Source organism: Macaca fascicularis, chromosome 14 (genome assembly GCF_037993035.2).
Source record: "Macaca fascicularis isolate 582-1 chromosome 14, T2T-MFA8v1.1".
In the NCBI taxonomy this organism is placed as follows: Eukaryota; Metazoa; Chordata; class Mammalia; order Primates; family Cercopithecidae; genus Macaca; species Macaca fascicularis.
The window spans coordinates 11,852,375-11,924,015 of NC_088388.1; the positions used below are offsets into that span (position 1 = coordinate 11,852,375).

Here is a 71,641-nt window from a genome sequence, read left to right on the forward strand (position 1 = left end):
CAAATCAAAGCCACAATGTGATACCATCTTACACCAGTCAGAATGGCTATTACTAACAGGTGCTGACAAGTTTGTAGAGAAATAGGAATGCTTGTACACTGCTGGTGGGAATGTAAATTAGTTCAGCCATTGTGGAAAGCAGTTTGGAAATTTCTCAAAGAATTTAAAACAGAACTACCATTTGACCCAGCAATTCCATTACTGGATATATACCCAAAGGAATATAAATTATTCTGCCCTACAGACACATGCATGCATATGTTCATTGCCACACTATTCATAATAGCAAAGGCCTGAAATTAACCTAGACGCCCATCAGCGGTGGACTGGGTAAAGAAAATGTGGTCCATATAGACCGTGGAATACTATGCATCCATAAAAAAAGCATGAGATCATGTTTTTTGTAGCAATGACATTAGAGGCCATTATCCTAAGCAAATTAACATTGAAACAGAAAATGAAATATTGCATGTTCTCTCTTACAAGTGGGGGCTAAACATTGAGTACACATGGACACAAAGAAGGGAACAAGAGATACCAAGGTCTACCTAAGCAGGGAGAGTGGGAGGAGGGTGAAGATTGAAAAACTACCTATTAGGTACTATGCTTATTACCTGATCATGAAAGAATCTGTGCACCAAACCCCCACACCATGCAATTTACCCGTATAGCAAACCTGAACATGTACCCTCTGAACCTGAAAAAAACAAAGTTGGAAAGAAAAAAAAAAAAGCCATCTATCATGGCTTTTAAATATTTCAACTGGAAACTTAGGGAGTACAGTAAGAGATGCTGAATGAATTCTATCATCCATTGTTCTGGTGTCTGATAATTTTGTATTTTATTTTCATTAAGAAAATATTACATAATATTAATTAGAAAATAAATAGATAAATAATGAAACTGATGAGTTTATCAAGTTAGCCGAATAAAGATCACCATTTGGAAGTGAATCCCTTTCCTGTAACCAGCTATTCCATTATATAACAGGCAAAAAATTATACCATTGACAGTAGTAACAAGGGCAGCAACAAAAATATACTGAAACATATGTATTGGAAATATACAAGCTTTTAATGATAAAATCATGAAACTTTACATGACATTTACACAAAGATAAAAGGGAATCTAAATAAATGGAGACACACACCTTGTTCTGAAGCAAATTTTGGAAAAATTTAAGATGTCAACTGCTCTCAAATTGTTCTACAAATTCGGGCAGCCCCCATCAGAATCCGAACAGGGTAGCTGTTTTGAAAGGTAGCTTTGTTTTGAATTCTGAAGTGATGTTTGGCTCTTTCAAAATTAGATGTATATATTGATTGAGGAGTAAGGAGAAGCCTAATTTTGGGGCCAGAGCACCTGGCCTCAAACTCAGCTCTGGCTTGAGTACCCAAAGGAATATGAATCGTTCTCTGGACATATACCCAACTTGTAAGTTTTTCAGCTAGCTGCTTAGCCTTGCAGCCACAGTTTCCTCATCTGTAAAATGAGGTGATAAAAATAGTGTCTACCTCATAGGATTTGTATAAAGAATAAATGAATTAATAAAGGAAAAGTACTCAGTACAGTGCCCAGCAGTAAATGTCAATGATTACAATTATGTAACAACAAGGGGAGGGAAAATCAAATAAAATAAATCACCTCAATCCCAAAGTAAAATATCAAACTAAATCTGAGTCTATTAATAAGGAATGTTTATTTATCCTGTGCTACCAAAGTGTGCTTCAGAACCTGGCTTTGGTTTCACTGACATTTCTCACAGTTAAGATAATTACTCACATATGGTCAAGTCCAGGTGAATGTCATTGTGCTGTTAATATCCTTAATAATGAATCTTGGACCTAAGGATATAGAAGGGTGGGAAGCTGAGTAAATATTACCGATCCCCAAGACACACAGAGTCTGTGGACTCCTGTCCTCAGCAGGATGTACTGGTCACAAGTGTCCTTTTGGCTGAGGTTATCATCCAAGGATCTTCTAGGGACTCCATGTTCAAAGTGGTGAACACATACTTGGGGGATGGAGACTTCTAAGGGATCACTTTGAGATCCTGACATCAAATAGGCTTTTACTATTTATGGATCATGCGGTCACATTGGTTCTCCTTCCCACCTCCCTTCTGTAATCACTCGTGTTCTATTTTACCGAAGACAGTAGGCATATGCATCCTTCATCAGCATCTTAACACAGAGCATGGACTCTGCAGGTAGAAATCTCTAGACTTCAAAGAAACTATTTAAAGTATTGTTTTGTGATAACAACGTTTTTTCCATATTAAGTGGTATCTAATTTATTGTTTTTAATAAACTCAAAGGAGGTCTTAATTTAGCAGTGGTTGATAAATCATTAAAAATAAAGTTTACAATAGGCAAAAGACCTTAATAGACCTAAGAATTAATAGACCTTAATAGACTGATCATCAGAGAAGTGCAAATCACAACCACAATTAGGTCACACCTGTTAGAATGGCTACTACATGTATACTCAAGAATGTGGAGAAAAGAAAACCTTTTACCCACTATTGGTGGGAATATAAATTAGTACGGTCGTGAAAAACAGTATGGAGGTTCCTCAAAAAATTAAAAATAGAATAACCATATGATCCAGCAATCCCACCACTGAGTATACAATCATTCCTATCTACACTCAGGGGATTGGTTCCAGGCACTCACCCCTTACATATATCAAAAACTGCACAAACTCACGTCCTGCATTCGGCCCTGTGCAACTCCTATATTCAAAGTCAGCCCTCCATATACACAAGTTTCACATGCCTCAAACACTGCGTTTTCAACTCACATTTTTTTGAAGAAATCAGTGTGTAAGTGGACCTGCACAGTTCACACCCATTTTGTTCAAGGGTCAGCCTCACACGCAAAGGAAACAAAATCAGTATATTCAAGAGACATCTACAGTCCCACGCTTATTGCAGGACTATTTGCAATAGCTAAGATATGGAATCAACCTAAGTGTCAAAAAGCAAATAAATGGATTGTTTTTAAATGTGGTGTATGCACACAATGAAATACTATTGGCTCATTTAAAAAAGAATGAAATACTGTCATTTGTAGCAATATGGATGACCCTGGAGAACATTATGTAAAGTGAAATAAGCCAGACACAGTAGATGAATAACACATGGAATCTAAAGTTGTTGATCTGGCCAGTCGCAGTGTCTCACGCCTGTAATCCCAGCACTTTGGGAGGCTGAGGCAGGCAGATCACTTGAGGTCAGGAGTTCGAGACCAGCCTGGCCAACATGGTGAAACCCTATTTCTACTAAAAATACAAAAATTAGCCGGGCATGGTGACACGTGCCTGTAATCCCAGCTACTTGGGAGGCTGAGGCAGGAGAATTGCTTGAACCCGGGAGGCAGAGGTTGCAGTGAGCCCAGATTGCCCCACTGCACTCCAGCCTGAGCAACAGAGCAAGACTTCGTTTCAAAAACTTAAAAAATAAATGAATGAATGAATGAATAAATAAAATAAAAATGCTGATCTCAAGAAGTAGAGAGTAAAACAGTGGTTACCAGATAATTGGAGAGGGTATGGAATGGAAGAGAGAGGATGGAGGGAGGTTGGTCAACAGGTACAAAGTTACAATTAGGAAAAATGAGTTCTGAGGTCCTATCACTCAGTGGGCGACTGTAGTTAATAATAACATATTGCATATCTTAAAATAGCTAGAAGAGAAGATTTGAATGTTCTCACTACAAAGAAATGATAAATGTTTGATATGATGGATATGTTAATTACCCTGATTGATCATTACACAATGTATACATTTATTAAAACATCACATTTTTGTATTAGGTGTCGATTAAAAAATTAAAAATAATAATTTTGAGTGATAGATCACTATGTTGTCTTTAGCCTATAGCTCAGAGGAATTCAGAGAACCGAGTGGCATCACTACCACGATAGTCATTCTTTTGCCATCTGCCCATTTATGTAACAAGTATTTACAGAGCTTACATCTATGAAGATGAAAAACATGAATAAAATTGTCTCATTTTAGCAATAAAATATAATCCATGAATATATAAAATCAAAAAGGGCTTCATTAAGCCCTCAGCTCATTAAGAGATATATTAACATGTTGTTTCATTTATTTAATGATTATCAGAAATTGAAATACATATGTCAGGTCATTATTCAAAGCTTCAGGAATCTCTGCTGGTGCCCAAGTCACCAGTGTATCATATGTCACAGACTCCTTGCAGACCTCATACATACTCGGAATTCTTGCTGCAGGTTCTAAGTTGTAAGTCCCACAATATGGAAAAGGACCTCTGAGGTCATTTCCTTCACTTTCTTCACCAAATCTGGCCATGATCAACTGGTCCTGTGCTGTCTAAATCCTTCAGCTGTGTCATACCCTAGTTAGAAGAATGAAGGAACGAAATCAGAAATTTTTAGTTTGGGGCCAGGTGCAGTACTTCGCCCCTGTAATCCCGATTATTTGGGAGGCTGAAGGGGGCAGATGGCTTAAGCCCAAGAGTTTGAGACCAGCCTGAGCAATATGGCAAGACCCTGTCTCTGCAAAAACAAACAAAAAAAAAAGTTTTAACTTAGACAGGTATGGTGGCACACGCCTATAGGCCCATCTACTCAGGAGGCTGAGGTGGGAGAGTCGCTTGAGCCCAGGAGTTCAAGGATGCACTGAGCTATGATCATACTGCTGCACTCCAGCCCAGGCAACAGAGCAAGAGTCTGTCTTGAAAAAAAGAAAAAAGAAAGAAAAGGAAAAGATTCTTAGTTCGTTTTTGAATTTTCCAAAATAATATTTTCTCACTGTGTGCACTACCCTATTTGTTTTGTTTGTTTGTTTTTGAGACAGAGTTTCACTCTGTTGCCCAGGCTGGAGTGCAGTGGCGTGATCACAATCTCAGCTCACTTCAACCTCCACCTCCCAGGTTCAAGTGATTCTCATGCCTCAGCCTCCCAAGTAGCTGGGTTTACAGGCACGTGCCACCACCCCAGGCTAATTTTTGTATTTTTAGTAGAGATGGGTTTTTACCATATTGGGCAGGCTTGTGTCGAACTCCTGACCTCAAGCAATCCACCCTCCTCAGTCTCTTAAAGTGCTGGGATGACAGGCGTGAGCCACCACGCCCAGCTGCACTACCCTACTTGTGCTGTTCATAATGCTGCAAACCAGTGCGGACACCATTTGGGACACCACCTAGAGTTTGGGGACCCTTCTTCATCCACCTTTAAATTGACTTCCTACATCATCTCCCATTAGTAGGGTACATCCATAACCCAGATCTAAAATGTACATTCTTTGGATGGCCTGAAGCTTCTGGAAAGCAGCCACTTTTTAATCATGATACATTTTACCTCAGTAATACAACTCATAACTTTGTATTTGGAATTAACTTCAAACTCCAATCAGTGTTGCAATGATACGTCTGTATAGCTTTACCCAATTCCATTTATTATTGAGGGCTTATTCCATTTGCTTTAGCAATACAGTCTCCTTGGGGCAATTCTATTCAACAGAGACTCAGGACAAGGGTCTCATTTTATGAAATTTTCCAACAGGTATGCAAAACCTTAAACATCAAATTACAACCATATATCCCATACCCTCCCCAGCTCTGACAAGGCTATACACAAATTCAGTGGCAAAACAGAGGTGACATAAACTACAGAGAACAGACTTTTTGTGGCCTAAAGCCCTCCTAATGTCATGATGAACTTGCAGGCTGTGTTCAAGTGAGCTATGGGGCTCTGCTCCTGTGAAATCATCATGGCCCCAGGAGAGGTCCAGCAATTTTCCTCTGCAATAGAGCAGATCCTTGAAAGTCAAGGAGTTTTGGCCAGGCATAGCGGCTCACGCCTGTAATCCCAGCACTTTGGGAGGCCAAGGTGGGCAGATCATGAGGTCGGGAGTTTGAGACCAGCCTGGCCAACATAGTGAAACCCCCATCTCTACTAAAAACACACAAAAAAATTAGCTGGGTGTGGTGGCAGACGCCTGTAATCCTAGCTACTCTGGAGGCTGAGGTACGAGAATCGCTTGAACCTGGGAGGTGGAGGTTGCAGTGAGCTGAGATTGCGCCGCTGCACTTCAGCCTGGGCAACAGAGTGAGACTTTGTCTCAAAATAAAAAAAGAAAAAGGAAAAAAGAAAGAAAAAGAAGGAAGGCAGGAAAGAAAGAAAGAAGAGAGAGAGAGAGAAAGAAAGAAAGAAAAAGAAGAAAGAAAGAGAAAAGAAAGAGAGAAAGAAAGAAAGAGAAAGAAAGAAAGAAGAAGAAAGAAAGAGAAAGACAGAGGGAGGGAGGGAGGAAGGAGGGAGGGAAGGAAGGAAGGAAGGAAGGAAGGAAGGAAGGAAGGAAGGAAGGAAGGAAGGAAGGAAGGAAGGAAGGAAGGAAGAAAGGAAGCAAAGAGGAAAGAAAGGAAGTCAAGGAGTCTCCTTCCGTCATAAGTTCCTGTCAAGGCTGACACAAACATGAGGCTCTGTTCCAATACATCTGTTCTACCTGGGGAACTGATCTTACCTAAAGGAATTTCACAGAAAGAACAGACTGGCAGCGATGTAAGCCAGGCCCTAACACCCCATCTTGACCATCCCCACAGTTAGTAAGTCATGCTGGACCTTTCTTGAGATACCTGCATCTCATGGTAAGTCTGTCCCACCTTGAAACCAGAGACTTAAGAACATCAAGCACAACCACATCAAAGGTACCACCCAAAGAAGGGGAGTTTGAGACCACCTGAAAGAGGCAGTTTGTGTCCTCTGCAAAAACGGGTGCCACTCAGGATGATGAAAATCAGATTTTTTCATGTTTAGCCTAGAAGGAAAAGGGGTTACCCCTTTGGCACCCATAATGAGTTGATGGCTTTTTTAAAAATAGAATTCTAGAAGAACTGCACACAGAAGCAGACTGAATAACCCAAAGACTTGTGATGACCAGCAAACTTCTGAACTCATACTCACCTAGGATCCTTGAGAGCAATTATTTTTGCTTAATCTGATGGTTTTCTGCTGCCCACTGGGAAGACCTTTCTTCCCCAATAGTCCTTTGCACTGAAGGGAACAATAAAAACATTATGTGAAAAAAAAAAATGTTGTGGAAGGACAGAGCAAAGTTGTGTGAGGTAGCTGTCCACATCTCATTGTGTATTTCAACTCTCATCCTGCCTGTGTTCAACTTCAGTAATTATCCAAGACCTGTCTTAAACCTAATTTCCTCTTTCCTTCCAAAAGCTCCTCTATCTGAAGGATTTTTTCTCCAGCACGTTTGAACTTCAGTTTCCTCTCATCTTATTTCTTGGTAGATTTCATCCTATCTGCTCTTCATCCATCAGAAAATCTTAAATATTTCTCATCAAATATTGTCACTTGCTTGTTTCCACCACACCGTAGAATTTGTCACTTTGTTCTTTTGTTGTCATTTTAAGTTGTTATTTTTTCAGATTTCTAAAGAGGATGGACAAAGATTAAACTCACGCTCATCCTGTGTTCTTTATCCGATCTCAAGTGATGCGTTTTATTTGTTGACTTCCATTACGGTTAGGTGCTTGACTGACAGATAACTGTGATGATCATGGGCTTGTGATGGCAAAGGGCAGGGTTTTTTTGTGTTTTTTTTTTTGTTGTTTTTTGTTTTTTTAAAGCAACTGTAACTCCCTCTAAATCTCCTTTTGACATTTGCTTCTGTAATAGAAATGCTAATCTTTCTAGATGTGTGGTAGTGACAAAGAGGAAGATAATCCAGGGAAGGGAATTGGAGGAACAGGAGGGAAAGAAGTTCCAGTATTGTTTTTTGTTTTGTTTTGAGACAGAGTCTTGCTCTGTCGCCAGGCTGGAGTGCAGTGGCACGATTTTGGCTCACTGCAATCTCCGCCTCCCAGGTTCAACCGATTCCCCTGCCTCAGTCTCCCGAGTAGCTGGGACTACAGGCGGGCGCCATCATGCCCAGCTAATTTATTTTTTGTATTTTAGTAGAGACGGGGTTTTGCCATACTGGCCAGGATGGTCTCGATCTCCTGACCTCATGATCTGCCCTCCTCGGCCTCCCAAAGTGCTGGGATTACAGGCATGAGCCACCGCACCTGGCCCCAGTGTTGTTTAAGTAAGAAAGCTAGCCCAGCTTTTCATAATCCAGTTTAAAATGTGTCTATCGGTGGGACACCACTAACTGGGTGCCCTGATGCCTTCCCAGGTTCAACAGGGAAGAGGCGGGCAGGCGGATAAGTAAAATCAAGGATTTGGGGTCCAGATATAGTTTCCCATCTCTGGGCTACATGGACTGTGTGAGCTTGGAAAAGCCATTTAATCTTTTTAAGTCTCAGTAAATGAAGACTCACTTTCTTTACATGAAAGTCATTAGAATTAAATAATAGTATGCATGTAAAACCCTCAGCAGTGCTGAGATGATCCCGTTCACATGAACCAGTCAGTCAGTCTCATTGCTCTCCCAATAAGGCACTTTAGAGTGATTTTCACTTCCCTTCTAGTTTTATCCTTCAAATCTTCTTTTTTCATCCCACACACCACAAACACAGTCATAGCTACCCACTTCTTTCCGTCTGCCCTTGATAGACAACACCTAATCTCATTTCTTCTCAGCTTCTGTCTCCTTGGTAAGAAATGGGAGGAGATAATATATACACCTGCTTGTATAATGCACAGTCCTCTCTTCTCAAGAAGAGAAGATGCTGTCAGTTGTTTTGCCCTTATGCAAACACAAGTGAAACTTGTATTTCATCGTGTTCACTTTGAGAACGGCATCCAGGAATGGAACTCAAGGGCTCCTGCTGGTGACCGATGATCTATTGCAACTGTTCAGAGATTCCACGCTCTACGTGAAATGGCGCCACCTTAAGGCTCAAACCTTATTGCTGGTGTTCAATCTGAGAAAAACTCATCAGACATCTCCCACTACAGGTTAGGCTTTGATAATTAAAAGAATAAAATGGGCCTAGCACGGTGGCTCACGCCTGTCATCCCAACACTTTGGGAGGCCGAGGCGGGTGGATCACCGAGGTCAGGAGTTTGAGACCAGCCTGACTAACATGGTGAAACCCTGTCTCTACTAAAAATACAAAAATTAGCTGGGCCTGGTGGCACACACCTGTAATCCCAGCTACTCGGGAGGCTGAGGCAGGAGAATCGCTTGAACCTGGGAGGTGGAGGTTGCAGCGATCCGAGATCGCACCACTGCATTCCAGCCTGGGTGATAAAGCCAGACCCCGCCTCAAAAAGAAAGAAAGAAAACTAGCCACCTAAACCAACCTACACATTCAGATGAGGCTTTTTGGAGGACATGATGAAGAGAGAAATAAAGAAAGTATCTAGGCTGAAGGAGCGGTCCAACCTCCAGCTACCTGGCGTAGAGTCAGTGCAGACGAAGACCTGATGGGAACTCAGCAGAGTGGATTCCCAGGAAGAGGGTGAGAACTGCAACCAGGTGAACCAAGACTAGGGAAACTGCTTCTGATTTTGCACAGGGGATAAGATCCAGCCCCTGGGGGGGGCGGTGAATAACAACAACTACACATCATGTAAGTGCCCTGGGAACCCCTTAGTGCAAGGGGAGCTATAATCCTACCAGAACACTCTAGATTTATACATGTGTCCACACAAGACCTTCCTTGTGGATTAAGACATTATAACAGCAATTTGAGAAAGAAGGTGGCTCAGGGGACATTAACCCACACAGCGCAGACAGGAAATCCTGAGCGGTTTATCATTTGGTCAGTAAGAAGCCATCAGAAAGTCATGAAAGTCTAGAATCAGTGGCTTGCTCACCAGCTGTAAAGGAGATAATCATGAAGTAGGGATCAATAATTAGTAATTATCAGAGATCAATAATTAGTAATTTGACAGAGATTTACCAGGGAAGAACCAAAATTCCCCACCTCTGAAGGGTGGCTGGGGGAATATGTCTAAAGATCTGTGTCTAAAGATTACTGTGTCTAAAGATCCTCCTGGCTCCTTTTAGCCACATTTGACATATTAATCATCTTCTTACATACAAACGTACACTTGAATGACCCCTCTAGAGTCATTTAAGGGCAGGCTAGGGCCATTTTTAGTATGCTGAAGAACAGAGCACTCTCCCAGGCTGAGGGATTGTGGATGGTCCCAGAGACTCCAGTGGTCCAGGAAGTGGAAATTCCTCACCCATGACACTTACTTTCCTCCCAGGATTGGAGGACAAAAGAGAACAAGAAAAATATGGAGAAAATATGAAGAAAAAACAAAAGAATGTGACAATTCTTGTTCCCAATTTTGAAGCAACTTCATATATGCCTTAAAACAAAGAAGACAACATAAAACTATAAAAAGGTATCAAAAACCCCACAATAAGGCTTTTCTGATTACTAGGGGAAATGGCAGTTTTAACCAAGGTCAGAAAATACCCTGAAAATGAAAGGGATATTGGTGTGGTTTGGATATGGTTGCTGAGATCCCACCACTGCACTCCAGCCTGGGCAACAGAGTGAGACCCTGTCTCCAACAACAACAAAAAGTGTAATCCTTTTTATTTAACTTGGACTTGATGAAACTCTAAGAATTCTTGTGTTGATGTTCATGAGGGATAATTGTCTTCTTTTCTTGCAATGTCTGATTTGGGGACCAAAGCAATGCTGGCCTCAGAGACAGAACTGAGTATTCTTTCCTCTTATATTTCATGTGAGCGGTTGTGTAGAATTAGTATTATTTCCTTAAACATGTGGCAACATTTACCACTAAACCTACCTACGTCTACCGTTTTCTTTGTGATAACACATCTTTCATAGAGCTATGTAGGTTTTCCATTTCTTCCTAAGTAAACTAATCTGTATCTTTTAAGGAATCTGCATTGCTTTCATCTAAACTGTCAAAGGTATTCCTAGAAGTTGTTCATAATAGTCTTTTATTGTTTTAATATCTGTAGAATCTGTAGTGAAGCTACCTAATTTCTGACATTGGTAATCTATCTTTTCTTCTGATCAGTCTAAATAGAATTTTCTTGAGCTTCTCAAAGAACTAGCTTTTGGTTAATTAATTGTCTGTATTTTCTTTTTCTAATGTCTGATTTCTGCTCTACTTGCATGATTTCCCCTTCTCTGTGTACACTTTTAATTTGCTCTTTTTTTTTTCTAGTTTCTTAAAGTAGAAGCTGAGGTCACTGATTTGAGACCTTTTTTCTAACACAGGCATTGAGCCCTATAAATTCCCCTCAGTACTGCTTTACTTGCATCACAGGATACAAAGTTGACACAAAAGTCAACTGTATTTCTATACACCAGCAATGAACAAGTGGAAACCAAAAATCAGAAAAACAAAACCATTTACAACAGCTCCAAGAAAATAGTTACAAATCTAAGAAAATATGTACAGGATCTGTATGCTGAAACTATAAAATGCTGAAGAAACTAAACATGCAAATAAATGGAGAGACACGTCATGTTCACAGATTAAAAGACGATCATAAATATGTTCATTCTCCCCAAACTTATCTATAGATTTAATGCAATTCCAATCAAAATCCCAGCAGGACTTTTGTAGATAAGCTAACCTTAAAATTTAAATGGAAAGGTAACACTGATACAATAGTCAAAATAATTTTAAAAGAAAAATAAAATTGGAAGAATTATATTACCAGATTTTAATACTTATTACAAAGCTATAGTCATCTTGATTTATGTGGTATTGGCAAAAGGAGAGAGGTACAGATCAATGGGAGAAAACAAAAAGTCTAGAAATAGACCCATACCAATATGGCTAACTCCTGGCAAAGATATAAAAGAAATTCAGCAGAGAAAGGATAGTCTTTCTAACAAATGGTGCTAGAACAATTAGACATCCATCCATATGCTCCTAAACACAAACAAAAAACATAAACTTCATACTTAAAAAAAAGTTAACTCAAAATAGATCATAAATCTAAATGTAACATGTAAAATAAAAAACATTTAGAAGAAAACAAAGGAGAATTAGGACCTAGGACTAGACAATGGTTTCTTAGACATGACAAAAAAACACACTCTATTTTTAAAATTTAATTAATTGGACTTCATCAAATTAAAATTTTTGTTCTGTGAAAAGCACTGGTAAGTAAACAAAAAGCTGGGCTAGGCATGGCAGCTCATGCCTACAATCTCAGCACTTTGGGAGGCCAAGGCAGAAGGATCGCTTCAGACCAGGAGTTTCAGACCAGCCTGGCCAATGTAGCAAGACCTCATCTCTACAAAAAAAAAAATTTTTTTAAAGACAAGCTACAGATTGGGAGAAAATACTGCAAAGCATGTATCTGACAACATATTTGTATCTGTAATATGTAAAGATTCTTAAACCCAACGGTAACATAACAATCCAATTTTAAGATGAACAAAAGATTTGAAGACTCTTCACCAAAGATATACAGATGACAGAAATGTACATGAAAAGATGTTCACCATCAGCCATTAGGGAAATTCAAGTTAAAGCCATGATTAGATATCCGTACACACCTATTTGCATGGCTAAAATAAGAAACAGACAATACCAAGTGTTGATAAATATGCAGACCAATTGCAATTACCTTTCTGCTGAATAATAACTTTTTCTTAAACACACTATGTAAAGATGCTTTAAGTGATATTTTGATATTGTGGTTTTAGACAGACACACTCGCCAGTTTACTCAGTACAAGTGTCTAGTCAGAGAATATCGGGAAAAAATTTGAACTGCACAACATATTTGAACAAACCATAAAACGCTTTTCTTGGCATGGGTAGAAACTTCCAGACTTCCATCTATTGTGTTCACTATTTCCTCATTTTTAAAAGTATTCTTAGATTTAGGCTTTATTTTGTCCTTAAGCAGAACTTCTGTAAAAGTTCAAATAGTAAAACATTTTCAGCTTTGCATGGATGGGCCTCTGCTGCACAACTTAACACTGCCCTCAGAGCAGAGCAACTGGAGACAACAGGTAAAGAAATGGGCATTTCTATCGCTTGTGTTTCGATAAAACTTTAAAGAACCGACTGTGGCTGGATTTGGCCCACAGGCCATAGTTTGGCAACCCCGGGCTAGAGTAGCAGATGTATGCATTCAGAAGGCAGCAGCAGACAGCTCACAGGCAGGACCACAGCCAGCTTTCATTGGCGCTAAGCATTTAATTGGCAGCTGCCTGGTTTTGCTGGGGAAATATCTCGCTGCTTGCAAGCACTGGTCCCAAGGTGGTCTCAAGGGATACCCCTTTTCTACTCAGACCTCATGCTTCACCAGCACACAGATGTTCTCAAGTCCATTTGTACCTGTGCAGCAAGGGTGGAGCCTGGGGAATAGAGAGGGTAAGGGACTAAGTGGCAGGGCTGTGTCAAGACACAGGTCTTTCCCAGTGAGCAACTTTCCCGTTACAAACAGGGAGCACCCCAAAAAACAGGGAGGAGCTCCACCTGCCCCATCGTGACAGTAACTGAAGTGTTCCTCAGGGGTTATCCAGGCAGTGGAACCACCCACTGCAGCAGCATCTCCGAGGGCGGGTGTCTGCACCCGGTGATCCTGAGGCACGCCGCAGGTGATGGAACAGTACCTTGGTCCTGCAGGCCACCGGTGGCCCAAGACACACCGCTACAGGGCCAGGGCTGAGGCGCCCAGTCTTCACGGTATCAACAGCAGGCTTGAAGGAATATACTTTATTAATCTACCTCCCAAACACTAAAATGCCAAAGACTAAAACGCTAACATTCAGCTAAATTAAAACAACTATTTACAGAGCACTGTCTGCAGGTCATGTAGGGCTGGGTCCGGTTCTTCCCCACCCACCCACCCAGCCCATCCTCCAAACAGGCCTGGGGCCACCTGCCACCTGCAGCAGAAACACCCAGCACAGAGGACGTTTATATACACCTGGCCGAGCCCTCCACAATGGCATGCCAAGAAGGAGGTCAACAGACCAAGACAGAGACCGACAGACAGATAGATAGACATAGATAAGAGGTGAGGCTGCTAAGAAAGACGCAGGCCAGCCTCAGTGCTTCTTCAGGCTGTAGGCCAGGCTGCTGGGGACCCTGGCGCCCTGCAGAGGCGGTGAGTTCCAGACAGCAGAGCTGGTGCGCTTGTGATAGCGGGGCTTGCTCTTCTTGAAGATATCCTCCAAGTCCAGCGGGAGAATGGCTCCAAAGAGTTCCAGAAGGTTCGGTGGGTGGTAGTACTGGTGAATGATGGCCTGGCTGAGCGGGGTGCCTACAGGAGATGACAGATCAGACACTGCCTTGGGGCTCTCCATGAACCTCCCCATCCCCTGCCCCGCAAAGAGCCCTTTCACCCTCTCCAGCCTCCCTACAGAGAGCTCTGTCACCCTCTTCAGCCCTGCCCCTGCCTGTACCACCATCAAACCCAGAGAACGCCCTTGTGTCACATCCTTCCTACCGTCCTCTGGCAGCTTAACCTGTACAAGGTCCTCGAGAGCTTGCATGAGCCGGGCACTCCTTGAACCTGTCCCGACCACCACCTGGGAGGCAGGTTCTGTATTCTCCCATTCAGCAGATTTGCCTAAAGGCATACAGCTAACAATGGCAGAGCCTATGTGTGAAGACAAGCCAAGCTCGAGAGCTTAAGCATAGGATGCCATCCTCGACCACCCTGGCCAGCTGCTTCTCATAGACCCCACAGGCCCTGGCACAATACTGAGGGGCCTCTGGGCAGTGGATGTGGGAGCGCACAGTCCTGACAACGGGGCTGAGGAAGACCCAGGGGATCAGGAGGCCAGACATGCACCAGCACTTGCTCAGCACCAGGTGCGGCTCTAAGGGCCAGCCGTGAGCTCACTCATGTCACTCTCAATACAACTCCTCAGCTGGGTCTTGTCATCACCCCCCTTTCACAGATGAGGAAACTATTTAAGTAAGCTGTTCAAAGTCACCTCCGATTAGGTGGCTTTGCAAGCAATCTGGCTTCTGCTCACTGCCATCTCCCAAACAACTTGACACTAGCAGTTAAGAGGCTTAAAGCACATGCCAGTTACGGTAGGGTTCAGATGAGGTGAAACTCACAAAAACAAGTTTCTGCAGAGTGCCTACCAGCTATAGGATTCCAGGCCCTTCCCTCTGGGACGTCTGCACCCTTCCCTGACTTCCAGCTCAGCAAACACTGCAAAGCACCCATGGTACTCACTGGCCCTATCCACTCTGGCAGCACCCACTGCTAGCACCTACCCTGCTCACTCAAGCTGGCCTTGCACTCAGGCCTGAGGCACTGCAGTCACGCTCACCCACGTTCTTGTTTAATGCTGGGGCCTGTAAACTCCAGGTCAGATCCTACTCAAGTGCCTCGCGCACTCCTCAGGGCCTTTCCTGCCTCCCCCAGCTGGCCAGAGGCCCCAGGCTCCAGCTTGGTGTTCTACCTAAACCCTTTCCCATTCTAGCTCTGTCCCTGCCCCAGGTGGCTTACTTGGGTCCAAGTCTCTTCAGCCTGGCTGGATGTGACTCTAAGGAGGGGCCCAGTCCAAGTCAGGACACCCAGCAGCATATGCCGTGCCCGAGGCCAGTGCAATTTCATATATTTTTTTGAGAACAAAGGAACCCAACCTCATAGGTCTGGTCCTCAGGAGAGCACAATGACCACAGGGTGCCCCACTCTCCCCTGGGCACATGCATGCCCAAGGCCAGAGCCTCGAGCCGCCAACTCAAGCACACAGCAGCCTCCCAACACCATAGCAGCCAACCCACTACTTCCAGGGCCCTCAAGGTGAGGACCAGGGAGGGCCTGAGTCTCCCAGGGAGCTGTGGGCTTTGCTTACCTCGGGCCCAGTTGGGGATGGGCTTCCGGGGATGCGCCTCATCATCGGTGGAGTCGTCGCTATTCAGATCCATCCCGTAGTTATCTGGGTTGATCTTGGGAGGGGCCCTGCGCCCTTGTGGAGTCATCTGATATGAGGTACAAGCTGGAGACTGGAAAAACAAATGTGGCCATCAGCTCCCTCCGCGGCATTCCAGTCTCTCACCACCAAGGAGCACTGGGGCACTGCTCACCTCCTCCCATTTCACAGGAGAAACAAAAGGTGCAGGATCACTTTTTTTTCTTTTTTTGAGGCAGAATCTCACTGTCGCCCAGACTGGAGTGCAGTGGTGTGATCTCGGCTCACTGCAACCTCCACCTCCCAGGTTCAAGAGATTCTCATGCCTCAGCTTTCCCAAGTAGATGGATTACAGGTGTGTATCACCACACCCGGCTCATTTTTTGTATGTTTAGTAAGGGACTGGGTTTCACCATGTTGACCAGGCTGGTCTCGAACTCGTGACCTCAAGTAATCCACCTGCCTTGGCCTTCAATATGCTGGGATTACAGGTGAGAACCACTGCACCAGGCCTAGTTTTAATTTTAAAAAGTCACAGAACACACACTACTCTGTGTCCCCTTTTTTCATGCTAAGGTGTATTGCAAACTTTCTTCCAGGCCAGTGTGTCTAGAATCCTCCTGGGAACCGCTCAGGAGACTCCAGGATTTGCAACTTAACCATCCATCGTTGACAGATACCATACTAACTTCCAAGTTTTCCGCATCTTAACTGTGCTGCAATGAAAACATTATGTTTTGTTTGGTAACAGCACTGAAGTGAAAATAGATCAAATGCTCATCAAGAGGAGCCGGCTGAATTCCAGCACAATGAAGGTACACGGCCCTCAAAACTAAGCAATTTACCTGTGCTGAAACAGACAGATGTCTACAATATGCCTAGCAAAAAAAAACCGTAGGGGTGGGGGGCTGGAAATCAAGCCACCAAATGGTAAGTGCCCATTTTAAATATGTGTGTATATGGGTGAAAAAGAGAGACAGAGAATATCTGTGTGTGTTAAAAGGGTTACATATGCAAAAATCTACAAGGATATACAATGGGCTTAGTAGAGTTTTCCTGAGGGTCCCTTGTCTTAAAACTTTATACTCTTTTATAAGGTTTAGTTCCTTTTTATCCCCCACCTCAACAAATTCTACTTTTAGAATAACAAAGAATACAAAAAATAGTAAAAACAACTGGGCCAAGTGTATCTGTCCTTTTCCTTAGGGGCCTAACGTAGCCTGTGCCTCTAGCTACTGGGAAGAGAATAATCAGACTGGGCCCCTCCGCCCGAGGGCCTCTCCACTGGGGCCCAGGCTGCACCTGCACGTCCACAGTCACGTTCAGGGCCTTGCTGACCCCTGCTGCCTCCTTGGCTTTCTTCTCTTGCTCCTCCTGCAGCTGCCGCTCAGCCAGACGCTGCTGCTCTTCCTGGAACCAGGCGGCAATGGGGTGTTAGGGAGCTGTGCAGGTGCCCTTCCCTCCCCTCCCTTTCCTTCCCCTCCCTAGGCAGCCCCTGCCGCAGGAGTCTAGACCAGCCCACAGCTCAGGGCAGACCCCAGGGGAGCCCGCAACCCAGCTCCCCTCACCTTCTTCTTCTTCTCCTCCAGTTCCCTCTGCAGCCGCTCCTTCTGCAGCCTCAGGGCCTTCTCCCGCTCCTGCAGCTCCCTGAGGACCCAGCAAGAGCCTGTTAGGACAGGAAGTGGAGCCCCAGCCCAAGCCCTGTTCCCATCCCTGCTGAGGAAGCCAGCCCAGCCAGCAGGACACACCTTAGACGGTGGGATTGCCGAATGGGCAACCAGCTTAGAGCCAAGAGCTGCGCTTTTGCCCCGGAGGCTAGAAGTGTGCACACCTGAGGGTGCAGGGAACACAAGCTGAAGCCCAACATTTGGCCCCCACTTTTCCTTGTAACTTAGGTCTCTGAGCCTCATAACACTTTTATACAATGGAGACCAGAACACACTTCCTCCAGGGTCAACACAAGAATCAAATGGGATGATCCACAATACCCCTAATTATCCTAACCCTCAGGGCAGACACCGGCTCCAAGCATGAGCAAGCATGAACAAGGATGAACAAGCATGAACAAGCATGAACAAGCATGAACAAGGGGCTGTGGATGAGTTCTGGAGTCACCGCCACAACACACTGGCTCACAACTTTGAACACATCATTTAACCTCTCTGGACCTGTTTCTCCCTGTGTGAAGTGGAGCTGCTGGCTCCCATGCCACCATGGGCTTCAGCTGAGGACTAAACAAGGAAACAGGTGTAAAGCATGCAGCTGGGGTAACCCACCAAAGCTGCCAACACTGTGACTATCACACCGCCACCCTCAAAGCCCCCTGCCCTGCCCAGCACCCTGCAAGTCTCAAACCACATTAGCCGTACCCTACGCCTTCCCAGACTCTGACCAGAGGACCATGGACAGCTTTGTCTCCGTCAAGCAGCCCTGACGCAGTGCAGCCCTCTGGCTGTGACTTCTCACTGCTCTGATAAGCCTGAAGGAAGCCACCCACAAAGATGGACACGGAAAAAAAGTGCTACCCGGTGTTTCCCAGGAGGTAGAGAGGGAGAGGGAACAGCTACGGGGCCTGCGTGTCTCACACACACGAGCCTTGTGCTCTACTGCGCGCGCAGACGCCGGATCCCACGTATCTCCCGACCAACAGTGAGTGTGGCTTTTCCTCCTTGGCATCCCCACGACTCCCAGAACAACCAGGCTCAGGGCAGGCCCTGGACAAATGCCCGTAAAACTAAACATGTCTGTTGTACAGAGACCACTGCATCTGCACAGCTGAAAGATCTCAGGGCTCCTGGGTCCACGGTTCCCAAGGCAGGAGAATAGTCTGAAAATATCTGAGTTATCGTCCTCACCAGGGGAGACACATTTAGTGGGGACAGGGGCCAAGGATGCCAAACACTTGCAATGTAACACAAAGATCTCTCCTGCCCAAAATGCCCACGGTGGCCCTGCTGAGAAATATCAGCTCATCCTCTGAGCACCACACCTGCCAGTTACAAAAAGACACCAAAGAGGTCAGCACACGCAGCTGGACGCAGAACCAAGCCAAGCCCTAAGCAAGCCCACCCATCACTCCTTGGATCGCCCATAGCCAATGGGGAGTGTATTCCAGTGGACCACTAGCTGTAGGCCCCTGGGTTTGGTGCGAAGGAAAGCACCTGCAAACCCTCGCATGCAGGTGGGGCTGTGTCCAGGCAAGGGCCACATCGTCTCTCTTCCACACACACGGAGGGCAGGCAGACGGGCCAGCAGGTCCCTCACCTCTCGGCCTGGAGCCGCTCCTGCTCCCGCCGACGCTCCTGCTCTGCCAGCTGCCGCTCCTGCTCGCGCCGCTCCTGCTCCCGCTGCTCCGCCAGCCGCTTAGCCTCGGCCACCTTCCGCAGCCGCTCCTGCTCCTCCTCCTTCTTCTTCTGCAGCAGCTCTTGGTGCCGCCGCTCTTCCTCCTCCTGAAACGGAGAGCAAGGTCGGGTGCTGTGGCTGGGCCAGGGCCAGAGGCAGGACAGCAGCCCCACTCGCCCGAAGCCCAGGTGCCCCTCCTATCAGCCACCAGCACGGACAACACAGGAATGGTGCCGTGGGATATCCCGGGCAAGGCTCTGCCAGAACCACCAGCAGCAGCCTGAAAAGGCATCTCGTGACAGCCGCTGCTGCTGTAGATTTAGCAGAAAGGAACCTCGGAGCCAAACGCGCCAGCTGTGAAACAACGGGCAAGCATTTAAACCCTCTGGCCTGTCTCCTCGTCTATAAAACGGAGACCGCAGTTATTCCTACACTTCATGGGGTTGCTGGATTTATAGGCACAAGACACTTAGAACAGTGCCTAGCACACAGTAAATACCTGAACTTGGTGACTAGTCACATAAGCCCTAATGACGGACTTGCCTTCTCTAGAGTCCTAAGACTGACTGGGACGAGCTGGGTCCTTACTCTTATAGGCAGAACAGTCAGGGAATGGACCGTAACAGCAATTGCATAGAACGCTCAGCAGGCGTCAGACCCTACTGAGCATTTTAGACATCAACACATTTAACCCTCACTGTTACTTGAAGGCATGGAAGCAGAGAGGTCAAGCAGCCTGCACAAGGTCGCACAGCTAATAAATGGCAGAGTTGAGATAGGCAGTCTGGCTCCAAGTATGAGCACTTAACCCTCAAACTACTGCTGCTACAGAAGATGAGAGGCAGGTTCTGGTCACCATACCCGCCCTGGAGGCTTCTGGGAAACCTCCTTCTTGGCATGAAGCAACAAGATGGTCTGGGTCAACCCCACAAGGCGGGGTGCACCCAATAGGGCCCCATGGTGCTGAGACGGTGCCCACCCCGCCCACCTCCTCCCTGAGGCCCACCTGCGCTCGCACCTGCTGCAGCCACCTGAGCCTACGCGCCTCCTCCTCCTGCTTCCTGCGCGCCTCCACCTCCTCCATCTTCTTGGCCGCCGCCTTCTTCTTGGCCTTCTCCTCCGCCAGCCGCTCCTCCTTGGCCTGCAGAGCCCACCCACACGTGCCCATTGGAGCACCCACATCCAATCCTGCAGAGTGGGGCCCAGAACTCTGCGTGACAGGCCCCACCTGCCCCTGCACACCTGGCTTGTTCCCACCGCCCAGGGAGAGGACACCAGAAGCCGGTCCTGCCTGAGTGTCAGATCCGACTCACAAAGGGCTGCCAGGGAAGCCCTCGGCTGAGCTCAGAGTGGACTCCAGGGCCTGTGGGGCAGGCAGGAGTTGGGTACAGGGGTACAGTGACAAATCAGCAATTTCCTGAGGGGTCCAGTCCTAACCCTTGGGCTAAGTCTGAATTGCCTGGGTCCCCCAGAGCCCAGGCTCCCACCTTCTCAGTCTTCTCGTCGATCTGAGCAAACTTCTGCTCAATCTGCTTCTTCTTTTCCTCCTTCATCTGCTCCACCCGCTCGCGGGCCTGCAGCACCTTACGGAGGCGTTCCTCACGCTTCCTGCAGGGCACAGGACAGTCAGGGGGAGCCCCGCCACGGCTGGGGCAGGCCACGGTCCAGGGAGCCAGGCCACTTACAGCTTCACCTCCTCCAGCCGCCGCCGCTTGTCCTCCTCCACCTTCTGCCTGCGCAGCTGCTCGGCCTCCTCCTTCCGCCGCAGGTTCTCCAGGCGCTGCCGCTCCTTCTCCTGGGGTGGCGGGGAGCGAGGGAGATGGGACATGAGCAAGGACAACCCGCCACCCAGCCCCAAAAGCTGCCCACAGTCCCCAGCAGCCTGTGGCCATGTGGGTGGCAGCATCAGAATGCTTCTTAGGCAGAGGTATCCCCAGTGTGGCTCCAATAGCACCCAGGCCAAGACCCCCAGCTCCCGTCTTTCCTCCCAGGAGCACTCAGCTGCCTCACAGGGGCCTGAGCCACAGTGCCCTCAACTGAGCCCTGCCAAGTTTTGGGCAGCACAAAAGTCAGGCTCCAAATAGGATTTATGCTGACGACAACTACATAAACTGTGCATTGAAAACGAAAATGCAGGATGAGCTTGGAAGGGTGAGGAGCAGAAAGGCAGCTCTCCCAGTCACGGTGAATGTTGCAGTAAGGGGGCGGTGCAGACGCAAGGGCTAACTTACGACTATCATGCTTTATAACATCCATACTATATGTATACGTATTTTTTTGTGTATATGAACTATTTCATAATAGTTGAAAAAAATAAAAGGAAATACTGTCAAATCCTAACAGAGGTTACTATAGTCTAGTGAGACGGATTAGGAATGGTATTAATTTTCTTTTATTTTCCAAACTTCCTGTGACACGGCTATGCTTTTTTTTGGAGACAGAGTCTGCTCTGTCACCCAGGCTGGAGTGCAATGGCACGATCTCGGCTCACTGCAACCTCCACCTCCCAGGTTCAAGCGATTCTTGTGCCTCAGCCTCCCAAGCAGCTGGAACTGCAGGCATGTGCCACCACACCCAGCTAATTTTTATATTTTTAGTAGAGGCGGGGTTTCACTATGTTGGCCAGGCTGGTCCTGAACTCCTGACCTCAAGGGATCCACCCCCCTTGGCCTCCCAAAGTGCTGGGATTACAGGCATAAGCCACCATGTCCAGCTGGCTATGTTCATTTTTAAGGCAACTTTTAAAAAGTACTCGTTGGCTGACAAGCTGATTGATGCTGGCACCCCCTCCTGGGCAGACACAGAAAGCCCCAGGGGCACAGCCACAGCAATGGGCAGCCAGCAGGGATGGGCAGGGGCTCTAAGCCTTCCCTGGCCCAGGACAAGGCTGGTGCTTTCCCCTTGAACAGTCTGGGGCTGGGTGGAGGCTGGGACCCAGAGTGACACCCACACCCATCACCCCACCCTGGCTCCCAGTAGACGCCCACCTTTGGATACAGTGTCCAATAGCGACCCGCTCTTCCTGTACTGGTTACTATTGATTTCTCCTTGGCTTCTGAGCCTAACTGGAGGAGCACTCTCACCTAGAAATCTGGCTCCAAGGTAATACCATCCTCCCAAAGGTGGAGAGAAGGGGTCCCAGTAACGGGTAAGATGGAGTAGACACACTCCACCTCTCCCTCCCACTGAACGCGGCTACAAAACCTGGACAGAATGCAAGGAGCGGCTACTTGAGGCCTCTAAAACTAAAGAGGAGCAGGCAGATGGGGAAGAAGACCAGACTTGGAAGCACCAGCCAACCAGCAGTGAGTTCCCCAATGTTTTCCTCCAGCCTAACTCAATACAGCCTGGAACTCCAAAGGAGTCACTGGGGCGTGGACAGAAAGAATTCTAGTCCTGACTCAGGCAGCAGAAAGGGAGTATCTAATGCTCAGAGAAGGCAGAAACCCCATTTTTGTTTTTTCTCTTTTCTTCTTTGCCTTGTGCCTCAGCCCATAAGCAGTCCTATGGCAACCAGAGGCAGCAGCAGTTAAAGAAAGCTGCCAAGTCAAAATTCGAGGGAGGAGCTGTGAACCCAAAAGTGTGGCCCAAACCCTGCGTGTTGCTCTTCTGTCTGTGCCCCTGCCAGGTGACCCTGGACAGAGAAAGCTGCCGAGTCAAAACTCAAAGGAGGAGCTGTGATCCCAAAAGTGTGGGCCAAATCCTGTGTGTTTTTCTTTCTCTGTCCCCCTGGCAGGTGGCCCTGGACACAGTCGTAGAAGCACGCAAAGCAGAACAAGGTAACTAAAGCACCAGCTTCCCAGCTGGAGGACAGAAAAGGAAGTCCCAGAGGAGATCAGGAAAATGATACTGCAGGGAATTGACAAACGAATAGGCTCAGCTCCAAGCTGCAGATGCTAGGATCTCACCCTAATTATCCCAGCAAAGGCTGAGAACTAAACTAACAGACCACCTTCCAGGTCCCAGGCTGACTGCTGACTGGCACACACACCCGGGAAAAGTCCAAACAGCACTGCCATCTTCAAAATCGAGACTAACATTGGAACCACAGTCCCCAGAAGGCAGATGGGAACCTGCAGCCTAAACCTAACCAGGTCAATTGCTGCTAAATTGCAACGCTGAGAAAATATCAACCTTGTCCATAGATTTAAACAAGACCCAGAGGCTTGTAGCCTAATGTTCAGGATGCAGTCCAAAAGGACTCTGTAGGCCCCTGGGCTCCTAACTATGGACTGTCCCTACCCACTAGATGCCCTGTGCAGGGACCTGGGATCCCCAAAGCAGGGAAGAGCCACTTCCTGGTCTTCTCTATCACCCCATGAAACCTGCAGGGCTCTGATCGGTCTGGGTAGGGCACAGGTGGTAAGGCCACTGGAAGGTTACTGTCAGTCACCCTCTCCAACAAGAGGGGAACAGGCCTCCATGGGGAGAAGCCAGTTCAGGGCCCACCTGGCCAGCTGCTGGGAAGCCCCTCCCACCTGCCGAGGCCCTCAGCTGGAGGCAGAAGCCCTCCTGGCTGTCACAAGTGTCCCTGTGTGACTGCAGAGGACTCTTCAGAAGGCTTGCAGGAACCAAAGGAATGAGGCGGCTGCGGCCTTGGCAAATGGCACGGGGAGCTGGGGCTGAGGGTTAAGCATGTCCCCATCCAAAGGTCCTTGCTCAGAAGCCAGCCTGGCTCAGCTCAGTTCTGAGGTGTCTGAGAAGAGAACAGCTTCTGCGACTTGTTTCTAGATGTTACCACTCACTGTTCTGCTGTCGCCCAGCACAGCCAGACCCGGCCTTCCACCTCAGCTCAGACCCACACTTGCCCTCCCCTGTCATCCCACTGCCTCAAGGCTACTGCTCAGGTCTGTGAACCAATAAATCTCAGTGGCTCTGGGGACCACAGACAACCTGTCTGTTCTCTTCACAGACCCACAGACCCTGAGGAGGCCTGGTGCTGGGGAGGAGGCAGGGAGGTGGCTGTGGGGAACACGTCAAGCTGTAGCCCTGGTGAAAAGCCGCACCCCCTCGCTTCCTCCTAGGAGCAGAGTCAAGGGCAGGGAGGGCAGAGAAAGATGCTGGGGCCCAGAACTGCTGGGCGCCTCCAGCCAGTGCACTCCTCACCGTCCCACTCTCTTCCTAAGGCTCCCCTCCCGCTTACGATGTTAGTGCATCTACAGGTGCTGTCAGCTACGCAGGGAAGGGGCTACAGCGGGTAAGTGCTAGGTGGGGCGGGTTACCGACAGGAAAAGGCTTTACTTACGACAAAGCTGCACTGTGGAGAGGAGACAAGGGAAAAGGTAAGAGTTAATGCCAGGCCGGGGGACGTCCTGCCAGGCAGGCCACATGCCCAGCTGTGCCAGCAAGCGTGTGTGGGGCCCGCCCTCCTGCCAGCAGCACCCCCAACGCCTCTCCTGTCACCCAACCCTCACCCCAACGGTGGAGGTGTCCACAAGTACTCCTCACCTTAACCACACAGATCTCCAGGGCTTACACTGAGCCGGCCGAGCCTCCAGGCTGCAGTCCAGAGCCCACAGGTCAAGTGCAGGACAGTGCCCCCAGAGGTCAAGACAGCTGGTGGCCACAGAGGCTTCAGCTGGCCCCTAACAGTGCCAGGCCACACCTGCCTCCGCCCAGGCTCACACTACTCCCAGTATCTTAGGGGACAGACTGGACCTTCAGCCACACTGCCTGGTTCCCACAAAGCCCGACCTGGGCACAGGCCCCTCACCTTGGGGTCCACGCGCAGGGGAGTGTTGCGCTTAATAAAGGACTTCATGACGCTGCGGGGGGCTGAGGTCGGGGTCATGAGCATCTGGTTCCTCTGCACCGTGTGCAGAAAGGTCCGGAGGGGCCGCACCACCTGCAGACGAGGACCAGGGTCAGGAGTGGGCAGGCGGGGCAGGGTACCGAAGGGGGTCAGGGTTCTAGGGCAGGGCAGACGCCTGGCTCACCTTGCTGGATGGGCAGGGTGAGGAAGGGGTCTTGCTCCTGGGGGGCTGCAGCTCCTCATCCTCCAGGTGCTGCTCCTCGTCCAGCTCACTCACCGCCTGCTTGTAGCTGCGCTTCCTCCTGCCACGGCGCAGGCGGCGGCATCACAGGGCTGCCCACCACAGCCCATCAAAAGTCACCCCGGTGAACAATTCCGGGCCCAGGCCACCGGCCTCTAGGCTGAAAGAGGCTGCAGAGCCTAACCAACCCTCTGCTGCCCACTCAGAGGAAGGGAGGTGAACAGTCCAAGGTCACATGGCCAGGAGACCGCCCTAAGACGGGGTCAACAATTGGTTCGCCCTATTCCCAGGCTGGCGCTCATCCACAGCATGGAGCCGCCTCCTTGGTTAAGTCTCAACACCAGGCCACACCCCAGCAGAGAGGCTCTGAAGCCCCCGAGCACAGATCCACCCTCCCTGAGCAAGGACACAAGGCCATGTCCTCCAGGGCCCTCAGAGGAACCCGCACACCCCTTCCCTGATGCAAACCTGGCACTCTGCGGTGGCTCTCTGGGTCCATCTGCTTGGTCTGTCTTGGCCTCTGTGAAAACAGCAATTTCAGCAAGGCTGCAGAAATGATGGCGGCGGCAGGGTAGGAATGGGGGCCTAGGGGGAAGGGGTCCCTGGGCAGCAGCCTTGGCAGTGAGCAAGGCTCCCTTCCTGGCAGCTCCGGGGTGGCCAAACGCAGACGTATCAGCCTTAACCCTGACTAGCCTTGAGGAATCTACAGATACCAGGGCCTGGCTACCCGCAGCTCATGAACCCCTCCCCGCCAGTGCCTGGCTCTATGGTAGGCAAGGCAGGGTGGGACGGTCCCGTCGAGGCGGCAGCCCCAGATGTGCCCCACCCACCTCTGACACTAAGAACAGTGTGTGGACACCTTGTAGAAGCAGGAGCTCTAAGCCCCTTGCACAGATTCTAAATCCCACCCCTCCTGGGCCATGCGGCTGGTGTGGCCATGACGGGAGGAGGGGGTGGCTCCGGCTGCAGGGTCAACATGCGGGGTGTAGGGTCAGTATGTTCGTTTCACTGCTAGGAGAAAGTGCACGTCACTCCAAAAGTTCCCCGCAGCAGCCCTGAGGGCCGTGAGGCTGGCATGACCATTGTCCCTGACCACGTCGCAAAGAGGAGGAGGCTATGTTCAAGATCTCATAGCTATAGTGCACTTCCCACCAGAGAGAAGCACCCTTCTCACCAGAGAGAAGCACCCTTCCCACCAGAGAGAAGCACCCTTCCCACCAGAGAGAAGCACCCTTCCCACCAGAGAGAAGCACCCTTCTCACCAGAGAGAAGCACCCTTCTCACCAGAGAGAAGCACCCTTCTCAGGGAGATGTGAGCAGGACCCTGGGACACGCCCAAACCCACTGTTCTCCAGCCCTCTTTAGACGGGGATGGACCGACAAAGGTCAGAAAGGAGCTGGCAGCAGAGGCAAAGCAGGAGGCCAGGTGCGTGTTCAATTCCCAGCCCACGGCTCTTCCCACTGGCCCCTGGAGTCGAGGTCAAGGCCTTGACCTGGCCTCTTCATATCCGTACCCCAATGCAGCCCCTTCCCCTGCTTCCTGTCCCAACCAGCCACAGCCCCCCATGCAGCACTCAGTGACAGCTCCAGCCCAACAGTGGGAGGTGAAACCTACAGACTCAAAAGGGATCTCTGCACCCCCAGGTTTAATTTCTCTTTAGCCTACTGGCCCAGAAATAGGGCTTCCTTATCCCCAGAGAGAAGGTCAGGCCGAGGCCACCAAGGCCCGCTGTGGCTCTGGGCACTAAAGGCGGCAGGTCAGGGAGCCTCACCTTGCTGCCCTGCAGAGGGCGTTTCCGGACTGCTGGCTGCAGGCTTCGGGTTGGGTGTGCTATTGCCAATCTCCGTGTCATTGCGGGGCCACGAGTTATTTCCGTTGTTCTCAGGGACCTGTGGAAAGAACCAAGGCTTTAGGGGTCTCGACCTGGAACCCAAGGCCCAGGATGGCCGCAGGGAAGAGCGGGAGCCCCAGAGGTGAGTCCTCCCTTCCCCAGGCAGCCGCCTTACCTCTGGCTCAGCTGCCGCTACCGGCTCAGCCTCCTCGGGGGACTCCTGCTCAGGACTGAAAACAGAAGAGGGGACTCTGTGGGGACTGCCCAGCTAGTCCAAGCCCTCCCCCATAGGGAATCCCTCTCCTACTCCAGGGATGGGGGACTCAAAATGTCAACACAAGGTGCCCTGGCCAGGGCCACCAACCCACAGCCCCTGCGGGATGGGAGGATGGCAGCTCCAAGCCATGGCTCCGTGGGCACACGAGGGATGTCAGCTTCAGAATGTGGCTTCATCTCCCAAGCACCCCACCACACAGCTGACACAGAGCCCTGTCCTCAGTTCCACCTCCACCTCTTGGACCCAGGTGAGCTGCATCTCTTTTGTGGTCTGTTCTCCATTCACCATGGGGCGGGCAAGGCCAGCAGGTCTGCCCAGTCACCCTGTTTCCCCATCCCAAGAACAAACCCTCTGCTCTGCAGGAAGGAGGGAGGGGCTGGTTTTAGTGATGGCAGGACACGGCCTCCAGGAAAAGGAGTCTGTGTCCCGGCCAGAAGCAGCACTGGGTGTAATCCTGGAGCACCACTATCCTACCCCAGCCAGTCTGAATGGCAGCTGGCAGCTCCGCCTCACCCCCAACCTCTGGAGCTCACACCCCAGGGTCAGGTCTGGCCAGGCAACCAGCAACACTGACGGGCGCTGCAAGGAGACCAGGCGACCAACACTCACGTCACTCACTGCCTGGTCAGACAGGGGAAACGGGCAGCCCCTGGGCAGTCAGGGATCAGTGGGGAAGGCTCAGCCCAGGAATTGCTTCCAGCCTTGGTGCTCACCTTGGCTCCCTGTCCTGGTGTGCCCTGCCCACTTGCAAAGCCCTGGAACTGAACTCACCCAACTTTCTCGGGCACCTCAACATTCAGAAGCCTCTCCAGGTAACTGTGACCTGAGGGGGAAAAGCAAGGCACAAAAGATGTCACCAGAAACCACTCGAAGGGGTCCAGGGGACCAGGTTCCAGCAAGGACCTGGCCACTGCTCCCATCACTAGCCCTGCCATGCCCAGGACCCTCCCCTCAGCACTCATCCTAGTGTCTTTATCGGAGTTCCTGGCTTCATGTCCCCTGCTGCTTCCCAGATGGTCTTCCCATGCCCATCTGGGCACAGCTGGGCATCCTCACTGGGCTGGGAATATCTTGAGAAGAGGGACAATGTCTGTTGCAGCTCCAGGCCCCAAACTCCCAGCATGGGGCCCAAGACAAAGCAGCTCATTCTGTTAACAAATATTCATCAAGTGCCTACAGTGTACTGGGACCTGAGCCAGGCCCCAGGGCCCCAACGGTGAGCAAAACAGAACCACTGTCTGGTCTAGATAACAATCATCAAATAGTCCCGTCAACAACACCAGCATGGCCAATGATGGAACACAGCACAGAAATTTTTTTTCTTTTTTTTGAGACGGAGTCTCTCTCTGCTGCCCAGACTGGTGTGCAGTGGAACCTCAGCTCACTGTAACCACCGCCTCCTGGGTTCAAGCGATTTCTGGCTAATTTTTGTATTTTTAGTAGAGACGGGCTTTCACCATGTTGGCCAGGCTGGTTTTGAACTCCTGACCTCAAGTAATCCACCCGCCTAGGCCTCCCAAAGTGCTGGGATTACAGGCATGAGCCACCGCGCCTGGTCCAGAGCAGAGAATTTTAAAAGCCTATGACAGGGGGACCTGAGCTGGTCAGGAGGAGTTTACAGACAAAGGAGGAGGATGTCCAGGCCAGTGGTTCTCAGCTTGCATTCTCTGATCCCTGGATGTCCTTGAGACCCTTGGGGGATCCACGAGGTCATAACTAATCATGATACTAAAATCATGATACTAAAATATTACTTTCCCCCTTTCACTGTGCTGACACTTGCCCTGAGGGCACAAAAGCAATGAGGAACAAGCTGCTGAAGCCTCAGCCCCAATTGAGGCCAGAGCATCAAACACTATCCTCGGACCACACACTCACAGGAAGGAGAGATGTCCAGTTTCACTGAGGAATGTCCTTGAGGAAGGTGTAAAAAGTACTAATTTTTTTTTTTTTTTTGGAGACAGACTCTCACTCTGTCACTCAGGCTGAATGCAGTGACTCAATCTCAGCTCACTGCAACCTCCACCTCCTGGGTTCAAGCGATTCTTGTGCCTCAGCCTCCCAATTAGCTGGAATTGCAGTCATGTACCACCACACCCAGCTAATTTTTTATATTTTTAGTAGAGACAGGGTTTCGCGATGTTGGCCAGGCTGGTCTCAAACTCATCCTCAAGTGAACCACCTGCCTCAGCCTCCCAAAGTGCTGGGATTACAGGCGTGAGTCACCGCGCCTGCAAAAGTCCTAATTTTACTAAATCTAAACTCAAGTACATGCCATTTCTACTCTCCTGTGTGCTGAGGTGGGAAGTGTGCCGAACGCCTGTTGCTGCAAACGCAACTCTCCGCGAAAAGCGCTCGTCTCTAAGCCGCCAGCTGCACTAGCCGCTTCTTCACCTGGAACACTATTATTATTTAAAAGAATGACTGACACACATTGGTTATTCAATCTTGGCTATCTGGAAGACATTTTCTCACAAGTCAATGAAGTGAATCCATCACAAAAATAAAACACCATGTGCTAACAATAATTTAAAAATTGAAACAAAAAGAATCCAAGAGTAGAATTTTGAAAAGCACGTATCCATCACCAGCAGGGCCACAGCATTCTAATACCTAAGGACTTTTCTGATGAGGTCAGAAAACAAATGTGCTTTTTTAGGATATTATACAATGAAGGGTGTCAACACTTGGAAGACGTGCATAACCTGGTGAAGCAATATTTTCCAAATGATCGATGTATGCGGTTATGAAATCACACATATCTAAAAGATCAAAGTGTGGCTGGGCATGGTGGCTCATGCTTGTAATCCCAGCACTCTGGGAAGCCGAGGCGGATGGATGATTTGAGATCAGGAGTTTGAGACCAGCCTGGCAACATGGTGAAACCCCGTCTCTACTAAAAAGACAAAAATTAGCCAGGCATCGGTGGGCGCCTGTAATCCCAGCTACTCGGGGGGCTGAGACAAGAGAATTTCTTGAACCGGGAGGCGGAGGTTGCAGTGAACCAAAATCATGCCACTACACTCCAGCATGGGTGACATAGTGAGATTTCATCTTTAAAAAAAAAAAAAAAAAAGGTGCAAGGTAGACCCCTATGGAACCAGCAACATGGTTTCAGACTACACCACAACAAACCTTGAAGAACTACCACTTCTTGCGCTGGTCCTGATAACAAAGAATATGCACAATTATCTGAAAAAGCTATGAAGATATTCCTCCCTTTCCCAACTACACGTCTGTGTGAGGCCAGATGTTCTTCAGCTACTTTTTTTTTGTGTGTGTGTGAGAGAGTCTCACTCCGTCACCCAGGCCGGAGTGAAGTGGTGTGAATTCGGCTCACTGCAACCTCCACCTCCCAGTTTCAAGCAATCCTCCTGCCTCAGCCTCCCAAGTCGCTGGGACTACAGGCACACACCACCACGCCCAGATAATTTTTTGTATTTTTAGTTGAGATGGGGTTTCACCATGTTGGCCAAGATAGTCTCGATCTCTTGACCTCATGATCCGCCAGCCTCAGCCTCCCAATGTGCTGGGATTACAGGTGTGAGCCACCGTGCCCGGCCAGTTCTTCAGTTACTTTAACCCAAACAGCGCAATGCAACAACAGATCAAACACAGAATGAGGCTTCTTTAAAGTCACACAATAAAGAGATTTGCAAAATGTAGAATAATGCCAGTCTCCTCAGTACATTTTTGTTTTGGAAAAGTTATTTTTTCATAAAAAGTCTTAATGTAAACAGGTGATAGGCTTGGTACTTACATTTTGCAATGTCAAAATACTAAACAATATTTTTAAATCTTTAAAGTACTAGATATTCATATAAAAATATTAACTAAAATTTAAATACTTTTAAAATCCTGTTTTAATTTCTAATACAATAACTATCAATAGATAAAACCTCATAATCAAAGCTTTTTTTTTTCTTTTTAACAGAGTCTCACTCTGTCACCCAGGCTGGAGTGCAGTGGCGCAATCTCAGCTCATTGCAGCCTTGACCTCCTGGGTTCAAGCAGTCCTCCCACCTCAGCCTCCTGAGTAGCTGGGACTACAGGCACTTGCCACCATACCTGGCTAATTTTCCCCATTTTGGTAGAGGCAGGGTCTGGCCATCTTGTCCAGGCTGTCAAAAGCTTTTTGAGGCTGAGGCTTAATCATTAAAAACAGGAAGCCCGGGGCCCTCACCCTCAGCACTCACCCTGGCATCCTCACCACAGCTGCTAGCTTTACGTCCCCGGCTTCTTCCTAGCTGGGAGCATGCCTGTTCCCAGTGCCACTGGTCTGGGGAGAAGGAGGGCCAAGGCCACGAGGCAGGAAAAAAAGAGGCTTTTTTGGGGAACAGAGAGAAAGTAGCTGAGCTGGCGCATCCTGAGCCATGGGGGCTTGGCCAGAGTTCAGGCTGGGAGGCAGCCAGTGGGAGGTTGGGGCGCACAGGGTCTCAGGAAAACAGGGAAGACAACAGGCCACAGAGAAGGGAAGCCGGGACCCTTCCCGGGTATAGTAGCCAGGTTTGGGGAGGTGGTGGGAGCAGCTGCAGGGCCGGGCTGAGAGTCACGGGTGGTGATGACCCCCATTTAAGGGGTCTATCCCAGAAGATACGTCCCCCTCATCTCCCCATGCAGTGTCATCCCAGCTCATGTGCTCCCTGAAGAAGACGCCACGTGACTACATGGCTCTCCCACCAGCACAAGGGTTCTCTGGAATGCTAAGTGCCATCTGCACGCCATTCAGGCCTCAGAGCTGGTCTGGTGGTAGGGTAGTGGCCCAAGCACTGGCAGAGGGACGGAAGGGCTGTTCTCCAATGCGGAGGTGGCTCGAACGCCCCAAGGTGGAGCCCTGTGGCAGTGGGCCTGTCTCTTCCTATCCACTTCAGAACTGCTGCCCCACAGGCCCCACAGGCCCCACAGGCCCCGCAGGCAGGTGCGCACCAGGCCAGGAGGCAGCCCCGGGGCCACACTCTGGCTTCCAGAGGCCCCCTCGGCCGATCCTGCCTGCTGGCTTTTTTTCCTGTCTCATTTTCCCATTCCTCTGGTGCAGGTGTTTCCTTCCCATCCGGAATTTAATTTTTGAAACATTAAACTCGTTAATTTCTCAAAAATTAATGAATTGAACTCAAATCCTTGTGTCAAGTGCTGCTCATGGGAAAACCCAAACCAAGACCCCACCTCGCAGCTGCCCGAGAGCCTCTCCCAGAACCTGGGATCTGGGAGACCCCCGGGAAGCCTCCTCCCCGTCACCGCCCCACTCCCTGACACCCTTGCGGCTCCTCGCTAGGGGTCGGCCTTGTCACACCCAAACTGAGTGTCAGCCGTTGGTGAGTTTTCTCAAATAAGATGTACTGAGTATCCACTACACCCAAGCACCAAGATGAGTTATCTACTCACATTCAAAGCCAGTGTTATCACCATTTCACACAGAAAAACTGAGGCTGAGAGAAGGGGTGTGCCCAAGGTCACCCAGGGTCTGTGTGACTCCAGATCCTAGATCCTGTATCCTCCTCTCTCTCCTCTACCCACCTCAAGAAGAGAGATGATGCTGGGCTGGGAGTCAGACAGACCTAGGTCACACGCAGCAGTCAAATCAGAAGCCCATTCTTTGGCAGGGAACGGGTAGATAGAGAGGGAAAAGTGATGGAAGGGCATGAGAGCTGCTGAGCCGGATGTCTGCTCCAAAGGTCTGAGATTCTCTGCAACCCCGCCTGGCTCTCCCTCTACAGGCCCAGCCTCACCTGCCCCCTTGGGCCCCTTCCCAAGATCAGATCCAGGCCTGAGAAAATCTCCAAAACAGATCAGAACCATTTAGATCCTTCTGAGAATCCAGAAATAGACAGTGTGCCAGACTGCACATCCGGACACGCCCCAGACTGCGTCACCTCAAACACTGGAGCAGGCCCGTCCCCAGGCAGTGAGACTCAGGCACAGAGAAGGCTGCCAAGGTGAGGTGCCCTCCCCTGCCTGACAGGCCCTGCCCTGGGGCCTTGCACAAAGCCTCTTCTGCAAGCACCTGACTTTCTGGACAGAATGAAACATGCAGTGCTCAAGCCCCAGCTTCCCGATTTACAGATTCCATGGCCTCCTTAAGCCTCAGTTTCCTCCTCTATAAAGTGAAAAATTCCTCACAAGCTAACAGTGCTGCTGTAAGGACCAAATGAAATAACCTTTCCTTTTATAAATCTTAAAGTGCCTGGCAGATGCCAGCTACTATTTAATATGTGTTAAGATAAAACCTGGGCTGGGCGCAGTGGCTCACACCTGTAATCCCAGCACTTTGGTAGACTGGGTGAGGCTTGAGGTCAGGAGTTCGAAACCAGCCTGGCCAACATGGTGAAACCCCATCTCTACTAAAAAAAAAAAAAAAAATGAGCCTGGTGTGGTGGCAGGCGCTTGTAATCCCTGCTGCTCGGGAGGCCGAGGCAGGAGAATTGCTTGAACCCGAGATGCAGAGGTTGCAGTGGGCCGAGATCGTGCCATTGCACTCCAGTCTGGGCAACAGAGTGAGACTCTGCATCCAAAAAAAAAAAAAAGAAAAAAGATAAATCCTGGCCTATCCTCACCACCAATCCACTGCTTCGCCCATCCTCTGGCTGCATCCTTACAACAGCCTCCTATCTGGTCTCCCTGTTTCCCTCCATTCACCATCATCAGGCCACTTCTTTTGCTTCGGTGGGGTCAAGTTCAAGCTCTTGTGTGAGACATGAGCCCCAGACCCCCATCACTTGTTGCTTTAGGCATCAGGGTCTTTGTACAAGCTGTTCCCTCTGCCAAGAATACATATCCCCGCATTTTTTTTTCCGCTTAGCAAAAGCGCAGCCATCCTTTAGAACCCTCCTAGCTCAGACTTCACCTCCTCCTCATGCAGCCAGCCGCCCCTCCAGACACCTGCTCCAGTGGGCAACGGCCCCTTAGCTGAGATCTGAGAGGGCAGCTAACGTTACCCAGTCCTTCCCATACGCCAGGCACCCTTCTAAACTCCCCGTGTGGGGGGACCAAAGAAAACCTCACAACGACCCTTTGAAGTGACGCGATTAGCCCCAGTTGACAGGCGAGGAGTGGAGGCCCCAGGCTGCGGGTTGGGTGAATGGCTGAGTTGGCACTCAGACTCACGCTGGCCAGCTCCAGAGTCAGCTTGGTTCCCCCTCCTGGCTCCCATCAGATGCCCAGTCATCTGATCTGCCAGAAGGAACCTGCTGCCATAATTCCCTCCTCCAGATCAAACGCAGTGTCGCTGATGGGCGGCGCACAAACCCGGTGAATTTAAGCAGCCTCTGCAGCACGGGGTTGGGAGGAACGATCTGGCCCTGGGTAAGAGGCCCAGGCTCCAGCCTCAACATGGCCAGTAACCACAGCCACATGGTGGCCAACCTCCCTGAAGCTCAATTTCCTCACTTGTAAAGCAAGTAGGTTGGGTCAGATCTGCACCATCCAACGTGGAAACCACTAGCTACATGTAACTATTTAAATCTAAAAAAATTAAAATGCAATGCAATTTAAAATTCAGTTCCTCAATCAGACTAGCCACATTTTGAGGACACAATCGCCAGATGGGGCCAGCTAGCGGCCACCACCCAGGACAGCACAGATGTAGAACATCCACCTCACTGCAGAAAGCTCTCTGGACAGCTCCTTGCTAGATGATCCCTCAGAAACCCTCCATCTGAGCCTGGCACCAAGGACCACCCGCCACTGCCAAGCCCCCAGACTCACAGATGATGCGGCCAGAGGCAGCGGGCTCTTCGGCAGTCTTCTTGGCAAGCCTTCTGCTCGCCCTGCGGACAACACTTTCCTCTTTGGCCACCAGAGAGTACTTCTGGGCTAAGACTTGGGGACTCAGGGAGGACGGGGCGACCAGGCTGTGCCGCACCGACTGAGAGTCCGCGGGAGAGCCCGTGGGCATGGAGAAGTTATTCGGCAGGATGGGAGCCAGCACCCGCTCCCGCCACGGAGAGTCTGGAGAGCCTGGCGAGTCCCGTGGGCCAGGGGAGACCCGCGCAATCCTGAGCTTAGACACAGACCGCCCCGTCCCGACCCCTCGACCCTTGGGGTCCTGGGGTGTAGCCATCAGGGAGCTCACTGTGACGGACTCCAGTATCCTGGCCTTTGACTTCTTAGGTGTTGATTCCTCATCCGATGTCAGGATGCCCTGGGAGGCTGGAGCTGTGGCTGAAGCCAGAGTCGGGGACAGAGTACGGGGCAGAGGCTGGACGGACACGAGCTGGGTGACATGCTGCTCAGCATTGTGGCGCTCACGGATGCCAATCTCCACCACAGGCACCAGCTGGCACTGGGCGCGGTTATCCTTGGGCTTCTCGGTCAACATCGTGGGAGACTCAGGGGTGGACGAAGAAGGTGCAGCCAATGCCATGGTGGCCGCAGCAGCCGCAGCCGCCGCACGGGTCACACGCCGCAGGACGGAGCCGTTCTCCCCCGCCATTGTGGCCAGCTTCTCTACACTGTCCTTGCTGCGGAGGCGTCGGGAGCTCAGCTGGCTGCTCCGAGATTTTCTGCGGGATAACCTGGCAGGGGCAGCAGGGCAGAGGCTGAGACAGGCAGCAGGACAGGGTGGCGCCCAGTCTCCCCAAGAGCCACCAGCTTGGATGGAGCATGATGAGAGAATGTGAAGGCAAAAGACCTGGGTTCCAGCCCAGATTCTGCCGCCTCTAGCCAGGAGGCCCCAGGCCATTCTTGTCTGAGCCTCAGTCTGCCTAACTGTAAATTGGGGATATGCCACAGTCCTCACAGAACTGGCTAGGAAGATTATATTCATCCACACCGCTGGCTGACGGAAGTCACACCGCACCGAGCCCCCGCTGAAAGCCTTACACACGCTCTCCCTTAATCCAGAGCACGGCCCTGGGAGGTAGGGACCACTACCCCCATTTTGGGGATGAGGAACAGAGGCTCAGAGAGGCAGAAATTCAATTCAAAGCCATACTGCTCTGCTAAGGGGCAGAGCTGGGGTTCACACCCAGGTCTAACCCCAAGACCCAGCCTCTTTCCCTAGCACTCTGCAGCCCCAATCATTCTTGACGGGGACTAAAACAAGCATGACAATGTGAGGGCTGGGACAAGCCACGTGGTCCACACCCGGGTCACACTCACCTAACAGAAGGACGGCTTCTCTTTTTCATCCCTCCTATGGAAATACTTCCCAGCCTCCAGGGCCCAGATCAAATACCCCCACCCCCAACACACAGCCACAGATCTGGACTCCAGGGTCTTGGGTCAAGCTATAGTTCCCCGTGGCATCCCAACCCCTCTCAGCATGGCCCACGCAGTACCCGCGGTGGCACCCACCACCCCTCCTATGGGCTGCTACTTCCAAATCAACATCTTCAGAATGGAACTCTCCCAGATGGCACCAAGCCTCCGCAGAGCCCACTGCCCAGCTCACCCTCCCCCAACCCTTCCTACCTTTTCCTGATGGGGTCTCTGTTTTCATCCTGAACATAGGAAATCCGTCTCTTCTTCCGTCGGTTCTTCTGAGAAGGTGTTTTGGGCATCAGTTCTGGCTCTTTGCTGAACTCTCTGTTTGGCACAGGAGGGTGTCACTCGAGGCTGCCTGGGAACCGCTGGTCCCCTCTCCCACCCAGCCTGGCCCCTGCCCATTTCCTGGCTGCGACAGGTCAAGCTGGGGTGACCAGCACCAAGCAAGCTCTCCAAGGTCATGTGGGCACTCAGGGCTTCCTCCTGGAGACACGGCAGGGAAGCAAGCCGCCAGGTGCACGTCCATTGCCCCACACCCTGAGAGGTCCAGCCAGCAACGATGGCGAACAGGCAAGGGACTCAATCTCTCTTGCTGCCTCTTCCCGTGACACTAGGTCGGGCCCCTAGCACACTGCACACAGAGTATACAGCAGGGAGCCCTGACAGGCTGTCGGTTTTGCCAGGCAGGTGGGGACGAGGAGCTGCTGTGTCCCCAAGACCAAAGCAGCCCAGACAGGCGCTGCTGGTGTTCCCATCCCCTCACCGTGCCCCTGCCTTCACCTGGTGAACATGCGCTTGGCCTCCTCCTGGATCTCCTCAAGCCACACCAAGTCCTTATTATCCATGTTGCAGAGAAACTCCATGAGCTTCTGGTCACATAGCTCCAGCAGGTGAATGGGCCCTGGGGCTGTCGTCCCCATGGTGGCTCTGTCTGGTGAAGACAGGGACAAGAGGCACAAGTTAGAGGTTCAGGGTAGGAGTCTGGGGCTTTCTCCAAGCTGCCATACCCATCCCACCCACAACCACCACAAACACCCAGTGCCCGAACCAGGGCCCCTCTCTGCTCACAGCCACTCCCCAGAGCTGCAGAATTCCAAACACTAATGCCCTAGCCTCGTTTCTGCAAAGAGGGGCCCTTGTACTCACACTCTTCAAATACCTCCCGGTCCCCACCCCCCACAGCATGACTGTCTCCAGTTCCCAGCCAATTCTGACAATGATGGTCCTCCTTACAAATGGCCTTTTCTGGGCTGAAGATGACAGGGCACTGCCATCTGCCTTCCTGGCCACCCCAGGGCCCCCCACTCCCTGCCCAAACACAGTCCTGCTCTCGCTCTCCAGTAGGCCCTCATCTTACTACTCATGGTTAAGTAAGGGCTAAGACACAGCCACCCTGCACTACATGCAAGCTGACTCCAGACATCAGGCCAAAGAACATCCAACCCAACTGCCTCTTTAAGCGGCCAGTGAGCAGAAGGGATTCTGTGTTCCAAAGGAATGAGTGAGAAAGTAGTGATCCTGAGATATGTCCTCAAGGGGCCTCCCATACCTCTCTCCCTTGAGCTGAAATGCCCTCCAAATGGAGCATAAACAGAACATGAAGGGAACGGTAAGCAACATCTTGTTTTTAAGAAAACTTGCCTATAGGCATTGAGCAAGGGAAAACACAAAAACAGTTTTTTTCTCACTTTCTTATAAAACTAGCAGCTCAGGTATCCTCCTTAAAACTTGATAACCAGCCTGGCACGGTGGATCACGCCTGTAATCCCAGCACTTTGGGAGGCTGAGGCAGGTGGATCACTTGAGGTCAGGAGTTCAAGACCAGCCTGGCCAACATGGTGAAACTCTGTCTCTACTCAAAATACAAAAAAGTTAGCCAGGCATGGTGGTGCGTGCCTGTAATTCCAGCTACTCAGGAGGCTGAGGCAGAAGAATCACTTGAACCAGGGAAGCAGAGGTTGCAGTGAGCCAAGATCGCGCCACGGCACTCCAGCCTGGGCATCGCAGCGAGACTCTGCCTTAAAAATAAACTTGATAACCATTACGAAAACCTCAAGCAAGGAAGAAGTACAGTCAGCCCTCCATACCTGTGAGTTCCACATCCATGGGTGCAACCAACCACCAGTGGGAAGGATTTGAAAAAAAAAAGCTGCATCTCTACTGAATATGTATAGACTTTTCCCTTGTCATTATTCCCTAATAAGATAGTATAACAACTACTTGCATAGCTTTTACATCGTATTAGGTGTTATAAGTAACGTAGAGATATAAAGTATACAGGAGGATGTGTGTAGGTTATATGCAAATACTATGCCATTTTATATCAGGGACTTGAGCAACTGCAGATTTTGGTATCCAAAGGAGGTCCTGGAACCAATTCCCTGAGGATTCCAAGAGACAAAAGTATTCTACTACATCACAACAGGGGTTCAATAAATATCCCAACAGGAGAATGAGTGAAAGAACAAATGAATGGGTGGTGGTCATAAGCCATAACAACAGGCTGCGTGCCTCAAGTCAGGGCAGTGACCCACCATCCTGATTTACCTCTTCAAAACCAAGAACCGGCCAGGCACGGTGGCTCATGCCAGCACTTTGGGAAGCCGAGGTGGGTGGATCACAAGGTCAGGAGTTCGAGACCAGCCTGGCCAATATGATGAAACCCCGTCTCTACTAAAAATATAAAAATTAGCCGGGTGTGGTGGCACATGCCTGTAATCCCAGCTACTCAGGAGGCTGAGGCAGGGGAATCACTTGAACCTGGGAGGCAGAGGCTGCAGTGAGCTGAGATCGTGCCATTGCACTCCAGCCTGGGCAACAGGGCGAGACTCTGTCTCAAACAAACAAACAAACAAACAAACAAACAAACAAACAAGAACCATGCACAGCTTAGCCTCCCATCTACAATGGAAGCTCTTGGAAGGAAGGGACAAATTGCTGACCCCTTGATCCCTCACAGGGCATAGCACCAGGTCAGGTTTCAGTCTCATGGGACCTCCTTGGGCTTGATTCAGGGACACACTAGCCTTTGTTCCTCAACAAGCTCTGGCCTGTGTCTGGAACACTGTCTCCCATTTTGTATGGCTCACTCCTCATGGCTTGGATCTCAGATCCTCAGGGAAACCTGACCACCAATCTAAAGTAGCCCCAGCCACGATCCCATCCATTGACTGCAATTCTCTGCAGAGCACTTGCGTGCTTGTTTACCTGTTGCTTACTGCCTGTCCCTGCCCACTAAACAATTGCTCTCTGAGGGCAAGCCCCTGTCTGACTTGCTCATTGTTGAGTGCCCAGAGCACAGCAGTGCCTGGCAACAAGAAATACTTGTTGAATGAATTAATCCACCCATCAACTCTACACCTAGAAATAAACATCCTACAGGTGCTCATCCCACCACACAAAGGGCACCAAATAAACTTAATCTGCACAGGTTAGAACTGACCAACACATGTTCAAAGCCCCTGCTCCTAGATGCCAAGGGCAGCAATAATCAGGGCAGGGCCAAACGGGCAGGATCCTACAGGCTTTGGGCTGAAACCTGGGCTCTGCAGCCAGCCAATCACAGGCAAGGCCTTTTCACTGCCATCCCTCACCTTCCCCTAACCCTTCTGCACCCAGACCACAACCCTGGCAAAGCGCAGAACCTCAGGCCAGAAAAGAGAAAACTGTTTAAGGAAGCCAAAGATTTGCGGAGAAAAGCAACAACTGGCTAACTTTTAAAAAAGTATTTGTTCAAATGGCCAACGTGGATGAGAGCTTCTTTCACAAAGTCCATGAAAGCAATTGGACATCTTTCATGGGGAAGTTTGCTTAGATCTTAGCGCAGCCATTTAAAAAGGGTTACCATAAGTTAAAACAGAGGTGACCCTGAAAAAGAAGGAGTTAGTGTACCAAGAATCAGTCTCCTGGAAGAGCAGCAAAAATCTCTTCTTCAGCCCATGTAAGCAACTGCACACACATAAAGAGCACCCACCACTCCACCGAGGGAGGCACTCTCCACTCTTCCTCTCCAACACTTCTTCCACACCAAACACCAGACTGAAGGCCCCATCGCCCTCCTCTATGACTCCTGTTCTTTTCAGGGTGCTGTAAGTTGGGTGCCTACCACACCTCTGTGCAGAAAGCTCATAGCAGCTGCTCCCATTTACTGAGTTCTACTCCATGCCCGAGTCAGACATCATCTCATTTAATTCTCACCACAACCTTGAGGATATGCATGAGAAGATGAGGAAATTGAGGCAAAGAGAAGTCAAAATCAGCCGGTAAATCAGGGGCATAAATAGAACCGTGCCCTTAGCCACTGGCTATGCGTCCTTTAAACCGTGCCCTTAACCACCCGGCTATACCGCCTTCTAAATATCAACCTCTGAAAGGAAGGCGCCCAGTCTTGGCTCTGGGCAACCCCGCGAGCAACCCATGTTAGCTGAACGAGACTGAACCGCTGACAGCGAACAGGCTTGGGGAGTGACAATGGGCGGCCCAGCCTCCGGAAATGGTCAGTTTAAAATGCTGCTCAGCTGGGGGCGGGGGCGTTGAGAGAGGGGTTTTAACTGCACAGAAATGCCATCTGGCATCATTCCGTCAAACCACTGGGTTGGTTTCGGGCTTCCTGCGCGTCCAAGTCAACAATAATCCTCGCAGGCACAAAACAAGGTGCTAGGCAGCCGGGAGCGGAGGGGACGGGGCTATGCTCTAGGAAGCTGAGGGCCTAGGTGGAAGGGGTGGGGGGCATCTCGGGCCCGAGAACCAAGGCAGGAGACCTCGCCACTTGGAAGAGGTGACCCTCATATGCCCAGGCAGCCAGGAGCTGGGTTGGGGAGTCACGACCCTGGTCTGGAGTCGGCAGGGGCGGAGCAGAGGCCGGGGAAATAATCGCGAACCACCCTCCAATCCCCACGCCCACGCGCACTCACTCGACTGCGCCACGTCCCCTGAAGGCTGCTCCGCTCCAAATCCGGTGGTATCCCTAGCTGACGCCCCGCTTGCCCAGACCCACTCGGCTCCGGGCCTTCGGGGCTCACCGCACGGGAGGAGCAACCAGGCGGCGCAGCGCGGGCGAAATCTATGATTTTCAAAACTGAAGGCTCAGCCAATCCTCGGCAAGTTTGTCTGGGCGGTTGTAAAACTTTAAGCCAATCAAATAACAGGAAGTACCAGTCCACCCTCCTATTGGCTATGTCGACTAGCAATCTGCGGGACTAAGAGGCGGGGAAAGGAAGCGAAAGTCTTTAACCCCCTCAGCTTCCGGGAGCTGCGGCCGCGGCGGAGAGAGGAAGTAGACCCCCGCCTGGGAGGAGCCCGCAGACCCGGAACTACGAGTCCCGGCGAGCACTGCGAAGGCCACCGGCGGCTTCCTTTCTTCTCCAAGCACGGTGGCAGGCTTCTGATCTCTGCTGCTTTTTTTTCCTCATAAAAACATGTATGTATATACTTACATTGCTGAAAGAGCAGCTTTTTAATGTAACAAATTATCTAGGTACAGAAGTCATAGATTCCTCTTCCCATGAGAAAAACGTTCCTCAAAATACAAACCAAACAGCATGCCAGAGGGAATTTCATTGTCCTGAAACATATACAAATTAAGGCTACCTTGGTATATAAACAATTTAGAAATTATGATAGAATAGTTCCACCAAATCATTTACGTGTAAGAATTCATGCCATTTGTTAAAGAATTGGTAGTGGGGCTCAATTCAAACAATATTATGCATCCTTACATTCAACTTAATACACTTAGCAGCTATAAGAAATATAACTGTAACCTCACTTCCTAAAATACCACGAGTAATGTTAAAAATCCAAACCCGTCAAAGGCCAGGGTGTTACGGTATTTGGCTCACGAATCGAAAAGCCTAATCATTTCAGTTTAATCTTTACAACTAGAACAAGATGGGAAGTTTTCTTATTTTTCTTTGCTTTTGTGGTTGTAATGCCCTTTTGATTTTCTGAGCAAGCTGAATACATCTGATAAATACTACCATTGGACAAAGGATCTAAGCATTGAGATTTTTTACTAAATCAAGGTTTCAAGTTGGCACAATGTTTTTACTAAGGCATGTTTCACTTAGTTCATCTTTCCAATATCGGGGAGGGGTGGGGGCAAAAGACAAGGACTAATATGTCCTGTAAAGAATCTCTAGCCGGGCGCGGTGGCTCACCCGCCTGTAATCCTAGCACTTTGGGAGGCCGAGGCGGGTGGATTGCCTTAGCTCAGGAGTTCGAGACCAGCCTGGGCAACACAGAGAAACCCTGTCTCTACTAGAATACAAAAAAATTAGCCAGGCATGGCGGCTTGCGCCTGTAATCCCAGCTACTCGGGAGGCTGGGACAGGAGAATCGCTTGAACCCGGGAGGCCGAGGTTGCAGCGAGCCGATATCACGCCATTGCACTCCAGCCTGGGCCACAAAAAGCAAAAAACTCCGTCTCAAAAAAAAAAAAAAAAAAAAAAAAATCTGCCGCTTTTGAGAGTGAAAACAAAACGTCTTGTGAATGGCAATGGAGTGCGCGTTTATCTAGAACCTTCTGTCATCTCTTGGGCGACAGAATCCTTGGTCACCTACCCTGGTACTGGATGTTTCTTGAGAGCGGTGGTTCTCATCCAGAGGAGGTTTTGTCCCACCCCCGCCCCCCACATTTGGCAGTGTGTGAATTCATCTGGGTTTGGGAGAAGGGGCTAGTGGTATTTAGTGGGTAAAGGCCAGGGATGCTGCTAAACACCATCTAGTGCATAGGACAGTCCCCACAGCAAGGAATTACCCGGCCCCAGATACCAGAATTGCTGCTGTTGAGAAACTGCTTTAAACAAAGTCACTGTACTGTGTGAGTCAAGGTTTCTGTTACCTGTAAAATAAGGCAGTTAAATCTTGAAGAGATTTGCACATCCACAATCAGCTACCAGCAGATAGTTTACCCTGTTCCCAGGTCGTCTGCAGCATTTTTCCTCTACCCTTCGTCCCTCCCTTTATCAATTCTGTTTTTGCCTTTGTTATTTTACTCAATTTACCAACTCACTCCATCATATGTGAGTAAATAATTTGTGAGCAAATTCACTAAACATTTCTGAGTTATTCTTTGAAGAATGTAAATAATTGGAAATCAGCTAAATCATAAAAGGATATGTTACCCAATCGTTAATCATTCTCTTTATTAATTCTGACATGAATATCTCAAATTGTTTATTTGATTGTCACCTCAGAGAGTTTTCTACCCTGTGCAATGCATTTTAGCATTTCCACGTGGATTAAGGTCTGTCTTTCTCAAGAGAAGGAAGAGCAACTATAAAAGAGGCTGAGGGGGCCAGACGCGGTGGCTCCTGCCTGTAATCCCAGCACTTTGGGAGGCCGAGGCGGGCGGATCACGAGGTCAGGAGATCGAGACCATCCTGGCTAACACGGTGAAACCCCGTCTCTACTAAAAATGCAAAAAATCAGCCGGGCGTGGTGGTGGGTGCCTGTAGTAGTCCCAGCTACTCAGGAGGCTGAGGCAGAAGAATGGCGTGAACCTGGGAAGCGGAGCTTGCAGTGAGCTGAGATCGCACCACTGTACTCCAGCCTGGGTGACAGAGCGAGATTCCGTCTCAAAAAAAAAAAAAAAGAAAAAAAAAAAAGAAAGAAAAAGGGGCTAAGGGGAGTGAGGGGGCCAGGCGTGGTGTCTCTCGCATGTAATCCCAGCACTTTGGGAGGCCAAGGTGGGCAGATCACCTGAGGTCAGGAGTTCAAGACCAGCCTGACCAACATGGAGAAACCCTGTCTCTACTAAAAATACAAAATTAGCCAGGCGTGGTGGCACATGCCTGTGATCCCAGCTACTTGGGAGGCTGAGGCAGGAATATCGCTTGAACCCGGGAGGCGGAGATTGCAGTGAGCTGAGATCGCACCACTGCATTTCGGCCTGGCGACAAAGCAAGACTCCGTCTCAGAAAAAAAAAAAAAAAATTGTAGAACTGAACATAGTTGCACCTTTAGGAACCTGCAACGCAGTCCAAGGGACACATGACTGCAGTCCCAGTCCCGGAGCCAGCTTCTCCTTAAACTCCACCTACTGTTACAGCACCTGTGGGGCAGAGGGCGCATGCGCAGCTGAGTCGTCCGCGCAGGCGCAGACAAGCCAAGGCCACTGAGTTTGCTCCTGGAGTGCGGGGGGGTGCTGAGCTGGGCGGTGTCCTTCCCGGGCTCTTTGTGCTCTGGGGAGTTGTACCCACCCTCGTGGACCCTGGGACCTGCAGCCGTCGCTCTGGGAGTCTGGTGACTCGCGAGGCCGCTCACCGGGCCTGAGGAGGGGGTCAGGCTGCAGATGGTGATGTGCCTGGGGGTGGGTCCTGGCTTCTCTTGGACACCCCCAGCTTGTCCCGAATGAAGTTTTCTTTTTATTAAAAAAAAAAAAAAAATCCATTTGTATTGCGAAATATAGAACACATCTTTTAAAAAGTGCACAAAACAGTTAAGCAGCTTATTACTTTATCAAAAACATTCCTGAAAAACCACCTCCCAGGTCAAGTAATAAAGCTTCCATAGCCTCCCAGAGGCCTCCTGAGCCCTCCCCATACCCGCCCTCCTTAAATTAAAGATATGGTAATCATATTATTGCTTTACCATCCAAGCAGCATCCCTAAGCATTATAGTTTAGTTTGCTTTTAAAATAATACTTATGACCGGGCGCAGTGGCTCACACTTGTAATCCCAGCACTTTGGGAGGCTGAGGCGGGCAGATCACCTGAGATCAGGAGTTCGAGACCAGCCTGGCCAACTTAGCGAAACCCGTCTCTACTAAAAATACAAAAATTAGTCGGGCGTGGTGTCACGCACCTGTAGTCCCAGTTACTTGGGAGGCTGAGGCAGGAGAATCACTTGAACCTGGGAGGCAGAGGTTGCAGTGAGCAGAGATCATACCACTGCACTCCAGCCTGGGCAATAGTGTGAGACTCCGCCTCAAAATGATAATAATAATAAAAAATAATAATAGGCCGGGCGCAGTGGCTCACACCTGTAATCCCAATGCTTTGAGAGGCCGAGGCGGGCAGATCACCTGAGGTCAGGAGTTCAAGACCAGCTTGGCCAACATAGTAAAACCTTAACTCTACTAAAAATACAAAAATTAGCTGGGCATGGTGGCGGGTGCCTGTAATCCCTGCTACTCAGGAGGCTGAGGCAGGAGAATCACTTGAACCTGGGAGGCAGAGGTTGCAGTGAGTGGAGATTGCGCCGCTGCACTCCAGCCTGGGCGACAGAGCGAAACTCCATCTCAAAAAATAATAATAATAATAATACTTATAATAATGTAGCCTATGGTCTGCTCTTGGGTCTGGCATCTTTTGCCTCCTCAGCTCCACAGGACTTTTTTTTTTTTTTTTTTTTGAGAAGGACTCTCCCTCTGTCACCCAGGCTGGAGTGCAGTGGCGCAATCTCAGCTCACTGCAACCTCCACCTCCCAGGTTCAAGGGATTCTCCTGCCTCAGCCTCCCAGCTGGGATTACAGGCACCCGCCACCACACCAGACTAATTTTTGTATATTTAGTAGAGGCAGGGTTTCACCACGTTGGCCAAGCTGGTCTCAAACCCCAGATGTTTTCCTTCTTTCCAGAGTTACACTCTTTCTCTTCCTGTGGTCCAGTGCCTAGAAGAGTTGCCTCATATTTTTGGTCTAGTTTTTCTGTTGTTTGTGGTGGGAAGGCTGATTCTGTACTGGTTCCTCCATCATAGATAGTAGCAGAAGTCACCCGTGCTGTGTTTTATTTGAGGGCCTGTGTGTTGAAGTCTCAAGGGCTCCCTCTTGTTAGTTGTTGCCCTATGATAACGATGATGGCTGAGAGACTCATTGACGCTAACCAAAAAATGTGCAGATGGAAGGTTAATAAAAGAGTGCCTTTTATCAACTGGCAGTGAAGAATAACATTTCATCAGGCTAGAATGTTTGTGTGCATATTATTGTTCAGTCTCTTTCATAAGCAGAGCACGTGAGGGAAATCATAATCAGCCTTTTTTTTTTTTTTTTTTCCAGAGACAGGGACTCAATCTGGCACCCAGGCTGGAGTGCAGTGGCATCATCATAGCTCACTGCAGCCTCAACCTGGAGCTCAAGCAGTCCTCTGCCTCAACCTCCCAAGTAGCTGGAACTACAGGCACATGCTATCACACCCAGGTAATTCTTTTACTTTTTTGTAGACATGTGGTCTCATTATGTTGCCCAGGCTGGTCTCAAACTACTGGCCTCAAGTAATCCTCCTGCCTCGACCTACCAAAATGCTGGGATTTCAGGCATGAACCGCTGCACCCGGCCAGAGGCTTTTATTGAGGGTTTAGTATGAAGAATTAGTGTCATGAGTAGCCAGTTAACCTGGGGGCAATCCAGTGTGTTCTGTCTCTAAGGCACAATGGAAGCCATGGATAATCTGAAGGTTGTCAGTACTCACGGAGTTACCATGGGGTTGCTAATAGTTTAGAGGAATATTTACCAATTAGAGGAATGATTGATTAATGGCATCAAACTATGGAGGACGCCTCAGACACAACCAGGGACCTAGTAAGGCACACAGAGAGAAAGCCACGTGATCATGAAGGAAGAAGGCCAATTCGAGGAATGGTTAACGGCATCAAACTATGACAGCTTGGTGCATTCCATTTATATCAGAGAGAGTCTTGCCAATGGAATCAGAAATACATGAAGTCCTCCAGCCATAACTCCCTGCATCTATCTCCACCTAAAAGGAGAACCTGTCCTTTGGAACAGGAGATACTTCAGGTTTGGTGACTGAAACTCATTCTCCCTTATACAACGCTTGGATAGGAAATGCCAACATTTGCCTCTCTGACTTTCCTTTTGCTTTGCTCAGGTGACCTTGCATGTCTCTGCTCTGATCCCTTATAAGTGATCTCAGAGTTGAGCTCCCAGGTGACAATTTTGTTTTCCGTTTTCCTCATTTCCAGCTTCATTAGGAGCACCTCTCTATAGCTCCAAGTATTGAAGGTAGTCGAGCATGTTAATTCTTCGTTGCATTCTAAGCCTAACTTCTATTACAGAATAGTTTGGCTGGCTGTGGGTGGTCCAACTTTCTCTGTTTCTTTGTCATACTTTCTTTGTAAGGGCATAGCACCCTTTTCTACCCTGGCCGACAAAGACATTGTATAAGGAATTCCTGCTCAGGATGAGTCACTGGACTGGAGATTCGAAGTTCACATATCCTTATAATTTGAAGTTTTCTGGTCGTTGGCTGCTTTGGGGAAGTCAACTTAATTTGGTTCAGCAAAATCAAAGTAAGCACTGAAAGGTGTTTGAGGGATAAATCTCTGCAAAATCTGTATTCACTTGCTAGGGCTGCTGTAACAGTGTCACAAACAGAGCAGCTCAGACCACAGAAATGTGTAATTCCACGATTGTGGAGGTCAGAAGTCTGAGATCAGGGTGTTGGTCAGGTCAGTCCCTTCTGAGAGGCATGAGGGAGAATCTGTTCGGTGCAGCTGATGTTTTGTTGTTGTTGTTATGTGTGTGTGTGGTTTTTTTTTTTGGGGGGGGGATGGAGTTTCACTCGTCACCCAAGCTAGAGTGCAATGGCGCAATCTTTGGCTCTCTGCAACCTCCCCACCTCCTGGGTTCAAATGATTCTCCTGCCTCAGCCTCCCGAGTAGCTGGGATTACAGGCGCTGCCACCATACCCAGCTAATGGTTGTATTTTTTTTTTTTTTTTTTTTTTTTTTTGAGACAGAGTCTCGCTCTGTCGCCCAGGCTGGAGTGCAATGGCCGGATCTCAGCTCACTGCCAGCTCCGCCTCCCGGGTTCACGCCATTCTCCTGCCTCAGCCTCCCAAGTAGCTGGGACTACAGGCGCCCGCCACCTCGCCCGGCTAGTTTTTTGTGTTTTTAATACATGGGGTTTCACCATGTTGGTCAGGCTAGTCTCGAACTCCTGACTTAAGGCGATCCACCAGCCTCCACCTCCCAAAGTGCTGGGATTATAGCCGTGAGCCATCACACCGGCCTGGCTCTGGCGTTTTGCTGAAAATCTGCCTTCATGATCACACAGCACTCTCCCTGTGTGCCTTACTAGGTCATGTAGCTGTGTCAGAGCTGTCCTCCAAAGCGAAAGTCGCAGTGGGAGGCAAACCAACCATGAGGTGGTATCTTGCTTTCCCTGCCACAGAAGGACAGGTCATGGTAGTTCCCTAGCTACTCCAGAAATAGTTGGAGCTGGTGCAGCCTAATGAAACTGTGGTGCAGTGGCATGGGCCCCGGACTTGGAACAAAAACCCCTGGGGCACCTATGTGACTTAGAGGACCAGTGTCCCCATCTGCAGAATGAGGGTGTTAAAGCATGTTAAAACATAAAAATTAAGGTGGCTTCTTAAGGTCCCTCCACCGCCAAAGATGAATTCTTTCTGCAACAGGGGAGTCAAGCTTTAATCTCAATTTATAAATGAGCACCATACTGTGAGTCCACTAGGGGGCAGTAACTGTCCGCATTTGGATCCACTGATCCACAGGCCTTGAAACACCATGACAGGTGTTTCAGGGAAGGAAGGAGAAAGAAAAAGAAAAAGAAAAAGAGGCCGGGCGCGGTGGCTCAAGCCTGTAATCCCAGCACTTTGGGAGGCTGAGACGGGCGGATCACAAGGTCAGGAGATCGAGACCATCCTGGCTAACATGGTGAAACCCCGTCTCTACTAAAAAATACAAAAAACTAGCCGGGCGAGGTGGCGGGCGCCTGTAGTCCCAGCTACTCGGGAGGCTGAGGCGGGAGAATGGCGTGAACCCGGGAGGCGGAGCTGGCAGTGAGCTGAGATCCGGCCACTGCACTCCAGCCCGGGCGACAGAGCGAGACTCCGTCTCAAAAAAAAAAAAGAAAAAAAAGAAAAAAATGAGTATTTTGTTGTTTTCTGCATCAGTTTGAATTTCCCTGGACTTTACCCTTTACCCATGAGGAACGATCTCTTTTCTTTTTCTTTTTTCTTTCAGACAGTTTCACTCTGTCACCCAGGCTGGAGTGCAGTGGCGCAATCTCACCTCACTGCAACTGTCGCCTCCCAGGTTCAAGCGATTCTCCTGCCTCAGCCTCCCAAGTAGCTGGAATTACAGGCAAGCGCCACCACGCCCGACTACTTTTTGTATTTTTAGTAGCCCAAGTACTTTTTGTATTTTTAGTAGAGACGAGGTTTCACCATGTTGGTCAGTCTGGTCTGGAACTGCTGACCTCAAGCGATCCGCCTACCTCAGCCTCCCAAAGTGCTGGGATCACAAGTGTGAGCTACGGTGCCCGGCCTCATCTCTTTTTCTTAATATGTTCCTTGTTAAGTTTCAGAATTTCAGAACTGAAGGGACCCTTTGCGATTGTGGTGAGTAGCTAGCTCAAGGCAATGGCAAGTAAATGGCAGGACCAGGAATACAAACCATCAAGTCTATTTTCTCAGCTGTATAATGAGAGGTGATCTCTGAAGTTCCTTTAGGTCTAAGAGTCTGGCTCTCTGGTCTTCATTATCCAGACTGATTTCTGCTTCCCTATGGTGGATCTAAGCATTAAATTGGGCTGGCAAGTTGACTTTTCTGAATATGGAGAACTGGATTATCTAAAACCTTTCTCATCAGAATGGAATTTAATTAAATCTTATTAAATCCATTATATCACATTAAATCTCAAGTTGCATTCATTAAAATGGTAGTTCTCTGGACTTTTGGGTTTCACAGAGTAGCAAAATTTGCAAATATGTTTAGGCATTGAGTTAATTTTATTAAGTAAATATGTATGGGTTTTTTTTAAACACCTATCCCTTATTATCCTACTATTATAAAAAACATTTAAACTCAAAAAGAAGAGGGCATGCAATCTCGGAATACATCAAAATGACACAAATAAATTCCTTTATGAGGCCGGGCACAGTGGGTCACACCTGTATTCCCAGCACTTTGGGAGGCTGAGGTGGGCGGATCGCCTGACGTCAGGAATTTGAGACCAGCCTGGCCAACATGGTGAAACCCCATCTCTACTAAAAATACAAAAATTAGCCAGGCATGGTGGTGGGCACCCATAATCCCAGCTACTCGGGAGGCTGAGGCAGGAGAATCACTTGAACCCAGGAGGTAGAGTTTGCGGTGAGCCGAGATTGTGCCGCTACACTCCAGCCTGGGCGACAAGGGTGAAACTCCATCTCAAAAAAAGAAAGAAAATTCCTTTATGAAAAACTCATTGCATTGTTCTTAATTTTCTCATTTTGTACAAATCAGTAAAATCCTTGTCACCCACTGGATCCAGCCTACAAATCAGCCTTGAGAACGTTTGCTTAAAGCAACTGACAATGTTATAAACGTTGCTCCACAAAAGAGTCCTGCTGCCTGTGAATGCCTCCTTCAAGAGATGATGAAGGCAGAACACATCCAAGTTGGGCAAAAGAAAACCGTGGGGGTCAAAAAGTATGTCTTTAAAGCTGCACTTCCAAAGAACTTCCTGAGAGATTTGTAACTTCTATTTCTGTACGATAAAACACTCTTGGCGAGGCATGGTTGCTCATGCCTGTAATCCCAGCACTTTGAGAGGCCAAAGTGGGCGGATCACCTGAGTTCAGGAGTTCAAAACCAGCCTGGCCAACATAGTCTCTACTAAAAAAAAAAAAAAAAAAAAAAAAAAATTAGCCAGGCGTGGTGGTGCATGACCATATTCCCAGCTATGTGGGAGGCTGAGGCAGGAGAATCGCTTGAACCCGGAAGGGGGAGGTTGCAGTGAACCGAGATCATGCCACTGCACTCCAGGCTGGGTGATGGAGCAAGACTCCTGTCTCACAGGAAAAAAAACAAAAAAACAAAAAAACTCACATTCTTAAGGCCTAAAATGTACTAAAAGTAAAACAGGAAAGCAAAAATGGGGGGAGGATTCTTTCTGTGAATGCAAACATGCTTGACCAGTGAGATGTAGTTGAAAACCTAGACCACTGGTGTAGACTGACATTGTATGGACTCTCCATACTCACATACAGCAGATGCAGAGAAGGGCACAGAGGGAGGGAGTGATAAACCTGAAGATAAATTGAGAAATCAGAATTCTCGCTTTCATGTACTCAGTGACTTCTTGGCAAACCGTCTAATCCCAGTCTGTACTTTTAAAGAACATGCTATGATTGTTAGCAGCATCCACTCAGATAATGCTGGAACTTGTTTGTAAATAAAGTTCCAGCTTCAACAAACCACATGCTCCTCACAGCCATTTATGCACTTTACTTCATCTGTCTCTTATACTGTCTGAGAAAAAAATAGAGATGGGGGGTCTCACTATGTTGCTTAGGCTGGACCTGAACTCCTGGACTCAAGCCCATCCTCCTATCACAGGGTGAACCCCCAAATTGGAGTTCAGCCCAGGAGGCCACGTGATTTCTTGGCTTTGCACAGGAAGGATTCAAGAGTTAGCAGAGTAAAGTGAAACAAGTTTATTTTAAAAGTAAAGGAATAAGAGTGGCTAATGCCATCAGAAGAGCAGCCATGAGAGCTGGAGGTTGCTGTTTTTATGTTTGTTTCTTGCTCATATGCTGAACAAGGGTGGCTTATTCATGAATTTTCCAGGGAAAGGTCAGGGAATTCCCAGAAACGAGGGTCCCTCCCCTTTTTAGACCATGTAGGGTAACTTCCGGATCTTGCCATGGCATTTGTAACCTGTTACGGTGCTGGTGGGGGTTTCCTTTAGCATGGACAAATCGTGGATTAGGATTCGTGTATAACGAGCAGTGAGAGGACCAGGGGTCGCTTTCATCACCATCTTGGTTTTGGTGGGTTTTTGCTGGCTCCTTTACCACATCCTGTTTTATCAGAGGAGTCCTTGTGACCTATGTCTTGGGAAACAAGTCCTGCCAAACTCCTGTCACACCCCCACCTCAGCATCTCAATAGCACAGAGTGCCCTTGTCTGCATTTGCCACATGTGAGTAGTCACCTGTATTGGTCCACTCCCATGCTGCTATGAAGAAATACCTGAGACTGGGTAATTTATATAAAGGAAAGAGTTTTTGTTGTTGTTGGTGGTGGTGGTGGTGGTTTTTGTCTGTTTGTTTTTGAGATGGAGTCTCCCTCTCTTACCCAGGCTGGGGGGCAGTAGTAAGATCTCGGCTCACTGCAACCGCTGCCTCCCACATTCAAGCAATTCTCCTGCCTCAGCCTCCTAGGTAGCCTGGATTACAGGCACCTGCCACCATGCCTGGCTAAATTTTTTGTATTTTTAGTGGAGACAGAGTTTCACCGTGTTGTCCAGGCTGGTTGTGAACTCCTGACCTCAAGTGATCCACCTGCCTCGGCCCCCATGCCTGGCCTAAAATAAATCCTTTTATTGTGAGTTACACAGATCATTCATGACATGCTTGGACTTTCTGGTTTGTCCTGAACATTCCTCTTTATTTCTTAAACGACTAGTCATTTTATTCTAGGTCTAAATTTACCATACAAGATTCTTTCTTATATAAAATTATATCTCTTTAAGCTTTCTTACCCAAAAAAACCTCTTTATTTCTATAACTTTCTTTATATCTCTCTTATTTCCTGGTTCCTTTTACCTTGTTTTATACATGACCTTTAAATAAGCTTTGAATTTGACAAAATTTGTTCACCTTTTTAAAAAGGACACTTAAGAAAGAATGTTTTCCTACAATATGTATTTTTATTTGAAAATACTCAAATAATGAAATATCTATTATTTAATTTAACTTTAGATTCTAAATTATGACAAGTTTGTCTACAAGTATTTATCTCATTACATTTACCTAATTATTTTATTTTGTCTACCTAGATTATTTATGAAAACTATGATAGTCATCATTTAAAGCTATGAAACTCTGAGACAATGAAAATGATATGACCTAACTGACTCCATCTTGCTTCTAACCTCCAAGCTGACCTTGTTCATTCCTGAGCTTTGGGAGGAACTGAATTTATAGTTTAGCATTAAAACAAAGACAATAGCAGTCCTTTCCCAAAACAAACCTCCTTACTGCCTATAGACTAGACTGCCTAAAGCCACAAGATTAGAAGTTATGGGAATTTTACTAAGTAATTCAAGAACAATATCAGTGTCTTATTTATTAAAGATACACTAGCAAGAATCATTCTGTTTTGGACTGGGTTTATGGTTTTGTAACCCCTGTGCCAAATTTTGACACCTTATAGTATTGGGCAAGGATAGGTATGAAATTGCTTGATTAATAAATGCAAATAAAATGTATGCTGGAAATTCTTAAGACATTTCTAATATTACTTTACCAATACTTTTAAAGCTAGCTTACTTATTAAAGATTTATTTAAGTCATGTAAACTTGAAAAATAATTTGACTAGTTTTTCCTTTTTCTGATACAGTATTTTATTTAAATGCTTTTATTTTTCTTTAAGCCAATTAATTAGAGCTCTTTTATACATTTTTGGTAGTGAAACATTGTATATACAACCCATAAATACATAGATGTATTAGGCATGCCAATAGAAATACATCTTATAGGCCAGGTGCAGTGGCTCATGCCTATAATCCCAGCACTTTGGGAGGCTTAAGTGGGTGTGTCACCTGACATCAGGAGCTTGAGACCAGCCTGACCAACATGGTGAAACCCCACCTCTACTAAAAATACAAAAAATTAGCCGGGCATGGTGGTGGACGCCTGTAATCCCAGCTACTCGGGAGTCTGAGGCAAGAGAATTGCTTGAACCTGAGAGACAGAGGTTGCAGTGAGCCAAGATCGTGCCACTGCACTCCAGCCTGGGCAACAGAGCAAGACTGTCTCAAAAAACCGAACAACAACAACAAAAACGAATTATATCTTATAGACTTATAAATACCTTTTTTTTTTTTCCTATCTTAGACTTTCAGATACTTGATAACCTGTTTCACAACCCTAGGCAGTTGTCAGTTAAATAGCCTTAAATGTGCATATTAAAGGAAACAACTCAGGTGAAAATCAAATAGAAAAAATTTACATCATAAGGTACAGAGAGTAAAAGTCTGATGGGGCTAGAGGAAGATTAAAGATGGATGCCAAATCAAACATAAAATTATAGAACTATCATAGGATAGTATAAGAATACCAATTTTATTTAGATAGGGCCTACCTATCTTTTAACTGGATCTCTGAGCTCTGGGAAAGCCCACATTGAATCTTGGGTCTACAAAAAGTGGGAATTATGAGGTTAGACCATGTGATGCTTTTACAGTACACTTAAAAAAATTTTTTTCAACAAAGACATTTCTAAGTGTCTAAACCACATTTTTCCTCAAAAACCCAAGAGTAAGGCAAGGTGCAGTTGCTCATGCCTACAATCCCAGCACTTTGGGAGGCCCAGATGGATGAATTGCTTGAGCCCAGGAATTCAAGACCAGCCTGGGCATTAGAGTGAGACTGCATCCCTACCAAAAAAAAAAAAAAAGGAATTAAAATAAAATAAAAAGAAGGGATGCAGGCCTGCTAACACCTCGGTTTTTAGCTCATAAAGACCCATTTTGGACCTCTGACCCCAGAACTGTAAGATAATAAATGTGTGGGGTGGTTCTGGTTTTTGGAATTTTTTCTTTTTCTTCCTTCTTTCTTTCTTTTTCTTCCTTCTTTCTTTCTTTTTTTATTTTTTAGAGACAAGGTCTCACTATGTTGCCAGGCTGGTCCCAAACTCCTGAGCTCAAGCAATTCTCTTGCCTTGGCCCCGCAAAGTGCTGGGATTACAGGCATGCACCACCGAACCCAGCCTTGTGTTGTTTTAAGCCACTAAATTTGTGGTCATTTGTTTCAACAACCATGCGATATTATTTCACCCACCCTGCTTGTTTGTTTTCTCTTTCTGTTATTTTAAGCTTTTCCCTTTCAGTTTTAGAGCTGAGAAGATCTATCAAACATGAATTTGGCCACAAGCTGACTCTTTTCTCTTCGCCTTGTTGCCCAGGCTGGTCTCGAACTCCTGGGCTCAAGTGATCTATCCACCTCAGCCTCCCAACGTGCTGGGATTGCAGGTGGGAGTCACCGTGAGATATGGTTTGGTCGTGTCCCCACCCAAATCTCATCTTGAATTGTAGTTCCCATAATCCCCATGTGTTGTGGGAGGGACCCGAAGGTAATTTAATCATGGGGGCAGCTATGCTTATGTTGTTCTTGTGATAATGAGTGAGTTCTCATGAGATCTGATGGTTTTATAAGGGGCTCGCCTCACCCTTAGTTCTCATTCTTCTGCTTCCTGCCGCCATGTGAAAAAAGACATGTTTGCTTCCTCTTCCACCACGATTGTAAGTATTTTGAGGCCTCCTGAGCCCTGTGGAACTGTGAGCCAATTAAACCTCTTTCCTTTATAAATTACCCAGTCTCAGCTATGTCTTTATTAGCAGCATGAAAATGGACTAATATACCGTGACTGGCCCCATGATATTTAAAGAAATAATTTATTTTCTCTAAGACTTCTATTTTATCATCTGCCTCTTTCAGAGTTTGTGGGATAATGACAGGATTTAAAGGCTTTCAAGTAATTAGAAATTGTTTTCTTTTCTTTTTGAGATGGAGTCTAGCTCTGTCACCCAGGCTGGAATGCATTGGCGTGATCTCAGCCCACTGCAACTTCCACCTCCTGGGTTCCAGTGATTCTCCTGCCTCAGCCTCCCATGTATCTGGAATTACAGGCTCCCACCACCACATCAAGACAGGAGAGGAATTTCAAGGTCAGTTGGTCCAAGCAACTAGCTCATATTGAGTCACTTCTTTAAAACCGTACCACTTAAAATCTGTACTGAGAATTTAAAACTGAATTCCATAATCTTTGTCTCATGTACATTAGAATCTCGATATCTCAAAAGTGCAGGAACCCTGCCTTACACTTCTAAAACCCTTAGAACATCTTGTCTGTGTCTTGGCATGTAGCCAGGAATAGACACATTTTGGTAAACTTGGCGAATACCCAGTCATCATTGGCATTTGAAGATTAACTCATTGGTCAATATTCAACCCCCTTCGATTAGATGTTTCTGTGTGTTTTGAAAGCTCAAGCCTATGGGAGTGGCTGCCTCCAGGATTCTATTTGTACTGTTTTTTTTGTTTCGTTTTGTTTTGTTTTTGTTGTTGTTGCTGTTGTTGTTAAGACAGACTCTATCACTCAAGCTGGAGTGTAGTAGCACACACATAGCTCTCTGCAGCCTCAACATCCCGGGCTTGAACAATCCTCCCACCTCAACCTCCTGAGTAGCTGGGACCACAGGCGTGCGCCTCCATGTCCCGGCTAATTTTTGTATTTTTGGTAGAGACAGAGTTTCACCACGTTGCCCAGGCTGGCAACATGAGTTTGTCCCAAACTCCTGGGCTCAAGCAATCCACCCACCTTGGCCTTCGAAAGTGCTGGGATGACAGCCATGAGCTACTGTGCCCCACTTGCCTCCTGGATTCTAGAAGTCAACTGTATGGTCAATCTCTCCCTTCAAGCAGAGATTGAATTTAGAGTCCCAATAGGAGGCAAATGGGGTATACAGAACTGAAAATACTGCCATTGTCCTAGTCCAGGTGAGAGGAGCACGTCGGACGGACAACATTGCTAAGTGGAGAGGCAGGATGTCAAAGGTGGTGTGGAGCACAGCTTTGGCCCTATATTCCAGCAGTGTCACTGGGGTGATTTGAGCTGTCTCCCCTAATCACCTAAACTCTCTGACTCCAGTTTCCATGTCACTCAACTAGCGTAATAATACCCACGTATCGGCCGCGTGCAGTGGCTTACGCCTGTAATCCTAGCACCCGCCGCACCCTGCCCTGTGAGGCCCTGGCAGCTGGGGGCGGGCGCGGTGCGGACGCTGCACACAGGACCGGCTCTGCTCTCGGTGCGTAAATTCACAGAGAAACATGAATGGATAACAACAGAAAATGGTATTGGAACAGTGGGAATCAGCAATTTTGCACAGGAAGTGTTGGGAGATGTTTACTGTAGTCTGCCTGAAGTTGGGACAAAATTGAGCAAACAAGAAGAGTTTGGTACTTCGGAAAGTGTGAAAGCTCCTTGTGAACTCTATTCTCCTTTATCAGGAGACGTAACTGAAATTAATGAAGCCCTTGCAGAAAATCCAGGACTTGTCAACACATCTTGTTATGAAGATGGTTGGCTGACCAAGATGACACTGAGTAACCCTTCAGAACTAGATGAACTTATAAGTGAAGAAACATATGAGAAATACAAAAAATCTATTGAGGAGTGATCATGGAACCCCTTAATAAACTAGTATGAAATTACTCAACCCAGCAGAGTTGTCTTAAATTAGTGGATAGAAGACTTAGAATAGCAACTTTTAGCATTACTGATGGGGAAAAAAAAACTATTGTTAACACTACTAATGAGAGAAAGTGCCCTTTACCTTTCGGATGATTATAGATAAACATAATGCACGCCCTGTTCACAATACCCTATGATTTTTAAGCTAGGCTCTAGTATTCAGAATTCGTGAAATTATCCATGGTAAAAACTAGTTCTAAAAATTACATAATTCAAAGATAACGTTATTCTTAGGCCTTATATAATATTATAACTTGCATATATCCATACCTGGATTTGGGTTGAAATACTTAATGATCTTTCCATTGGAAAAAACTGGGAGTGAAGAGGTTTTTGCTGCTTGTACAGTGTCAGATGAAGAACAACACTATCTTAATTTTGCAATATGCTGCATTTGCTGGTGCTATTTTTATGCTGTGAAAGCAACAGCTTTGCCACAAAATAATAAAATACTTCTTCATTAAAAAAAAAAAAAAAAAAAAAAAACCATAGATGGGCCGGGTGCGGTGGCTCACGCCTGTAATCCCAGCACTTTGGGAGACCAAGGCAGGCGGATCACGAGGTCGGGAGATTGAGACCATCCTGACCAACACGGTGAAACCCCGTCTCTACTAAAAAAAAAAAAATACAAAAAATTAGCCTGGCATGGTGGCGGGCGCCTGTAGTCCCAGCTACTTGGGAGGCTGAGGCAGGAGAATAGTGTGAACCTGGGAGACAGAGCTTGCAGTGAGCTGAGATCGCACCACTGCACTCCAGCCTGGGCGACAGAGTGAGTCTTTGTCTCAGAAAAAAAAAAAAAAAAAAAGTAGATGAAGAGATGTGTAGGACAAGGAACGGGAGAAGGGCTCTGAGTTTCCCTGCCCTCTTTTGGCACACACCGTCCTCTAGGAACCTCCATGTGCTCAGCTATCTGGAAGCTTCCTGTCCTCTTGGGCCTTTTATGGAGACTTCATTGGATAGATCTGATTGTAGCACGGACAACCTTCTAGAAATATGGTTGGTAGGCTGGGTGCGGTGGCTCACACCTGTAATCTCAGCACTTTGGGAGGCTGAGGCGGGTGGATCACGAGGTCAGGAGTTCGAGACCAGCCTGGCCAATATGGTGAAACCCCGTCTCTACTAAAAATACAAAAATTAGCCAGGCATGGTAGTGGGAGCCTGTAATCCCAGTTACTTGGGAGGCTGCGGCAGGAGAATCGCTTGAACCCGGGAGGTGGAGGTTACAGTGAGCCGAGATCGTGTCACTGTACTCCAGCCTAGGTGACAGAGTGAGACTCCATTTCAATAAATAAATAAATAAATAAATAAATAAAATAAATATGATTGGGTACGATCTAACACTAACAGCCTGAATGGGGAAACCCAACAAGGCCCATCTGATCAGATTCTTCTTGGTCTGTCTGTGCGGCTTTCCTTCCTCCAGGGAACAGGGCAGGACCTGTCCGAAGTGAGGGTATTGTGACCTATAGTCACACAAAGTAGCTCAGGGGATTTCCTCATGGCCAGCTCCCAGACAGAAAGATAGGAAAAGAAGCAGGTAAAAGGTGGGGAGAAAAAGGAGCAGGTAAAAAGGTGGGCAGAAGGTCAGAGACAAAGAGATTCTGTTTCCTGAAGCCTGCTTGTGAGAACTAAAGTACCCTAACGTTATAACAAACAACTGTAATAACAAGAGCCATGGGAGTTATAAGCCAAGAATCGTGGGTGAAAACATATATATATGTTTATAACACATATACATGGAATGCATACATATATGAGACACATATATATTTTTTTCATCCATGGTTCTTAGTTTTATATAAAATATCACAACATGTGTTTTCAAAGGTTTTCAGAAGCAACTGAAATTCTCCTACTTGGGGACCATAAATAGTTTAATCACTTATTTTATTTATTTATTTATTTTAGACAGTCTTGCTTTGTTGCCCAGGCTGGAGTGCAATGATGCAATCTCTACTCATTGCAACCTCTGCCTCCCAAGTTCAAGCAGTTCTTGAGCCTCAGCCTCCCAGGTAGCTAGGATTACAGGCGCCTGCCACCACGCCCAGCTAATTTTTGTATTTTTAGTAGAGACCGGGTTTCACCATGTTGGCCAGGCTGGTCTCAAACTCCAGATCCCAGGTGATCTGCCCATCTCGGCCTCCCAAAGTGCAGGCATTACAGGTGTGAGCCACTGCACCCGGCCTAGTTTAATCACTTTAGAGAGTGCCAGCAATATCCAGTAAAACTGACAATGCCAATAATACACACCCCAGCGACTCTACTCTTGGTCTGACCTTAAAGCAAAGATCCTCAACCTTGGCTCCATGTTAAAAAATGCCTGAGGGAGTTTTGTTTTTATTTTTTAAATCTGATGTCTCAGGTCCACATTCAGAAATTTTGATTTCATCAGTTCTGAGATGAGGCCCAGAAATGGTCTTTTAAAAGCTCCCTAGGCCATTCTAATGTGTACCCTGCCCAAGAGAAAATCACCCATACAGATAAAGAGGCATTCACCTTGCACCAACTACATAAATAAAATCAAGGGGATTTAAGCATCTAAATGTAAAACACAAATCTTTAAAATACTTTTCAAAATTAAATGACTATCTTATGACCTTGGAATACAAAAAGATATCATAAGGACCAGGCTCAGTGGCTCACACCTGTAATCCCGGTACTTTGGGAGGCCAAGGCTGGAGGATTGCTTGAGCCCAGGTGTTCGAGGCCAACCTGGGCAACATAGCAAGACCCTGTCTCTATTTTTTATTTTAATAAATTTAAAAAGAAAAAAAAAAAAGCCAGGCACAGTGGCTCACCCCTTGTAATCCCAGCACTTTGACTGGCAGAAGTTCAAGACCAGCCTGGTAAACATGGTGAAACCCCATCTCCACTTAAAATACAAAAGATTAGCCAGGTGTGGTGGCAGGCACCTATAATCCCAGCTACTTGGGAGGCTGAGGCAGGAGAATCACTTGAACCTGGGAGGTGGAAGTTGCAGTGAGTGGAGATGGCGCCACTGCATTCCAGCCTGGTCAACGGTGCAAGACTATATATATATACACACGCACACACACACACACACACATATACACACATATCTATACACACATGCACATATATACACATATATACATACATACACATATATACATATATACGCATATATAAACACATATATACATACATATATACACACACGTATACACACACATATATATACACACACACATATACACATACATATACATATATACATATATACACATATATAAACACATGTATATACACACATATATATATACACACACACGCATAGTTATACAAGGAATTTTTCAGTGGTAAAGGTGAATCAACTAGAAATATGTGTACTAATGTGAATAATTCTTAAACACAATGTTGATCAATAAAAGCAAGATATGATGAGGTGCGGTGGCTCACGCCTGTAATCTCAGAACTTTGGGAGGCCAAGATGGGCAGATTACTTGAGGTTCGGAGTTCAAGACCAGCCTGGCCAACATAGTGAAACCCCGTCTCTACTAAAAATACAAAAATTAGCCGGGTGTGGTGGCGGGCGCCTGTAGTCTCAGCTACTCAGGAAGCTGAGGGAGGAGAATTGCTTGAACCTGGGAGGCAGAGGTTGCAGTGAGCTGAGATCATGTCACTGCACTCCAGCCTGGGTGACAGAGCGAGACTCCATCTCAAAAAAAAAAAAAAAAAAAAGCAAGACATTCAGAATGATGAAATGTGACAACAATTTTTAAAAATTGAAACACAAATCAATACCCTATGTGTTTATGGATACATACGTAGGTTTTACAAGTATGAAAACACCGCCAGGCGCGGTGGCTCACGCTTGTAATCCCAGCACTTTGGGAGGCCGAGGCAGGTGGATCACCTGAGGTCGGGAGTTCAAGACCAGCCTGACCAACATGGAGAAACCCCATCTCTACTAAAAATACAAAATTAGCCGGGGTGGTGGCACATGCCTGTAATCCCAGCTACTCGGGAGGCTGAGGCAGGAGAATCGCTTGAACCCGGGAGGCGGAGGTTGCGGTGAGCCGAGATCGCGCCATTGCACTCCAGCCTGGGCAAAAAGAGTGAAACTCTGTCTCAAAAAAAAAAAAAAAAAAAAAAAGAAAACACATAGGTCTGAAAAACATTATCCTGAATTTTATTTTTACCTCCAGGGAAAAAGGGGAAATATCTAAAAATTAAACTCCAATGTCTTTTGGAGGCATGATCCTCTAGAGCTAAGTTTTAGATTTTTTCGTTATTTTAAATGGTATTTTAAGACGTACAAAAAAAGTACAGATGATGATACAACAGACTTAGCTGATATTTATGACTTAGTGGAACACCTATAATATTACAGGTTTATCGGAAGCCCTAATTCAATTTTCCTTTCTCCTTGACAGGATTATCTTGCCTCTATGAAGTGTAACTTTAAAGAGAAGGTGGATGAGCTTCTAGAGAGCTACCAAGACAGTCACTACCTCATCATTAGTAAAAACTGTGTTTACTTCCGATGTGTAATAAACCCTACGCGACCATTTGGGGGCGCCAGAGTACAGCACAGACTGGCGGAGCCCACGCCCGGGGAATGCAGCAACTGGTTCAACTGCTCCACGCTGATTAATAATCAAACTACTACTGTGTGGGGCCTATCTTCCTATTGGACCTCAAAACCCACCTACTCCACAAGTTTATCTTCACAATTATGAGCTACCCACTTCACGTCACACTCCAGCACCTAAAAGCAAATAATAAAGTTTATTCTTGAGTTAACCTGCCTCTGTGTTCAGCCAATCCCTCCTGTACGTGAGTGATGCACCTGGATGCTACGTAAAGACAGGCGGAAATACCTAAGGTGTGGTCCTTACTCCCAAGGGGCTTACAGCAGCGTGAAGACGCGAAAGCAAGCACACCCACACCCACAACACAGCCGCTGGCACACACAGCAGGAGAGACACCGGGTTTAATGGAGCAGAGAAAGTGGGCGTCATCTCCAGGCACAGCTCCATGAAGATGACATTGACCTGGGAGCTCTGAGCCTTCATATAATGGTTAAGCTTTCAGCCGGAAGAAATCCCAAGTGGAGAAATAGGAAACTATAAAAGAGCAGTCGTTTTGGATTCACAAAACCTGCCTGAGTGAACCTGGGTAAGTTGCTTCCCCTTCCTGATATCAGGAAGGGTTTTGCAGAGCTAGCAGCCACGGGCACAGGTGAGCGGATGGCTTGAGCTCAGGAGTTCAAGACTAGCCTGGGCTACGTGGCGAAACCTGGTCTCTACAATCTTTGTAGAAGTTTTCCTTTCTAGCTACAAATTAATAAATGTTAATTTTAAGATAAAAATTAGAAAATCTAAGAAAATATAAAGAAGAAAATTAAATTACACCTAGTTCTGAAGAGGCACAGTGGCTCATGCCTGCAATCCCAGCACTTAGGGAGGCCAAAGCAGGAGGACTAGTTGAGGCCAGGAATTCAAGACCAGCCTGGGCAACATAGTAAGACTCCCTCCTCCACAAAAAAATAAAAAATTAGCCAGGTGTGGTGGTGTGTGCCTCTAGTCCTAGCTACTGGGGAGGCTGAGGTAGGAGAATCGCTTGAGTCCAGCAGTTTGAGGTTGTAATGAGCTATGATTATGCCACTGCACTCCAACCTGGACAACAGAGCATGATTCTGTCTCTCTCTCACTATATATATATATATATACACACACATATATATATACACATATATACACACACACACACACACATATAAATATATATATATATGCTTAATCTTTTCACTTAGAAATATTTTCTTCTAATTTTTTTTCTGTCGGCTCTCCAATTTAATGTACAAAATGAGACTATACTGAATATACCTTTTATAGCCTGTTATTTAACTTAACATTATATTGTGACTGCTTTCTCGAATCAATGCATATAATTCTGTCTGTTTTTGCTTTCTTTTTCATCAAAGATGTACATGCACACAACCTAAGGATCAGTTCTGGAGTGACCTGGGGCCCAGGAAAGCCGAAGGGCAGGATTCAGTCATGCAGTGAAGAGAGGGACTAATGAAGGCCTGAATGGTAACTCCTGATTGCTCTCATTCTATCCTATCTTGAAGCCCAGAATCCAGAGTCAGGTTTTCCCTGTTTCACCCCACGTCAAAAAGTGGAGCCCTCTTCTTTAATGAAATGGAAAGGCCTAACAAGAGGTAACCAAAACTGCTGGTTTCCCACACTGTCTCTGTAAAGCAAAGTCTGCCGCAACAATCCCTGACCTTGGGTGGAAGTGCAGTCCTCTTACTAGTGCTTCATTTAAAAAATATTAACTTGGTTGGACGCGGTGGCTCACGCCTGTAATCCCAGCACTTTGGGAGGCCAAGGAGAGCGGATCACCTGAGGTCAGGAGTTCGAGACCAGCCTGGCCAACATGGTGAAACCCCATCTCTACTATAAATACAAAAATTAGCCAGGCGTGGTGGCGGGCACCTGTAGTCCCAGCTACTTGGGAGGCTGAGGCAGAAGAATCACTTGAACCCGGGAGGCGAAGGTTGCAGTGAGCCAAGACTACACCATTGCACTCCAGCCTGGGTAACAAGAGCAAAACTCGGTCTGAAAACAAAATAATAATAATAAAGTAAATAAAAATAAAAATATTAACTTTATTGAAGTGCAATTTACACACAATAAAATACACTCTTTTTTTTTTTTTTTTTTTAGACAGAGTTTCGTTCTTGCTGCCCAGGCTGGAGTGCAATGGCGCTTTTTCTGCTCACCACAACCTCAACCTTCTGAGTTCAAATGTTCTCCTGCCTCAGCCTCCCATTAGCTGGGATTACAGGTATGCACCACCACGCCTGGCTAATTTTGTATTTTTAGTAGAGACGAGGGTTTCTCCATGTTGGTCAGGCTGGTCTCTAACTCCCAACCTCAGGTGATCCGCCTGCCTTGGCCTCCCAAAATGCTGGGATTACAGGCGTAAGCCACCGCACCTGGCCTATTTTTATTTTTATTTTATTTTGTTTTTATTTATTTATTTTGAGACGGAGTCTCGCTCTGTCACCCAGGCTGGAGTGCAGTGACATGATCTCAGCTTACTGCAACCTCTGCCTCCCAGGTTTGAGCGATTCTCCTGCCTCAGCCTCCCAAGTAGCTGGGATTACAGGCATATGCCACTGCGCCCAGCTAATTTTTGTATTTTTGGTAGAGATGGGGTTTCACCATGTTGGCCAGGCGGGTCTCAAACTCCTGACCTCAAGTGATCCACCCACCCTGGCCCCCCAAAGTGTTGGGATTACAGACATGAGCCACTGCGCCCGGCCCTATTTTTATTTTTATAAAAACAAGGGCTCACTATGTTGCCCAGGTTGGTCTTGAACTCGCAGGCTCAAACAGCGTCCCCACCTTGGCCTCCTACAGTGCTGGGATTACAAGGCGTGAGCCACCACGCCTGGCCTGTGTAAGTCTTTCCTGGGAACATGCGTGTGGAAGGTGTTCAAAAAATATTTGTTAGGGATAAAATACTTTATGGTAAATTTTTTTAAAAAAGAGAGAGACACAGAAAGAAATATTTGTTGGGCCAGGAGCAGTGGCATACGCCTATAATCCCAGCACTTTGGGAGGCTGAGGTGGGAAGATCACTTAAGCCTGGGAGTTCAAGACCAGCCTGGGCAGCATAGTGAGACCCTGTCTTTTTTTTTTTAAAAAGAAATATTTGTTGAATCAATGAATGATGAATCTCAGATCTCTTCTCATGTGCACTGAGAGAAATTATGAAGCTTTGGCCTGGCAGTAACTCATCTTACTATCATCATTATTATTATTTTAGAGACACAGTGTCACTCTGGCATGCAGTGGCACAATCAGAGCTCACTGCAACCTCAAAATCCTAGACTCAGGGGAGTCTCCTCCCTCATCCCCCCAAGTAGTTAGGGCTACAGGCAAGTGCCACCATTTTTGACTAGTTGATTTTTTATTTTGTATTTTTAGTAGCAATGGAGATTCACTATGTTGCCCAAACTGATGTCAAACTCCTGGCCTCAGGCAATCCTCCTGCCTTGGCCTCCCAAAATCCTGGGATTACAGGCATGAGCCATGGTGCCTGGCCAGTACTCACTTTAAAAGGGGATTTGAAACAGACTAAATCTGTTTCTGTAATTATTGACCATTGTGAACATGGTATAAATTCTGCTTCTACTTTTACACTGAATGAGTGTCTTTGACTGTAAACTGGAGATAAGACCTACCCTATTTTGGCATAGAAACAATGAATGGGATAGGAAGACTAGAAAACATATCACCAAAGTATTCACCGTGAAAATGTTTTAGAGTGGCACTTCCAACAGTTTATTTCAGAATAATATACGGCAGGAGTTCTTTTTACTATTTTTTTCTTCTGCGTATGAGATGAGCAGTTCAACAAAGCCTTCATGTTGGTAATTTTGTAGACATGCTCAGGGCTAGGTTTGTGGTAAAACCCTGAGAAGTTCCCGGTTTAGTTCAATTAAACGTTTTCTCCATGAGAAGATGACCCTCTTCTGTTGAAAGCTGCACACAGTCAGCTTGTGGGTCTTTGAAACCCCAAAATTCATAGCTTCTCTAGGCCCTGGGGGCTGCACCACGTGGCTCTCGGGTTGTCACCGGGCCACGAAATGATTGTATTGAGTTACCCTGTCAACACTATGGATGTTGTTTGGATTACCACGAGAAAGAGAGAAAGAAGGAAAGTTGGGAGGCTCATGAACATTCAAAGAAAGCCAAACTCTACCACAAACAGTGCCATACTGAGAAAATACGGATAAAAAAGACAGATCAAGGCCTGCACAGTGGCTCGTGAGTAACCCCAGCACTTTGGGAGGCCAAGGCAGGAGGATTGCTTGAGCCAAGTGTTCGAGACCAGCTTGGACAACAAAGTGAGACTCCATTTCAACCAAAAATTTAAAAATCAGCAGGACGGGCTGGTATGTGCCTGCGGTTTCAGCTAAAAGGGGGGCCAAGGCCAGAGGATTGCTTGAGCCCAGGCCACTGAGGCTGGAGTGAGCCATAATTGCGCCACTGCACTCCAGCCTGGGCAACACAGTGAGACCCTGCCTCCAAAAAATAAATGAATCGATAATAAAAATTTGCCAGTGTTTCAAATTGCACAGACATTAAAGGGAAAAATTACGAAATACAATCCTCAAATGGAGGCAGCATTAAGGTCACTCGGATGATCACTGAAGGATTACAACGTCTGCAGCAACACTTGGACCAGTTAGAAAGAAAGAGACGGGCTGGACACGGTGGCTCACGCCTGTAATCCCAACACTTTGGGAGGCCGAGGTGGGCGGATCACCTGAGGTCAGGAGTTCAAGACCAGCCTGGCCAACATGGCAAAACCCCATCTCTATTAAAAATACAAAAATTAGCCAGGTGTGGTGGCGGGTGCCTGTAATCTCAGCTACTTGGGAGGCTGAGGCAGGAGAATTGCTTGAACCTGGGAGGCTAAGGTTGCAGTATGCTGAGATCACGCCGTTGTACTCCAGCCTGGGCAATAAGAGCAAAACTCCATCTAAAAAAAAAAAAAGGAAGAAGAAGAAGTTCAGGCACGGTGGCTCACACCAGTAATCCTAGCACTTTGGGAGGCTGAGGCAGGCGGATCACCTGAGGTCGGGGATTCGAGACCAGCCTGACCAACATGGAGAAACCCTGTCTCTACCAAAAATACATTAGCCACGCATGGTGGTGCATGCCTGCAATCCCAGCTACTCGGTAGGCTGAGGCAGGAGAATGGCTTGAACCTGGGAGGCGGAGGTTGTGGTGAGCCAAGATTGCACCATTGCACTCCAGCCTGGGCAACAAGAGTGAAACTCTATCTCAAAAAAACAGAAAAAGAAAAAAAGAAAGAGACAATATCTTCAAATTATAATGTTCTTCCCAAAGATTTCAGTTAAAAAAAAAAAAAAAAAAAAACCTTCAACTATCAATTGATAATTGGTATCATTGATATCATCCGCTTCTGACATCCAATCATGGACATCATGGCCCAGTGATCCAGGATCACCTGAAGCAGATGATCCTCCTGATGTTTGTCAGAAGCTCAAGAGAAGCCCAACACTCATCACAGTACTATGCCACTCACCTCGTGCCGCTCACCACATTGCATCATCTCATCAGACGGTAAGTACAGCACAGATATTTTGAGAGAGACTACATTCACATCACTTTAATTACAGTAGTTTATTGTAGTCTGTTATCATTGTTCTTTATTTTTATTTTTTAGAGATGGTGTCTCACTTTATTGCCCAGGCTGGTCTTGAACTTCTGGGTTCAAGAAATCCTCCCGCCTCAGCCTCCCAAAGTGCTTGGATTACAGGTGTGAGCCACCACGCCCAGCCCAATTGTTCTATTTTATTATTAATGTTGTTAATCTCTTACTATGCTTAATTTATAAATTAAACTTTTTATTGGTGTGTATGTATAGCATATATGGGATTCAGGACTATCCATGATGCCACATATCCACTGAGGGTCTTGGAACGTACCTGCTGTTGATAAGTTGGGGGACTACTGAATATTATTCCTCCTCTTGCCTGTAGGATACCCCATCCAGCTTCGTCCCAGAGGATTATGAAATGAAACTGTTTATTACATTGGTGCAAAAGTAATTGAGGTTTTTGCCGTTAAAAGTAATGGCAAATGACTTTTTTTCTTTTTTTTGAGACAGATCTCGCTCTATCACCCAGACGGGAGTGCAGTGGTGTGATCTCAGCTCACCGCAACCTCCACCTCCTGGGTTCAAGCGATTCTCCTGTCTCAGCCTCCCGAGTAGCTGGGACTACAGGCGCACACCACCATGCCTGGCTAATTTTTGTATTTTTTGGTAGAGACGGGTTTCACCACGTTGACCAGGCTGGTCTTGAACTCCTGACCTCAGGTGATCTACCCGCCTCAGCCTCCCAAAGTACTGGGATTACAGGTGTGAGCCACCGTGCCCAGCAGGCAAAATTACTTTTAATGGCAAAAACCGCAATTTACTTTTGCACCAACCTAATACCAAATAGACACCTGCATGGCCTCAATCCTAAATTAAATTATAGAAGAAATTGTTAGCAGCTACACACATCACTCAGCGGAGCCCAATCTTGGGGACAGGCAGTGGGAGAGGGAGGGAGTAGCATTCTTAGTCTGTATTGCAAAGCTGTGGGTTCTCCCTAGGTAACCCTAGGGTTAATGTAGTCATTCCAGACCTCTCTAAAGGCAGTTGTGAAAAGCCAAAGTCTCCTCCGCACACCATAGCCACCCGCACGCACACACACACCCACCCCCTCCGCACTCCTCCCGTCCTCTCTGCAGAGCTCTGCAGTCAGGCCTCCTAGGATTTCAGCTGGAAACATCAGGCACTCTTTGTCTATCCTTCAGTCGACCTTTCCTTTCCGTAACTGATTTCCCCCTGTGGACCAGAGGGAGCACAGCTTTAGGTTAATGTCAAAAGGATTTTTAACCCTTACTCCACTCGGAACTCTCTTGTGCATGTGCATGGAGGTGGCAGGCAGCATAGAGTGTCAGGTTCTCGGTCCTCATTAAGGTCAAGACGAAATTGATCATTGGCACCATGCCAGGACTTCTCCTAGGTTCTGTTGAGGCAGAAGCAAAGGGAAAATAAAATAGGATGTCATGTTCCCCAGCCCCAGAAGCCAACTGGAAACAATCGGAGGACATTGCAGCCCCCATCAGAGGTGGTCTTTATGGTCAGGAACACTGGCTCCCAAGAAACTTTGCACGCTCTACTCTTAACAGAATCTGACGAATAACTCAGATTGTTCAATGCACAGGCATAAACCCAGAAAATCTCTGGAAATAGATCGTGGTGATGGTTACACAGCATTGTGAATGCGCTTAATGCCACGGAATGGTACACTTTAAAATGGCTAAAATGGTAAATTTTACGTGACATGTGTTTTACCAAAATTAAAACAGTGACAACAGAGATTTATTTGCTGGCTTCTGAAACCGGAGACTCATGCTGGAGTCTCCTCTTTACTCACCCCACATGACCAGTCTCGTTAGGGCCTCTTGTCACCTGTGCCTCCAGAACTCGTCGGGAATCCATCCCTCCACTTCTGAGGCCATGCCCTTGTCCAAGCTGCCATCGCCACCTCTGAGTACTGTAGCAGTGACCTCTTCCTAACTCATCTGCCTGCTTCGACTTTGGCCCTCTGCAGCCCATGTTTCCCTCAGCAGCCAGAGTGAGCTTTTAAGCACATGACTGAGATCATAGTGTTCCCCTGCTTAAAACCTAATGGATCGGCGGGGGGCTGTGGCTCATGCCTATAATCCCAGGATTTGGAGAGGCCGAGGTGGGCGGATCACAAAGTCAGGAGTTCGAGACCAGCCCAGCCAACATGGTGAAACCCTGTCTCTACTAAAAATACAAAAACTAGCCGGGCGTGGTGGTGCGTACCTATAGTCCCACCTACTCAGGAGGCTGAGGCAGGAGAATCGCTTGAACCCAGGAGGCGGAGGTTGCCGTGAGCCAAGATTGTGCCACTGCACTCCAGCCTGGGCAACAGAGCGAGACTCCGTCTCCAAAAACAACAACAACAACAACAACAAACCTAACAGATTCCCCTGGCCCCTAGAATAAAAGCCCAGCTTCCTCGCTGGCCTCCGGGCCCCATGTGATCTGGCTCAGTCAGCCTCTTCAACCCCAAATCCAGCCCCTCCCTTTCTGACTCATCATGTTTTAGACACTCGCACCATCTTTCTGTTCTTTGAATGTGCTCAGCTCACCCCTACCTCGGAGCCTTTGCTCCTACTGTTTCTTCTGCCAGAAATGCTTGTCCCGGGTCTCTGCATGGCTCTCTCCTTCTTGGCACTTAGCCCTCAGCTTAAATGTCACCTCTACACAGAGGCCTTTCCCTCTAGGTCACAGTAGCCGCCCCAGTCACACTATCACTCATCCCTGCTGCATTTCCTTGCAGCCCTTATCCTAAACATTTCCTTGTCTATTTGTCTAATAATGTATTGTTCATCTCCTCCCCCTAGAATAAAAACTGCACAAAAGGCCAGGCGCAGTGGCTCACGCCTGTAATCCCAACACTTTGGGAGGCCAAGGCAGGAGGATCACTTGAGGTCAGAGGTTCAAGACCAGCCTGGCCAACATGGTGAAACCTTATCTCTACTAAAAACACACACAAAAGATTAGCTTGGCATGGTGGCGGGCACCTGCAATCCCAGCTACTTGGGAGGCTGAAGCATGAGAATCACTTGAACCTGGGAGGCGGAGGTTGCAATAAGCCAAGATTGCGCCACTGCACTCTAGCCTGGGCAGTAGAGTGAGGCTTTGTCTTAAAAAAACAAAACAAAACAAACAAAACAGCCAGGTGTGGTGGCTCACACCTGTAATCTCACTACTTTGGGAGGCTGAAGCAGGCAGATCACCTGAGGTCAGGAGACCAGCCTGGCCAACATGGCAAAACCTCATCTTTACTAAAAATATTTAAAAATTAGCTGGGCATGGTAGCATGTGCCTGTAAGTCCAGTTACTCGGGAGGCTGAGACAGGAGAGTCACTTGAATCCAAGAGGCAGAGATCGCACCACTGCACTTCAGCCTGGACGATGGAGCAAGACTCTGTCCCAAAAAAAACATAAGACAAAACAAAAAAATTGCATGAGGAGCAGGAACCTGCACTGCTGTGTCTCTAGCATCTAGAATAGTCCCTGGCACATAACGGGTACACAACAAGTATTACTGAGTGAATGGGTGACGAATCAAAGCATATTTCCCGGTCAGGCGCAGTGGCTCACGCCTGTGAACTCCCAGCCCTTTGGGAGGCCGAGGTAGAAGAATCCCTTGAGCCCAGGAGTTCGAGACCAGCCTGGACAATAGAGTAAGACCCCATCTCTAAAAAAAATTAAAATATAAAGAAAAATTTTAAAAAGTGTGTTCCCTAAACATCAGGAATATCACATGTAGTAAGTTGAATGGTGGTCCCCAGCAAGATATGTCCATGCCGCGGAA

General features: G+C 47.7%; 1 protein-coding gene across 4 annotated transcripts; it reads right to left on the bottom strand.

The window, feature by feature from the left end:
- Positions 1–11,217: 11,217 nt before the first annotated feature.
- Positions 11,218–41,498, bottom strand: INCENP (inner centromere protein). 4 transcript variants are annotated; one of them, XM_005577601.5, is made up of 19 exons: positions 41,346–41,498; positions 37,213–37,363; positions 36,640–36,753; positions 34,933–35,741; positions 28,003–28,054; positions 27,130–27,184; positions 26,895–27,012; positions 25,591–25,642; positions 25,066–25,183; positions 24,843–24,974; positions 24,375–24,386; positions 20,815–20,924; positions 20,617–20,737; positions 20,148–20,270; positions 19,052–19,236; positions 17,356–17,434; positions 17,090–17,197; positions 15,731–15,881; positions 11,218–14,175 (listed from the first exon to the last, which is right to left on the bottom strand). In XM_005577601.5, the coding sequence occupies exons 2-19, from the start codon at positions 37,350–37,352 to the stop codon at positions 13,961–13,963; spliced, it is 2,694 nt and encodes an 897-aa protein (XP_005577658.3). In that variant the 5' UTR covers positions 37,353–37,363; positions 41,346–41,498; the 3' UTR covers positions 11,218–13,960. The 4 variants fall into 4 exon arrangements, with proteins under 4 accessions (XP_005577658.3, XP_015290094.3, XP_015290096.3 ...); XM_015434608.4 differs by having other exon boundaries at positions 20,136–20,270; XM_015434610.4 differs by lacking the exon at positions 24,375–24,386.
- Positions 41,499–71,641: the final 30,143 nt, after the last annotated feature.

Coding starts and splice junctions, on each gene's coding strand:
- INCENP (XM_015434608.4), bottom strand. CDS start 37,352: ATGGGGACGACAGCCCCAGGGCCCATTCACCTGCTGGAGCTATGTGAC. Junction 24,975..25,065: donor CACCCTGCCCATCCAGCAAG/GTGAGCCAGGCG, acceptor CCTCGTCTGCAG/GTGGTGCGGCCCCTCCGGAC. Junction 17,198..17,355: donor TGGAGGAGAAGAAGAAGAAG/GTGAGGGGAGCT, acceptor GCCTGGTTCCAG/GAAGAGCAGCAGCGTCTGGC.